Source organism: Triticum urartu, chromosome 7A (assembly GCF_056163025.1).
Source record: "Triticum urartu cultivar PI428250 chromosome 7A, HENAU_Tu73, whole genome shotgun sequence".
NCBI classification, from domain to species: domain Eukaryota; kingdom Viridiplantae; phylum Streptophyta; class Magnoliopsida; order Poales; family Poaceae; genus Triticum; species Triticum urartu.
The window spans coordinates 714,191,079-714,254,953 of NC_141879.1; the positions used below are offsets into that span (position 1 = coordinate 714,191,079).

General features: G+C 49.0%; 3 protein-coding genes and 81 pseudogenes across 4 annotated transcripts; 81 read left to right on the top strand and 3 right to left on the bottom strand.

Annotated features, from left to right (window-relative positions):
- Window positions 1-2,889: 2,889 nt before the first annotated feature.
- On the bottom strand, window positions 2,890-4,185 carry LOC125522260 (uncharacterized). The gene has a single exon (XM_048687336.2). It carries the CDS (start codon window positions 4,098-4,100, stop codon window positions 3,255-3,257), a length of 846 nt encoding a protein of 281 aa, XP_048543293.1. The 5' UTR covers window positions 4,101-4,185; the 3' UTR covers window positions 2,890-3,254.
- A 1,122-nt stretch (window positions 4,186-5,307) lies between these two features.
- On the bottom strand, window positions 5,308-6,732 carry LOC125522259 (uncharacterized). Of its 2 annotated transcripts, XM_087533033.1 has the most exons (2): window positions 6,392-6,732; window positions 5,308-6,352 (listed from the first exon to the last, which is right to left on the bottom strand). In XM_087533033.1, exons 1-2 carry the CDS (start codon window positions 6,641-6,643, stop codon window positions 5,660-5,662), a joined length of 945 nt encoding a protein of 314 aa, XP_087389159.1. In that variant the 5' UTR covers window positions 6,644-6,732; the 3' UTR covers window positions 5,308-5,659. The 2 variants fall into 2 exon arrangements, with proteins under 2 accessions (XP_087389159.1, XP_048543292.1); XM_048687335.2 differs by having other exon boundaries at window positions 5,308-6,732.
- An 8,801-nt stretch (window positions 6,733-15,533) lies between these two features.
- LOC147961980 (signal recognition particle RNA) lies at window positions 15,534-15,774 on the top strand (annotated as a pseudogene).
- Window positions 15,775-15,878: 104 nt separating this feature from the next.
- LOC147961981 (signal recognition particle RNA) lies at window positions 15,879-16,028 on the top strand (annotated as a pseudogene).
- A 163-nt stretch (window positions 16,029-16,191) lies between these two features.
- Window positions 16,192-16,339, top strand: LOC147961982 (signal recognition particle RNA; annotated as a pseudogene).
- A 138-nt stretch (window positions 16,340-16,477) lies between these two features.
- Window positions 16,478-16,627, top strand: LOC147961983 (signal recognition particle RNA; annotated as a pseudogene).
- Window positions 16,628-16,789: 162 nt separating this feature from the next.
- On the top strand, window positions 16,790-16,939 carry LOC147961984 (signal recognition particle RNA; annotated as a pseudogene).
- A 162-nt stretch (window positions 16,940-17,101) lies between these two features.
- LOC147961985 (signal recognition particle RNA) lies at window positions 17,102-17,251 on the top strand (annotated as a pseudogene).
- Window positions 17,252-17,413: 162 nt separating this feature from the next.
- LOC147961986 (signal recognition particle RNA) lies at window positions 17,414-17,563 on the top strand (annotated as a pseudogene).
- Window positions 17,564-17,725: 162 nt separating this feature from the next.
- On the top strand, window positions 17,726-17,875 carry LOC147961987 (signal recognition particle RNA; annotated as a pseudogene).
- Window positions 17,876-18,038: 163 nt separating this feature from the next.
- LOC147961988 (signal recognition particle RNA) lies at window positions 18,039-18,186 on the top strand (annotated as a pseudogene).
- A 139-nt stretch (window positions 18,187-18,325) lies between these two features.
- LOC147961989 (signal recognition particle RNA) lies at window positions 18,326-18,475 on the top strand (annotated as a pseudogene).
- A 163-nt stretch (window positions 18,476-18,638) lies between these two features.
- On the top strand, window positions 18,639-18,786 carry LOC147961990 (signal recognition particle RNA; annotated as a pseudogene).
- Window positions 18,787-18,924: 138 nt separating this feature from the next.
- On the top strand, window positions 18,925-19,074 carry LOC147961991 (signal recognition particle RNA; annotated as a pseudogene).
- A 162-nt stretch (window positions 19,075-19,236) lies between these two features.
- Window positions 19,237-19,386, top strand: LOC147961992 (signal recognition particle RNA; annotated as a pseudogene).
- A 162-nt stretch (window positions 19,387-19,548) lies between these two features.
- On the top strand, window positions 19,549-19,698 carry LOC147961993 (signal recognition particle RNA; annotated as a pseudogene).
- A 162-nt stretch (window positions 19,699-19,860) lies between these two features.
- Window positions 19,861-20,010, top strand: LOC147961994 (signal recognition particle RNA; annotated as a pseudogene).
- Window positions 20,011-20,172: 162 nt separating this feature from the next.
- LOC147961995 (signal recognition particle RNA) lies at window positions 20,173-20,322 on the top strand (annotated as a pseudogene).
- A 162-nt stretch (window positions 20,323-20,484) lies between these two features.
- Window positions 20,485-20,634, top strand: LOC147961996 (signal recognition particle RNA; annotated as a pseudogene).
- Window positions 20,635-20,796: 162 nt separating this feature from the next.
- On the top strand, window positions 20,797-20,946 carry LOC147961997 (signal recognition particle RNA; annotated as a pseudogene).
- Window positions 20,947-21,108: 162 nt separating this feature from the next.
- On the top strand, window positions 21,109-21,258 carry LOC147961998 (signal recognition particle RNA; annotated as a pseudogene).
- Window positions 21,259-21,420: 162 nt separating this feature from the next.
- LOC147961999 (signal recognition particle RNA) lies at window positions 21,421-21,570 on the top strand (annotated as a pseudogene).
- A 162-nt stretch (window positions 21,571-21,732) lies between these two features.
- On the top strand, window positions 21,733-21,882 carry LOC147962000 (signal recognition particle RNA; annotated as a pseudogene).
- A 162-nt stretch (window positions 21,883-22,044) lies between these two features.
- On the top strand, window positions 22,045-22,194 carry LOC147962001 (signal recognition particle RNA; annotated as a pseudogene).
- Window positions 22,195-22,357: 163 nt separating this feature from the next.
- LOC147962002 (signal recognition particle RNA) lies at window positions 22,358-22,505 on the top strand (annotated as a pseudogene).
- A 138-nt stretch (window positions 22,506-22,643) lies between these two features.
- On the top strand, window positions 22,644-22,793 carry LOC147962003 (signal recognition particle RNA; annotated as a pseudogene).
- A 162-nt stretch (window positions 22,794-22,955) lies between these two features.
- LOC147962004 (signal recognition particle RNA) lies at window positions 22,956-23,105 on the top strand (annotated as a pseudogene).
- A 162-nt stretch (window positions 23,106-23,267) lies between these two features.
- On the top strand, window positions 23,268-23,417 carry LOC147962005 (signal recognition particle RNA; annotated as a pseudogene).
- A 162-nt stretch (window positions 23,418-23,579) lies between these two features.
- LOC147962006 (signal recognition particle RNA) lies at window positions 23,580-23,729 on the top strand (annotated as a pseudogene).
- Window positions 23,730-23,891: 162 nt separating this feature from the next.
- Window positions 23,892-24,041, top strand: LOC147962007 (signal recognition particle RNA; annotated as a pseudogene).
- A 162-nt stretch (window positions 24,042-24,203) lies between these two features.
- On the top strand, window positions 24,204-24,353 carry LOC147962008 (signal recognition particle RNA; annotated as a pseudogene).
- Window positions 24,354-24,516: 163 nt separating this feature from the next.
- On the top strand, window positions 24,517-24,664 carry LOC147962009 (signal recognition particle RNA; annotated as a pseudogene).
- Window positions 24,665-24,802: 138 nt separating this feature from the next.
- On the top strand, window positions 24,803-24,952 carry LOC147962010 (signal recognition particle RNA; annotated as a pseudogene).
- A 162-nt stretch (window positions 24,953-25,114) lies between these two features.
- On the top strand, window positions 25,115-25,264 carry LOC147962011 (signal recognition particle RNA; annotated as a pseudogene).
- Window positions 25,265-25,426: 162 nt separating this feature from the next.
- LOC147962012 (signal recognition particle RNA) lies at window positions 25,427-25,576 on the top strand (annotated as a pseudogene).
- Window positions 25,577-25,738: 162 nt separating this feature from the next.
- Window positions 25,739-25,888, top strand: LOC147962013 (signal recognition particle RNA; annotated as a pseudogene).
- A 162-nt stretch (window positions 25,889-26,050) lies between these two features.
- Window positions 26,051-26,200, top strand: LOC147962014 (signal recognition particle RNA; annotated as a pseudogene).
- Window positions 26,201-26,362: 162 nt separating this feature from the next.
- LOC147962015 (signal recognition particle RNA) lies at window positions 26,363-26,512 on the top strand (annotated as a pseudogene).
- A 162-nt stretch (window positions 26,513-26,674) lies between these two features.
- Window positions 26,675-26,824, top strand: LOC147962016 (signal recognition particle RNA; annotated as a pseudogene).
- Window positions 26,825-26,986: 162 nt separating this feature from the next.
- LOC147962017 (signal recognition particle RNA) lies at window positions 26,987-27,136 on the top strand (annotated as a pseudogene).
- Window positions 27,137-27,298: 162 nt separating this feature from the next.
- On the top strand, window positions 27,299-27,448 carry LOC147962018 (signal recognition particle RNA; annotated as a pseudogene).
- Window positions 27,449-27,610: 162 nt separating this feature from the next.
- Window positions 27,611-27,760, top strand: LOC147962019 (signal recognition particle RNA; annotated as a pseudogene).
- A 159-nt stretch (window positions 27,761-27,919) lies between these two features.
- On the top strand, window positions 27,920-28,069 carry LOC147962020 (signal recognition particle RNA; annotated as a pseudogene).
- A 162-nt stretch (window positions 28,070-28,231) lies between these two features.
- On the top strand, window positions 28,232-28,381 carry LOC147962021 (signal recognition particle RNA; annotated as a pseudogene).
- Window positions 28,382-28,544: 163 nt separating this feature from the next.
- On the top strand, window positions 28,545-28,692 carry LOC147962022 (signal recognition particle RNA; annotated as a pseudogene).
- A 139-nt stretch (window positions 28,693-28,831) lies between these two features.
- LOC147962023 (signal recognition particle RNA) lies at window positions 28,832-28,981 on the top strand (annotated as a pseudogene).
- Window positions 28,982-29,144: 163 nt separating this feature from the next.
- LOC147962024 (signal recognition particle RNA) lies at window positions 29,145-29,292 on the top strand (annotated as a pseudogene).
- A 139-nt stretch (window positions 29,293-29,431) lies between these two features.
- On the top strand, window positions 29,432-29,581 carry LOC147962025 (signal recognition particle RNA; annotated as a pseudogene).
- A 163-nt stretch (window positions 29,582-29,744) lies between these two features.
- LOC147962026 (signal recognition particle RNA) lies at window positions 29,745-29,892 on the top strand (annotated as a pseudogene).
- A 138-nt stretch (window positions 29,893-30,030) lies between these two features.
- LOC147962027 (signal recognition particle RNA) lies at window positions 30,031-30,180 on the top strand (annotated as a pseudogene).
- Window positions 30,181-30,342: 162 nt separating this feature from the next.
- On the top strand, window positions 30,343-30,492 carry LOC147962028 (signal recognition particle RNA; annotated as a pseudogene).
- Window positions 30,493-30,654: 162 nt separating this feature from the next.
- Window positions 30,655-30,804, top strand: LOC147962029 (signal recognition particle RNA; annotated as a pseudogene).
- Window positions 30,805-30,967: 163 nt separating this feature from the next.
- Window positions 30,968-31,115, top strand: LOC147962030 (signal recognition particle RNA; annotated as a pseudogene).
- A 138-nt stretch (window positions 31,116-31,253) lies between these two features.
- Window positions 31,254-31,403, top strand: LOC147962031 (signal recognition particle RNA; annotated as a pseudogene).
- Window positions 31,404-31,566: 163 nt separating this feature from the next.
- LOC147962032 (signal recognition particle RNA) lies at window positions 31,567-31,714 on the top strand (annotated as a pseudogene).
- Window positions 31,715-31,852: 138 nt separating this feature from the next.
- Window positions 31,853-32,002, top strand: LOC147962033 (signal recognition particle RNA; annotated as a pseudogene).
- Window positions 32,003-32,165: 163 nt separating this feature from the next.
- Window positions 32,166-32,313, top strand: LOC147962034 (signal recognition particle RNA; annotated as a pseudogene).
- A 138-nt stretch (window positions 32,314-32,451) lies between these two features.
- Window positions 32,452-32,601, top strand: LOC147962035 (signal recognition particle RNA; annotated as a pseudogene).
- Window positions 32,602-32,764: 163 nt separating this feature from the next.
- Window positions 32,765-32,912, top strand: LOC147962036 (signal recognition particle RNA; annotated as a pseudogene).
- Window positions 32,913-33,050: 138 nt separating this feature from the next.
- LOC147962037 (signal recognition particle RNA) lies at window positions 33,051-33,200 on the top strand (annotated as a pseudogene).
- Window positions 33,201-33,362: 162 nt separating this feature from the next.
- Window positions 33,363-33,512, top strand: LOC147962038 (signal recognition particle RNA; annotated as a pseudogene).
- Window positions 33,513-33,674: 162 nt separating this feature from the next.
- LOC147962039 (signal recognition particle RNA) lies at window positions 33,675-33,824 on the top strand (annotated as a pseudogene).
- Window positions 33,825-33,985: 161 nt separating this feature from the next.
- LOC147962040 (signal recognition particle RNA) lies at window positions 33,986-34,137 on the top strand (annotated as a pseudogene).
- A 161-nt stretch (window positions 34,138-34,298) lies between these two features.
- Window positions 34,299-34,448, top strand: LOC147962041 (signal recognition particle RNA; annotated as a pseudogene).
- Window positions 34,449-34,610: 162 nt separating this feature from the next.
- Window positions 34,611-34,760, top strand: LOC147962042 (signal recognition particle RNA; annotated as a pseudogene).
- A 162-nt stretch (window positions 34,761-34,922) lies between these two features.
- On the top strand, window positions 34,923-35,072 carry LOC147962043 (signal recognition particle RNA; annotated as a pseudogene).
- A 162-nt stretch (window positions 35,073-35,234) lies between these two features.
- LOC147962044 (signal recognition particle RNA) lies at window positions 35,235-35,384 on the top strand (annotated as a pseudogene).
- A 162-nt stretch (window positions 35,385-35,546) lies between these two features.
- On the top strand, window positions 35,547-35,696 carry LOC147962045 (signal recognition particle RNA; annotated as a pseudogene).
- A 162-nt stretch (window positions 35,697-35,858) lies between these two features.
- On the top strand, window positions 35,859-36,008 carry LOC147962046 (signal recognition particle RNA; annotated as a pseudogene).
- A 162-nt stretch (window positions 36,009-36,170) lies between these two features.
- On the top strand, window positions 36,171-36,320 carry LOC147962047 (signal recognition particle RNA; annotated as a pseudogene).
- A 162-nt stretch (window positions 36,321-36,482) lies between these two features.
- LOC147962048 (signal recognition particle RNA) lies at window positions 36,483-36,630 on the top strand (annotated as a pseudogene).
- Window positions 36,631-36,767: 137 nt separating this feature from the next.
- LOC147962049 (signal recognition particle RNA) lies at window positions 36,768-36,917 on the top strand (annotated as a pseudogene).
- Window positions 36,918-37,079: 162 nt separating this feature from the next.
- Window positions 37,080-37,229, top strand: LOC147962050 (signal recognition particle RNA; annotated as a pseudogene).
- Window positions 37,230-37,391: 162 nt separating this feature from the next.
- On the top strand, window positions 37,392-37,541 carry LOC147962051 (signal recognition particle RNA; annotated as a pseudogene).
- A 162-nt stretch (window positions 37,542-37,703) lies between these two features.
- LOC147962052 (signal recognition particle RNA) lies at window positions 37,704-37,853 on the top strand (annotated as a pseudogene).
- Window positions 37,854-38,015: 162 nt separating this feature from the next.
- LOC147962053 (signal recognition particle RNA) lies at window positions 38,016-38,165 on the top strand (annotated as a pseudogene).
- A 162-nt stretch (window positions 38,166-38,327) lies between these two features.
- Window positions 38,328-38,477, top strand: LOC147962054 (signal recognition particle RNA; annotated as a pseudogene).
- A 162-nt stretch (window positions 38,478-38,639) lies between these two features.
- LOC147962055 (signal recognition particle RNA) lies at window positions 38,640-38,789 on the top strand (annotated as a pseudogene).
- A 162-nt stretch (window positions 38,790-38,951) lies between these two features.
- On the top strand, window positions 38,952-39,101 carry LOC147962056 (signal recognition particle RNA; annotated as a pseudogene).
- A 162-nt stretch (window positions 39,102-39,263) lies between these two features.
- LOC147962057 (signal recognition particle RNA) lies at window positions 39,264-39,413 on the top strand (annotated as a pseudogene).
- Window positions 39,414-39,575: 162 nt separating this feature from the next.
- Window positions 39,576-39,725, top strand: LOC147962058 (signal recognition particle RNA; annotated as a pseudogene).
- A 162-nt stretch (window positions 39,726-39,887) lies between these two features.
- LOC147962059 (signal recognition particle RNA) lies at window positions 39,888-40,037 on the top strand (annotated as a pseudogene).
- Window positions 40,038-40,199: 162 nt separating this feature from the next.
- Window positions 40,200-40,349, top strand: LOC147962060 (signal recognition particle RNA; annotated as a pseudogene).
- Window positions 40,350-40,965: 616 nt separating this feature from the next.
- Window positions 40,966-44,632, bottom strand: LOC125518869 (ESCRT-related protein CHMP1). Its single transcript, XM_048683746.2, has 2 exons — window positions 43,848-44,632; window positions 40,966-41,186 (listed from the first exon to the last, which is right to left on the bottom strand). Exon 1 carries the CDS (start codon window positions 44,484-44,486, stop codon window positions 43,872-43,874), a length of 615 nt encoding a protein of 204 aa, XP_048539703.1. The 5' UTR covers window positions 44,487-44,632; the 3' UTR covers window positions 40,966-41,186; window positions 43,848-43,871.
- Window positions 44,633-63,875: the final 19,243 nt, after the last annotated feature.

Genomic DNA, 63,875 nt, shown 5'->3' on the forward strand with positions numbered 1-63,875 from the left:
CGCCATCGCCAACCTAGGTCACTGCGGGGGAGAGGGGAGAGGAGGGGGAGACTGAGAGAGAGTGCGGCCCGACCAGCTCCTTTCATTCCGACCGGGCCGCACGGGCTAACGGCCGTCAACGGCCGCGCCGTGAGTGCGCGTGGCCAGGTGGCCTGACATGTGGGTCCAGACGGTCAGAAAAACGGTTCAATCGCTAGTCACCGGCGTTTTGGGTTTTTTGAAACAGCGAACCGCGCGATTGATAGGTTTTTGAGAAAAATTAAAAAGTGGTAGTTTTTTGAAACCCTAACCTGTAAACTAGTAGTTTTATGCTATTTACTTGTATTTATGCTTGATAATGTCTAATCAAAGACCACCTTCGCCAGTTAGCATCTTCCAAGCCCACTTGGCAATCAGGCACCGGTTCCTATGCTTGGTAACACAGAACTCTAATTGGTGCTGTTCCGCTTTCAATCCATGCCACGGCTATTTTTTTTTTGAAATAGCAATGGTGTGGGCATATTTGGTATACCACCACTAATAGGTTACTGGTGGTGTGGCTGCTTTTTCAAATGCCACCGGTGTGTGGGGCCAAGTGTCCTGACCCGGCATAAGTTAGTGGTGGCCTGTGACACGTATGTCGGTACAATTGAAACCAAGGTATACCCAAAAGCATCACCATAATGAGTTAATCTGAAGCGACCTGTTGGCACAGAGAAAGAGACACGACGTAAGATAGAAGATCAAGGATGAACATCCGCGTCCCGGGTAAAAGCAGGAGTAGGGACTGACATGCATGATGGCCAAGGACCCCCAGCACCGGTGGAAGCAAACCCTTATAGTAAGACTAGTCACAATGGGGAGTAAATTAAAGTAGTAACATGCATATGTTACTAGTCTATGTTACTACCTTCACAGTGGTTAGTAACATATGTGTTGTGTCATGCATCACTTCATTTATTACGTCGTAGACTCTTCTTTTTTTGTTATGTGTGATGTTCCAGTAACTAGCTATGTTACCACATGTCTCTCTTTTGTCATTAATTACATGCCACATCATCTATTTTGCCTAGATAAATGTGATGTTATCACCTACTCCTTCTGTTTTTATTTAGTCCGCATATTAACTTTGGTCAAAGTCAAACTTTATAAACTTTGACCAAGTTTATAAACAAAAATATTAACATATACAATAACAAATCAATACTATTATATTTATTTTTAAATGTACTTTCACATCATATAGATTTGTTACGGTAAAAGTTTATATTTTTTTCTATAAACCTGGTCAAACTTTACGAAGTTTGATTTCAGTCAATTCTAATATGCAGAGTAAATAAAAACGGAGAAAGTATGCTACTCCCAGCGTGGGTAGTCTAAAAAATGATCCAACACTTAATGCGAGCACTGGCTACGAACTACACCCCCATCACGGGGTGGGCGCCCACTTCTACATGTACCCGTTCACACAATCACCCAAACCTGTCCCTTAAACCTACCCATACACATTCTTAAAAAATAAAACCTATCCGTACACAGTTTGGATTTGTCAAATGTTTATGTTGTTCAAATGACATGTATAGTGGTTAAAAAGAGTCATCTCATCAACCTGTTCATTTCTCATCCTGTCAACCCAAACATAAAATTGGCTATCCCTAACTACTTCTCATCCTCTCAACCAAACGTAAAAAATGGCTATCCCTAGCGAGTTGATAGGGGATACCCACAATGGCCCAAACATATCCGTCAAATCAAACACGCCCTAAATATCAGACGAATCGTGCTACTCCCCATTTTCTGTTTCCCCACACTCAGCATCGGCTCTCGAAAGTCGAAACACTGACCTCGGCGCTTCGCCTGCTAGCTAGCTAGCTGCCGAGCCTTGAGCAAATTAAAGCCCGGCTCATCGTTTCACTTAGGCTGATCATAGTGGGAGTAACTTAACAAGTAACATAACACATCCCAAGAAAATTTTGCTCACATGGCATGTATTTAATGTGAAGAGAGATGGTTGGAGTAACATAATACTCCCTCCGTCTCAAAATTCATGTCTTAGATTTGTCTAAATACAGATGTATCAAGTCACATTTTAGTATTAGATACATCCGTATCTAAACGAATTTAAGACAAGAATTTTAGGACGGAGGGAGTGTGTTACTGTAACATAACATATACCAAGAAAAAATGAGTCTACATGTTAATAAATGATGACTTGTATGATACCATATACATGTTACTCCCCACTATGAAGATAGTAACATACTAATCTAAGTTACTCCGCACTATGACTAGCCTTATTACATGGACATGCCACTGAGTTTCCCTATAGAAACTTGTCAGTGACCATTGAGAGCCACCTTCTTGCTGAAAGAACCCCCACAAAGTCTTGCTTGCTTGCATCTTGCATGCACGTTAAACTCGAATTAAACGTAGTGCTCTCAAGCTAGCTAGCTAGCTGCCGCATCCATGCAGAAGACGACATGCACCAAGTCCAGTCTCCATCCACTCTCTAGCTAGCCAGTCACATGCCACACCGGACAAAACGCACGCACAGTAAGATAACGCAGCGGCCGCTAGCTGGCCTGCTGGTGCATGCACATCAGCACATGCATGCTCGTACGTACTACTGGTTTCACGGGTGGCATGGCGCCAAAGGGACACAGGCTCTCCCCGCACTTTTGCGCCTATCGTTGCGCTCCGCCGCAGAGCATGTCGCAGCCGTCCGTCCGTGTCCGTACGTGACCAGATCTCACACGAGATCCTCTTGCTACCGCTGCAAATTACGTAGTATACCACCGACGTTGAGAAGAAATAGTGATAATCCGTGCATGCACTGTCACAGTCATGCATGCATGCATCAACAAACTCCTAGTCACCATCGATGTCCAATCCACTAACGACTAGTCACTCTGGATTGAACAGCTCTGTGAATTATTCATGCCATGGAATGTTACTACTGGTGTTTGCAAGCTTAACCAATTGGCCATCAGCTGTGACCAGGACTGGCTGTGACCACACAATTAAGTAATCAGTACACGCACCGATTATCACCTCTTGCACCGATCAAACCAGAGCACGCAGACCTAACCAAACAGATAAAGGAAACCACAAGAAATGAAGAAAAGCAAACACGCACTCATCGATCCCTTCATAGCTGATCGATCAATCTCTTCTTCTTGCTCGCTACGTACTACGACCACGTTCGACATCCTCTCATGTCGATCCATCCATGATCCACCATCTCCACGTGCACTGACTCACCGAGCTTAGCTCGACTAGATGGAGCAGGTGTAGCCGGTGGGAGGCGTCTTGCCGCAGGTGAGGAGGAGCTGGAGGGCGAGGGGCAGGACGAGGTTGATGTTGAGCAGCTTGAGCCGGATGGTGGTGCACAGGCAGACCGCCGCCTCCAGCTCCACAAGCCCCTCCAGCAGCGGGCAGCACTTGTTCACCACCGGGTCGCCGAGCCCCACGTGCACCAGCCCGCCCAGCAGGTCCACGCACGCGCCGATCTTCAGCGAGTCCACCGGGCACGTTTGCGCCGCGGGCGTCGCCGGTGGTGGCGGAGGGCATGGCGTGTTCACTGGCGGCGTCGGGTACGTGACCGGGGGAGCGGTGACTGGAGGTGAAGGGTATGTGACCGGAGGGGCGGTCACCGGTGGCGCAGGGTAGGTGACCGGAGGGGTGGTCACCGGTGGCGCTGGGTATGTGACCGGAGGCGCGCTCACCGGCGGCGTGGGGTGGGTCACCGGCGGGCCGACGACGACAGGTGGCTTGGTGACCGGCGGGCGCGTGATGGGGCCCTTGGGCGGACCGTAGACCGGCGGCCGGGGCACGTGGCCCTTCGGCGGGCCGACGACCGGCGGGCGAGGGACGTGGCCCTTCGGCGGGCCGACGACCGGCGGGCGCGGGAGGTGGCCCTTGGGCGCCGGCGACGGGTAGGTGGGGCCCTTGGGTCCCGGCTTGGGGTCCTTGGTGGGGGGCTTGGTCTTGGGCGGGTGGGAGGGCTTGGGGGCCTTGGGCTTGTCGCAGTCGCAGTCGATGGCGGGCGCCGCGACGGCGGCGGTGAGGAGCAGGAGGAGGGTGAGCAGGAGCGGACGGAGCTTCTTCGTGCTCGCCGCCATGGCTGCCAGCTGGTGGTAGTGGTGGACGAGCGTGGTGGTGGACAGGAGGAGTGATGCGTGCTTCTAGGGTTTGTGAGTACTGTAGTTTTATAGAGCGAGCTGGGTGCATGGGATTGGAGGCCCGTGATCTCGTTGGTGGCTAGGGTTTTCAAATTGTGCGTCTGTGACTGAGTGACTTACTGTGGACTGCGATGTGTTGTTCGAAGCTTCACCAATCACCACCCACGGGGCCAAATTATATTACATCCAAACGAAACACACGCGAATTGAGACTTTTCATTTCCTTGCCGTGTAGTGCGGTGCCTGAAAAATTATGTTAGTCAAATTTTTAGACCGTTAGATCACAGTCCAACAGTCACGATCCTGGGTGCACTATTTGTCTTCAACGTCTAGCTGTCTTCCTCCTGCAGCCTGATCCCCCACAGGCCAGCTCACTGCCTGCTTCCTCCACCTCCACTCGGCGGCGCTTTCGCGATCGCCTTGCCGCCCCACCCTCCCTTGCCCTCATCGAACACCTGATTTCTCTGACGACCCCACACCCAATTGCCGCAACCCGCACCAATCAACATGTTTCTTGGCCTTCACCTAGGACATCGAAGCTCACCGTCTCGAACACATCAAGGGCAAGGTGCAGCCCGAAAGTTGTCGGATGTACCACTGTGGCGTCCGAGCCGGCGACGATGTCCGCGGCGGTGAGCACGGATGGGGGGACTGCAGCGTCGGTGCTGGCAGCGGAGCTACGAGACGTCTGGGGTAGAGGAGGAAGAAGAGAGGAGAGAGCAAATGAAATCGGTAGGTCAGGAAATGGATTTGGCGCAATTTGTGATGTTGTCGTGGTGTTGGGTTCGACGTGGAGGTCGCGCCTGGGCCTCCTCATATATACCCTACATTTAGGCTGTAAGGGTGCCGGTCAGCCCGGTGTTTAACACATGTTTGAAGCGTGCGTAATGGTCGCAAAAAGAATTTTTACGCCCGGGCGATTGAGGAGCCCGGCCGTAGATGATCTCACATACGATCCTTTTGGTACCACAGCAAATTACCACCACACAAGATTCTCTTGGTACCACTGCAAATTACCACCGACATTGAAAATAGATACAATCCGTGCATGCACTGTCGCAGTCATGCCTGCATGCACCAACATACTCCTAGTCAAGATCGATGTCTAATCCAATCACGACTGGCCACTCTGGAACAGCTCTGTGAATTATTCATGACATGGAATCTTACTACTACTGTTTACTTGTTTTCTTCTTATTATTTGCTAGCTTAACCAGTTGGTCATCAGTTGTGACCAATTAATTAATCAGCACACATCGATTATCACCTCTGGCATCAAACCACAACACGCAGGCCTAGCCAAACACAAAATAAAAATCACAAGAAAAACAAACACTCATCGATGCATTCTTAGCTGATCGATCGATCTCTTCTTGCTCGCTACTAGCTACTAGCTAGACGACGACCATGCATCGACATCCTCTCATGTCGATCCATCCATCCATCCGTCTCCACGTGCACTGGCACTGTGGCACACTGACTCGCCGAGGTTAGGTCGACTAGATGGAGCAGGTGAAGCCGGGTGGCGGGGTCTTGCCGCAGGTGAGGAGGAGCTGGAGGGCGAGGGGCAGGGCGAGGTTGATATTGAGGAGCTTGAGCCGGATGGTGGTGCACAGGCACACCGCCGCCTCCAGCTCCACCAGCCCCTCCAGCAGCGGGCAGCACTGGTTCACCACCGGGTCGCCCAGGCCGATATGCACCAGCCCGCCCAGCAGGTCCACGCACGCCCCGAGCTTCAGCGTGTCCACCGGGCACGTCTGCGTCGCCGGCGGCGCTGGCGCTGGCGGCTGCGAACCGCAGCCGCACCCCGGCGACGACGGGGGAGTGTTCCCCGGCGACGACGGGGGAGTGTTCCCCGGCGTCGACGGGGGAGCGGTGACCGGCGGAGACGAGGGAGTGGGAGTGGTGGCCGGCGGCGACGGGGGAGTGGTGACCGGAGGGGCGATCACCGGTGGCGCGGGGTATGTGACCGGCGGCCCGACGACGACGGGCGGAGTGGTGACCGGCGGGCGCGGGGTGGGCCCCTTGGGCGGAGGGTTGGTGATGGGCGGGTAGGTGACCGGTGGGCCGACGACGACGGGAGGAGCGGTGACCGGCGGACGCGTGATGGGCCCCTTGGGAGGGCTGTAGACCGGCGGGCGAGGGACGTGGCCCTTGGGTGGGCCGACGACCGGCGTCGGCGTGTGAGGGGCGTTGCCCTTGGGCGGGCCGACGACCGGCGTGCGAGGGAGGTGGCCCTTGGGCGGGCCGACGACCGGCGGGCGAGGTACGTGGCCATGGGGCGGGCCGTAGACCGGAGGGCAAGGTACGCGGCTCTTCGGCGGGTGGGCGGGGGCCTTGGCCTTGGGCGGGTGGGAAGGCTTTGGGGCCTTGGGGGGCTTGTGGCACTCATCGCAGGCGAGGGTGGGTGCCGCAATGGCGGTGGTGATGAGGAGGAAGAAGGTCAGCAGGAGTGACCGGAGCTTCGTCCTGCTCGCCGCCATGGCTGCTACCTAGCAGCTAGCTTCTGGTGTGGAGCACGAACGAGGTGGAGCACTGATGTGTGCTTCTAGAGTTTGTGAGTAGTGTGGCTTTATAGAGCGAGGAGCGTGCACTGGAGGCCCGTGATCTCTACGGTGGCTAGAGTTTTCATACTGTGCGTGTAGGTGACTGGGGAGTGACTTACTGTGTACTGTCATGTGTTGTTCGAAGCTCCATCCCGCGCGGGAGCAAATTATGTTAGTTATACATATACTCCCTCCGTAAACTAATATTAAAACGTTTAGATCATAACAAAACACGCGTGAAAATGAGACTTTCTATTTCCAGGTCGTGTGGTTGTTTTAAATTAAGGAGTGCCTAATCAATTAGTCAAGATGCCTGAAAAAAAAATCACGTCAGTCAAATTTTTGCATGCACAGTTTGGGCATTTCAACTTTTCAAGCCAGTCTCTTATATTTGAACTCCTTATATGCCATTTAATCTTAACTACTTGTACTTTGAGGAGCTAAACGATGGCCAGACGTAGCAGAACCCTTATATTTAACCCTCTAATTTCTTTTCTTTTTACCAATTCTTCTAGCCTATGTCACATACTCCCTCGGTAAAGAAATATAAAAGCGTTTAGATCACTACTTTAATGATCTAAATGCTCTTATATTTCTTTATGGAGGGAGTACATTTCAAATAATTTCATGATATTTCATGAATCATTTGAATGACTTAATTTGAATATACACAAACAAATCAACCGTAAACATGCATATGGTTCATCTAATCGAGCAATTCAAACTAAAGCATGCATGTAGTTCATCCAAAGGGCACCACGTCGATCAAGTTTGATCCAAAATCACCACACCATAGTATGGTCCTATGGCGTGGATCGAGCCCTACCAAAGACATGTTTCATGCTCGCCAAGTGAAGCACTTTTGTGGTCATCACCTCCAAAGAAATCATCAACACCCCACCACCATCATCCCCACGGCCACCACAGCCTCCATGGACACCACCACCATCACCCCCACGACCACAACCATATCACCCCCACAAGAGGCCTCCGATTGGACTGTGGTCTCTAAACGAGTGAGCTCCATTTCTTCGGCCTTCATCCCAATACGTGTTTGCCACGGCATCCGTCATGCTTGGGTCCATGAACATGGTAGCCCTCTCTTCAGCCTTCTTCTCTTTTGCAAATCTTTCCTCCTCGAGTGCAATCATATGCTCCTCCTTCTCTTCACCTTCCTCTCTTTGGCCGCCAACTTTGACCTCCACTTCTCGTCCTCCAAGCACTTGACCTCGTTCCACCTTGCCACCTTGTCTTCTTTGTGTTCGGCCTCCAATGCTTTTCTTGGTCTCAATCATAGCACAGAGCTCTCCTTCATGTAGGTATCGGCGCTTCCACACGGTTCTTCCTCTCTTTTACAAGCTTTTGCACATCCGGCCTCCTGTAAGGATTTTCATCCTCCTCGTCATCGCTCGCTGCACCCACACCCACTCCTTAGACACCGTCTGATCTTGTTCTTCCACAGTTCACATGGCTCCATGCCGCCAAATAAGGTGCTTCATCTAAATCTTCAAGACTTCTAAAACCCTAACCCTAACTCTTAACCAAAGTTTTAAATCGTGGGATGATTTTGTGACAACTTCTCTCGGCATCTATAGTGGGTGCTATTGAGGATAATCATTGATGTAGCAAGCACTTTTCCAGTCAGAGGAGATTATTTTCATAGGTTATTGCTCAATTTCGGGCGTTTAGCTACATTTCTGTAGGATTTCGCAATGGTGGCCCCCTAGCAGCTATAGCCCCGCTATAGCGGCAATTTCGTGGGACATTTAGTTTCATGCTCTTAGCTCGTCTCTCTTCCGGCTGGAAGGGGTGTGCGCCCTTTACATGAAGTCCCTACCTCGGCTCAAAATGTTCTTCCCATCACTGAGTCCAATCTGGCTTGCTAGACAAGAAGAAGATGAAAGATCAAGGAAGAGGACATATCTTGAATGAAAAGAAAAACTTTGGTTGTCGATCACTAAATATAAAACAATAGATGTAAGTTAGTACGTCAATGCAACCAACAGGAAACAGTATCAGACGGTAACTAGATAGGCAATGATACAAATAATGCCTTTGGAGCACGGCAGATTGAGCCCCTTTTTAAGTTAAAAAAGAAGAGTTAATTCCATTTTTTACCCCCTCTTTTGTCCTTTTTGACAAGGATTACCCCATATAAGCAAAAGTCATCCATCTTACCCCATTTAACTAAATTTGTGCCAGAGTTTACCCTTTTTTTTGCACATTCTGTCAATCTTTTATTTTTTGCAGCCCGTTTCTTCCCCGCTCGATTGCACACCCGGTTCTTTCTTCGGTTCTACATCACGCAGGCCCCTTCCATGTCGTTCCTCCATCTCGCTCCATGTCTCCCTCCTCCATCGCTACTCCTCCTTGTCCTGTTATACCGCATCCGCTGCCACTAGAACATCAACCGCTTTGCATCTCTCCCGAGCCCCCTCTACGAATTGGGCGTTCTTTGCAGATGTTATGTCAACCAAAACAAATGTCTGCTTGTATTGCATCTCATTTCAAACATTTGATAGCGTACATCAATTTGCAAGTGCCTTTGCAAGTAGTAGCACCTAGCGCTACGCACAATATGGAGTAGGGGCTAATGCGAAGCACAAAACAAAAACATGGCACACGAAGCAGACCAACCAGCAGCAGCACGCAGGCAACAGACCAAGCAACAGCTAGCTTGCACCTACAGCAACTGGCAGACCAAGCAACAGCTACCATAAGTTGCGAGTGTGGCGAGGCGGCAGCGCTAGAATAGGAGAAGGACGCCGAGTATGTCACACACGCGCGCGCACGCGGCTCAGCTCAAACTCGATCACGAGCAGGTCACGCGCGCAAAATGGCTAAACTAGCATGGGCAGGAGTCGATGGAATTGATCAATTTGATGGGTCCTAATTCCTAAACGAGGAGTAGATCAAGATAGGTCCGAGTGTATTTATCTCCACCGCTTGGAGCCGAACCGGATGTGCGGTCGAGGAAGTGAATAAAACTGGCTACAGACAAAGAAAAATGCCTATAAATCATGTGGGAATCAATCGACAGAATGAGGAAAAATCTAAAGAGGGGTAAAATCTGGCATATATTTTGGTTAAATGGGGTAAGATGGATGAATTTCGCTTAAATGGGGTAATCCCTATCAAAAAGGACGAAACGAGGGGTAAAAAATGGAATTAACTCAAAAAAGAATTACGGCCTGAAAAATTCCAAAATTTTGTGTACCTGTAGTATAGTAGTGTACTATAATTGCGCAAATTTATATCAATATACGTGCTTGCATGTGAAAGACACAAAAAGGACAAATACATGAAAAAATTTTGGATTTTTTGTTGATTTTTGGGCCAGAAGTTTGTCTTCTTTGGTTAGCGTGCAATACAACATACTATTGAATGAAATTTAACATACACTTAGACCACGTGCATGTGTATTCATGTAAAATAATCAAATCTTTTCGAAATTTTTAAGCACCATTTTTTAGGGGTTTAAAAAACGTTTTCTAATGCAACCGTGCTCCAAAAGTCCGCTTTAGGCAATGATACAGCTACTATATATGAGTAGTATGTTGAAAGGAGTTGCAAGTGCCGGTGATTTCGGCCTGGGTACAGGATCGCCGTCTCGTGACTAATGTACGGCGATGGTGCTCTCTTCCTAGGTTGTTGTTCTCCGTTGAATAGAAGACAATGGAGTACAGTACGTATTTTGTACTCCTACGTACATACGTACGTTTCGCGTCGAGATGGATCTGCACATGCATGCTATATCCTTCCATCCGATTGGACATGACAAATCAATCCGCATTTTCATGGAAGCCTCATTTTTCATGCACGCGTGAGAGCGTCATCTAGCTAGCCCCCAAGGAGCCCCAAATGAATGTACAGTACTGTGCTGAGTATCTCTGACCGACTGAGCTTAAGAAAACGGAAATGCTTTCTGGCGTCTGTTCCCCAGGAGGAAATCCCCAGAGAACATCCCTCGTAGCCACAGGATTAAGATCTGACTATGGCAGTTTTTAAATAAAAATAAACGAAATGCCATTGAGCCCCTTTCTTAGAAGTTAAAAAATGAAACTTTATGTCCTGAAAAATTCTAAAAAAAAGTGCTTGCAGTAGTAGTGTACTATAATTGTGCAAATTTATATCAATATATGTGCTTGCATGCGAGAGACACAAAAAGACAAATACTTGCAAAAAAATAGGATTATTTTTTTGTTGATTTTGGGGCTGGAATTTTGTTCTTTTTGTGTAACATACAACTACAACGTATTATTGGATAAATTTTAACATGTACTTAAACCACATGCATGTGTATTCATCTAAAAAAAACAAATCTTTTCGAAATTTTTAATCACCATTTTTTAGGGGTTTAAAAAACATTTTCCAATGCAACCGGGCTCAAAAAGTCCGCTTTAGGCCCTCCATTTCAAAATATAGTGCGCCGGCGTTTTTCGACTGTGGACGGAGAAAAAATTATATAATTGAAAACTTCTTTCGAATACGAATTCACTGATATAATTTTTGCTCCCGCCGCAATCGGTTTTGGTAGTTAAATTTACGGTCAAAGTTAAAGCATGTGGATAGAGGAAGCACTATATTGTGGAATGGAGTGAGTACTATATATGAGTAGTATGTTGAAAGGAGTTGCCAACTGCCGGTGGTTTCGTCCTGAGTACATGATCGCCGTCTCGTGACTATATGCACAGTACGTATGGCTCTTCCTAGGTTGTTGTTCTCCGTTGAATAGAAGACGATGGAGTACAGTACGTATTTTGTACTCCGACGTACGTACGTTTCGCGTCGAGAACTCGAGATGGATCTGCACATGCATATCCGATTGGACATGAGAAATCAATCCGCATTTTTATGGAGGCCTCATGTTTCATGCACGCACGAGAGCGTCATCTTGCTAGAAGCCCCCAAAGAGCCCCAGATGAATGTACAGTACAGTGCTGAGTATCTCTGGCCGACTGAGCTTAAGGAAAACGGAAATGCTATCTGTCGTCCGAGGAAATCTCCAGCGAACATCCCTCATAGCAACAGGATCAAGATCTGACGGTGTGGCAGTTTTTGAGTGAAACAAACACTAAAATAAATGAAATGCCATGCTTTTGAGCAAAATGCCATCCCAGAATACCTAAAATGCCAGCCGCGAGTGCCATCTAGCTGGCTATTGCAGTCCAAAGAAAATTGTCGCGTCCTTTGAATCACCGCAGCATGCAATGCTGCATCAGCGCGTACGTACGTACGTACGTCCGGACCGTGTGGCTGGTGGAGCTTTGCTACCTAGGTACACTCCGTACTCCTACATCTAGTACATGCCTGCATGCATGGCCAGCCGGCCCACAGTCCTCTGCACTCTGCACTGTGCTACGCGTGCCGCTGGGGCCACGCACGAGACCGACTAGCCACCACTCGCGGTGCTACATGGCCGATATTTTGCGGCCGACTTCCCTATCCCTACGACAGAAATCGCAGCCAGCCATGTATCCCATTCGGTCAGTGGCTACAGCCGTCGACCGATTTTCGTACGCTAACTATCGTCTTCACTGTAATTCCGATATCCTCCTCTTTGGTTGTATCGGTTGTCCCTTCCCTCCTGCGACTACACACGCGTATATACATACTCTCTCGGTCTCTCCAATTCATATCAGTTGTCAATGATTTAGCCCACAGTTGTACTAAATCAGCGACAATTTATATGGATTTCGTAATTTGCCCAAGAGCGATAAAATCAGAGGACGAGGGCTACACGTGCATGCTGGGTTTGCACCAGGTGTGGTGTGTGTGGTGGATCAAGTCGGGCGGAGGGAGGTAGCTAGCCGTCCGTGATCCTGGTGGGGCAAGTGTGAAGTTGGATCCATGCGGCTCCGTGACCCGGCCGGCAGCCACGTCCTATCCTGTTCCAAGATACTCCTCCAGTCCTCCTCGCTAGCCCTCCGTCCGACGCTACTCGTCGTCTTGTCCAAAATTGTTCTCCTCCCTCGCAAAGCGCAAATCTATGGGAGCCAGCGCGCGGTTTCACGTGGGCTCACTGCTCACAGCTCCGATTGGACGGGTGGTACGTGGCTTTGTTTAGGCGACAGCACGTACGGACGGTTCAGGATGCATGCAATGCAGTCGACCTGCTGCCGTCTCATGTCCGTACTGTTCACATTGCTTGAATTCTATTCTTTTTCTTGCATTAGAAACGAGTAGTATATTGTTTAGAGCTTTACTTAGCTTGGAGGTCGACGTACTGTGTGCAAATTAAGTCCATGCGTACGTTACGAATCTCTCTTACATTGGTCGTGTGCGCCCATGCAATATATACACACATTCTTGGCGGTGGAGCCCATGTGCGATCTTGGCATGTATACTCCACGAGATACATCATACATCTTCTGACACAGCAAAGAACAAAGGTGTACTCCCTCCATTCCACAATGTAATGATTTCTTTATCTCCGTGCTTCAACTTTGATCGTAAATTTAACTATCAAGACCGATTGCGGCGGGAGCAAAAGTTATATCAGTGAACGCGTATTCGAAAGAAGTTTTTAATTATGTAATTTTTTTCTCCTGACGCAGTCGATCTCGTTCGTTAAATATATGGTCAAAGTTTGACTTCGGAAAGCGTGGGCGTACTATATTTTAGAATGGAGAAAGTATCTTTTCAACTCCACCTCATCAAAAACCATTGTGTGAGGTGTTCTTGCCACGGCACCCATGTGCCCGTCCTTTGCCCCGATCTCCCGGTAATTCTCCGGTACAATCGAAGGAGGCAATAAGCTTTCTTTTTGTTTGTTTGAAATTGCTGGCAAATAATAAGCTTTCGTCTCAGCGCGTCGGCAGGCATGCTATCATATCACCTTGCGCCACTTGCTCAACTGGCGCTGGGTGCCAAAGAGATGTTCCAAAGCTAGTCAAATAGTGGGGGTGACCCACTGCCATCCACTTCTGTTTTGCCTTGTGTTCTTTCATAAGCAGAGGAGGGCACGAGATTACAGGAGCAGGCTCAATATTTATTTCATATAAATTCACTTTGGAAAGGGTTTGAACTTTTAGCAGAGTTTAAAGGAAACACCTCGTTGCAAGGAACGATACCAACTTTCCACATTTGTTCTCTATCTTTTAGGCAAATTTAAGAGTGCTATTCAAGTGAGGTTAATCAGGCGTGCCATGTCCAACATAAAGCACTTGGGCAGGCGCTTAAGAAAATACTCACTCCGTCTCATAATATAAGACTTTTTAAAGCTATTTTAGCTTACAAAAAACATCTTATGTTGTGGGATGGAGAGAGTGTAAATTATTATTTTTAGCTTAACAGTTTTGCTACCACCTCCATTCCCAACATAAACAGCTATGAGCTACCCAGCAGGCACCTCACCTTGATTCTTTCTGTACTCATACCTGGAACTCTCGCCCTAGAGTCAGGAGACTTAGTCGGCATCGATGCAAAGTAAAATCCTAGGATTGCTGGCTCGCTAGGGTAACGCCGTAACGGCCAGGAAATTCATCTTGGTGCCTCGTGCTAGCGCCCTCGTTGGAGGTGCTCTTCAGACTCATCATTGGCGTCGCTCCCTTATAGTGAATTCTCCTAAGGTGCTAGCGGGCCTAATGCATTCCTGGCACTAGGAAGCCATGAGTGCAGGCATAAGTAACACACATGCTTTTCTCCGGGGCGAAGGCCCATTATCTCTCCTTGCCGTCAGACCAGATAGCATTAATGTACGGGCATCATAACCATGATGAAACAACAATTTTGACTTGAAGAGGTGATGTACCCATGTTTGGGCTAGATGGTTTTCACTTTCAATGAGATTTTTATGAAATTCATTAATTCCAGTCATCTCACCAAACAGTGACATATTTACCTTTTGGCCAAAATATTACGGGAATTTCATTAATACATATGAATTCAAATATTTTCCATAATTTTCAAATATTTAATTGAATTCAAGTGAATATTTTGTCCGTTTGGCTGAAATGCAAACAAAAATCACTGAAATTTCAGTGATTTTAGTTGGTGCTAAGAATTATCTGGAACTGAAATTGGAAACCATGGGCTTGGTCGGACCTTAAAAAATCGGCATATGAGCGGAAATCTCTCTTGAAAGTGTTGTCTTGTAGGGTTGTGCTTTGTGTTTGATTACCTCTAGTTTTCTACTGGTGGATATGTTTGACACTAGGTTAGCGATAGTTCGTGAAGAATATAGCCATTGCTTGAGGCTAGTGTAAAGATGATGACCTCTAACTTCTGTTGAGAGGATGTGTTCGGTCTTGATGTCCGACGTCATCTTTGATATAAAATTTGCTTCATTTTCAAAGAAAGGAAAATCTTGCATGATGCCTCAATTTTGCCCCGGTTTATTCAATGATCTCATCATTTAACCATGCATGACACAGAGAGATTGAACTGCCATGTGTTTAGAATTCTACAAATAAAAAATGCCATGCTTTAAAAAAAAAGAATACAGGCCATGTACTGAAGCACTCTGGAGGTCATATTGGTCCATCTTTGTCTGAAGGACCGTACTGTCCATTTTCGCCAAGCAAGTTTTTTTTTAACTTATTTTCGCCAAGCAAGTTGACTACGTTAATTAGCACCCGTTCGATAATCCACAAAGCTCTATTTTCCTGTGAACAACGAAAAATCCACAAATGGCTGCCCCAAACGACAAAAGGCCCAAAGCCTCAAAGGCCCATGATAAAGCTCTCTTCAGGAAGCAGCACAGCGCTCCACGCCTCCACCCATTCCCCAGTATGAAGCGCAGAGCAACGACCACCTAGTTTCGTCCCACCTCGGCTAGCGAGGAGGAATTCGACCGGCTTAAATAGCTCGCTCCACCCGCAGAATCGCCGAGCTCACTAGCGAGAGCTTGTCACCCAAGTGGGGGCTTTAAGGTGGTGTTGGACGCTGTTGTGGGGCTGTGGGCCTGGTCCAGTTGTGCTGTTGCCGGCCCGCCCGTTCCAACTTGAGAAGTGGCCAGCCTCACAGAGCAGCGCCTACTGCCCGTTTCCAACGTTGGAAGGATAACGGGCCGGTGCACATCTGGCCCGCTTGGGCCTCACAGCCTACTCCAGCGAATCACCATTATTTTTTCCTTCATTTTTTTGACTACAAAATTTTAGTTTGTGCAAAAACACATTGGTCTTTCATTTTTCATGTGCTCAATTTTCCTGTAATATCTCCCAAGCGAACATGGCCCGCCCGTTCCAAGTTGAGTAGTGGTCCGGCGGGGCTTATGCGAAAGCTGGGCTTCACGGCCCATGATGTGGCAGGCACAGCGTGAGGCTGGCCTCACAGAGCAGCGACTACTGCCCGCTTCCAACGGTGGAAGGATAACGGGCCGGTGCGCATCTGGCCCGCTTGGGCCTCACAGCCTACTCCAGCGAACCACCATTATTTTTCCCTTCATTTTTTTGACTACAAAATTTTAGTTTGTGTCCCAAAAACACATTGGTCTTTCATTTTTCATGTGCTCAATTTTCCTGTAATATCTCCCAAGCGAACATGGCCCGCCCGTTCCAAGTTGAGTAGTGGTCCGGCGGGGCTTATGCGAAAGCTGGGCTTCACGGGCCATGATGTGGCAGGCACAGCGTGAGGCTGGCCTCACAGAGCAGCGACTACTGCCCGCTTCCAACGGTGGAAGGATAACGGGCCTCACAGCCTACTCCAGCGAACCACCATTATTTTTCCCTTCATTTTTTTGACTACAAAATTTTAGTTTGTGTCCCAAAAACACATTGGTCTTTCATTTTTCATGTGCTCAATTTTCCTGTAATATCTCCCAAGCGAACATGGCCCGCCCGTTCCAAGTTGAGTAGTGGTCCGGCGGGGCTTATGCGAAAGCTGGGCTTCACGGGCCATGATGTGGCAGGCACAGCGTGAGGCTGGCCTCACAGAGCAGCGACTACTGCCCGCTTCCAACGGTGGAAGGATAACGGGCCGGTGCACATCTGGCCCGCTTGGGTCTCACAGCCTACTCCAGCGAACCACCATTATTTTTCCCTTTATTTTTTTGACTACAAAATTTTAGTTTGTGTCCCAAAAACACATTGGTCTTTCATTTTTCATGTGCTCAATTTTCCTGTAATATCTCCCAAGCGAACATGGCCCGCCCGTTCCAAGTTGAGTAGTGGTCCGGCGGGGCTTATGCGAAAGCTGGGCTTCACGGGCCATGATGTGGCAGGCACAGCGTGAGGCTGGCCTCACAGAGCAGCGACTACTGCCCGCTTCCAACGGTGGAAGGATAACGGGCCGGTGCACATCTGGCCCGCTTGGGCCTCACAGCCTACTCCAGCGAACCACCATTATTTTTCCCTTCATTTTTTTGACTACAAAATTTTAGTTTGTGTCCCAAAAACACATTGGTCTTTCATTTTTCATGTGCTCAATTTTCCTGTAATATCTCCCAAGCGAACATGGCCCGCCCGTTCCAAGTTGAGTAGTGGTCCGGCGGGGCTTATGCGAAAGCTGGGCTTCACGGGCCATGATGTGGCAGGCACAGCGTGGGGCTGGCCTCACAGAGCAGCGACTACTGCCCGCTTCCAACGGTGGAAGGATAACGGGCCGGTGCACATCTGGCCCGCTTGGGCCTCACAGCCTACTCCAGCGAACCACCATTATTTTTCCCTTCATTTTTTTGACTACAAAATTTTAGTTTGTGTCCCAAAAACACATTGGTCTTTCATTTTTCATGTGCTCAATTTTCCTGTAATATCTCCCAAGCGAACATGGCCCGCCCGTTCCAAGTTGAGTAGTGGTCCGGCGGGGCTTATGCGAAAGCTGGGCTTCACGGGCCATGATGTGGCAGGCACAGCGTGAGGCTGGCCTCACAGAGCAGCGACTACTGCCCGTTTCCAACGGTGGAAGGATAACGGGCCGGTGCACATCTGGCCCGCTTGGGCCTCACAGCCTACTCCAGCGAACCACCATTATTTTTCCCTTCATTTGTTTGACTACAAAATTTTAGTTTGTGTCCCAAAAACACATTGGTCTTTCATTTTTCATGTGCTCAATTTTCCTGTAATATCTCCCAAGCGAACATGGCCCGCCCGTTCCAAGTTGAGTAGTGGTCCGGCGGGGCTTATGCGAAAGCTGGGCTTCACGGGCCATGATGTGGCAGGCACAGCGTGAGGCTGGCCTCACAGAGCAGCGACTACTGCCCGTTTCCAACGGTGGAAGGATAACGGGCCGGTGCACATCTGGCCCGCTTGGGCCTCACAGCCTACTCCAGCGAACCACCATTATTTTTCCCTTCATTTTTTTGACTACAAAATTTTAGTTTGTGTCCCAAAAACACATTGGTCTTTCATTTTTCATGTGCTCAATTTTCCTGTAATATCTCCCAAGCGAACATGGCCCGCCCGTTCCAAGTTGAGTAGTGGTCCGGCGGGGCTTATGACAAAGCTGGGCTTCACGGGCCATGATGTGGCAGGCACAGCGTGAGGCTGGCCTCACAGAGCAGCGACTACTGCCGGCTTCCAACGGTGGAAGGATAACGGGCCTCACAGCCTACTCCAGCGAACCACCATTATTTTTCCCTTCATTTTTTTTGACTACAAAATTTTAGTTTGTGTCCCAAAAACACATTGGTCTTTCATTTTTCATGTGCTCAATTTTCCTGTAATATCTCCCAAGCGAACATGGCCCGCCCGTTCCAAGTTGAGTAGTGGTCCGGCGGGGCTTATGCGAAAGCTGGGCTTCACGGGCCATGATGTGGCAGGCACAGCGTGAGGCTGGCCTCACAGAGCAGCGACTACTGCCCGCTTCCAACGGTGGAAGGATAACGGGCCGGTGCACATCTGGCCCGCTTGGGCCTCACAGCCTACTCCATCGAACCACCATTATTTTTCCCTTCATTTTTTTGACTACAAAATTTTAGTTTGTGTCCCAAAAACACATTGGTCTTTCATTTTTCATGTGCTCAATTTTCCTGTAATATCTCCCAAGCGAACATGGCCCGCCCGTTCCAAGTTGAGTAGTGGTCCGGCGGGGCTTATGCGAAAGCTGGGCTTCACGGGCCATGATGTGGCAGGCACAGCGTGAGGCTGGCCTCACAGAGCAGCGACTACTGCCCGCTTCCAACGGTGGAAGGATAACGGGCCTCACAGCCTACTCCAGCGAACCACCATTATTTTTCCCTTCATTTTTTTGACTACAAAATTTTAGTTTGTGTCCCAAAAACACATTGGTCTTTCATTTTTCATGTGCTCAATTTTCCTGTAATATCTCCCAAGCGAACATGGCCCGCCCGTTCCAAGTTGAGTAGTGGTCCGGCGGGGCTTATGCGAAAGCTGGGCTTCACGGGCCATGATGTGGCAGGCACAGCGTGAGGCTGGCCTCACAGAGCAGCGACTACTGCCCGCTTCCAACGGTGGAAGGATAACGGGCCGGTGCACATCTGGCCCGCTTGGGTCTCACAGCCTACTCCAGCGAACCACCATTATTTTTCCCTTTATTTTTTTGACTACAAAATTTTAGTTTGTGTCCCAAAAACACATTGGTCTTTCATTTTTCATGTGCTCAATTTTCCTGTAATATCTCCCAAGCGAACATGGCCCGCCCGTTCCAAGTTGAGTAGTGGTCCGGCGGGGCTTATGCGAAAGCTGGGCTTCACGGGCCATGATGTGGCAGGCACAGCGTGAGGCTGGCCTCACAGAGCAGCGACTACTGCCCGCTTCCAACGGTGGAAGGATAACGGGCCGGTGCACATCTGGCCCGCTTGGGCCTCACAGCCTACTCCAGCGAACCACCATTATTTTTCCCTTCATTTTTTTGACTACAAAATTTTAGTTTGTGTCCCAAAAACACATTGGTCTTTCATTTTTCATGTGCTCAATTTTCCTGTAATATCTCCCAAGCGAACATGGCCCGCCCGTTCCAAGTTGAGTAGTGGTCCGGCGGGGCTTATGCGAAAGCTGGGCTTCACGGGCCATGATGTGGCAGGCACAGCGTGAGGCTGGCCTCACAGAGCAGCGACTACTGCCCGCTTCCAACGGTGGAAGGATAACGGGCCGGTGCACATCTGGCCCGCTTGGGCCTCACAGCCTACTCCAGCGAACCACCATTATTTTTCCCTTCATTTTTTTGACTACAAAATTTTAGTTTGTGTCCCAAAAACACATTGGTCTTTCATTTTTCATGTGCTCAATTTTCCTGTAATATCTCCCAAGCGAACATGGCCCGCCCGTTCCAAGTTGAGTAGTGGTCCGGCGGGGCTTATGCGAAAGCTGGGCTTCACGGGCCATGATGTGGCAGGCACAGCGTGAGGCTGGCCTCACAGAGCAGCGACTACTGCCCGCTTCCAACGGTGGAAGGATAACGGGCCGGTGCACATCTGGCCCGCTTGGGCCTCACAGCCTACTCCAGCGAACCACCATTATTTTTCCCTTCATTTTTTTGACTACAAAATTTTAGTTTGTGTCCCAAAAACACATTGGTCTTTCATTTTTCATGTGCTCAATTTTCCTGTAATATCTCCCAAGCGAACATGGCCCGCCCGTTCCAAGTTGAGTAGTGGTCCGGCGGGGCTTATGCGAAAGCTGGGCTTCACGGGCCATGATGTGGCAGGCACAGCGTGAGGCTGGCCTCACAGAGCAGCGACTACTGCCCGCTTCCAACGGTGGAAGGATAACGGGCCGGTGCACATCTGGCCCGCTTGGGCCTCACAGCCTACTCCAGCGAACCACCATTATTTTTCCCTTCATTTTTTTAACTACAAAATTTTAGTTTGTGTCCCAAAAACACATTGGTCTTTCATTTTTCATGTGCTCAATTTTCCTGTAATATCTCCCAAGCGAACATGGCCCGCCCGTTCCAAGTTGAGTAGTGGTCCGGCGGGGCTTATGCGAAAGCTGGGCTTCACGGGCCATGATGTGGCAGGCACAGCATGAGGCTGGCCTCACAGAGCAGCGACTACTGCCCGCTTCCAACGGTGGAAGGATAACGGGCCGGTGCACATCTGGCCCGCTTGGGCCTCACAGCCTACTCCAGCGAACCACCATTATTTTTCCCTTCATTTTTTTGACTACAAAATTTTAGTTTGTGTCCCAAAAACACATTGGTCTTTCATTTTTCATGTGCTCAATTTTCCTGTAATATCTCCCAAGCGAACATGGCCCGCCCGTTCCAAGTTGAGTAGTGGTCCGGCGGGGCTTATGCGAAAGCTGGGCTTCACGGGCCATGATGTGGCAGGCACAGCGTGAGGCTGGCCTCACAGAGCAGCGACTACTGCCCGCTTCCAACGGTGGAAGGATAACGGGCCGGTGCACATCTGGCCCGCTTGGGCCTCACAGCCTACTCCAGCGAACCACCATTATTTTTCCCTTCATTTTTTTGACTACAAAATTTTAGTTTGTGTCCCAAAAACACATTGGTCTTTCATTTTTCATGTGCTCAATTTTCCTGTAATATCTCCCAAGCGAACATGGCCCGCCCGTTCCAAGTTGAGTAGTGGTCCGGCGGGGCTTATGCGAAAGCTGGGCTTCACGGGCCATGATGTGGCAGGCACAGCGTGAGGCTGGCCTCACAGAGCAGCGACTACTGCCCGCTTCCAACGGTGGAAGGATAACGGGCCGGTGCACATCTGGCCCGCTTGGGCCTCACAGCCTACTCCAGCGAACCACCATTATTTTTCCCTTCATTTTTTTGACTACAAAATTTTAGTTTGTGTCCCAAAAACACATTGGTCTTTCATTTTTCATGTGCTCAATTTTCCTGTAATATCTCCCAAGCGAACATGGCCCGCCCGTTCCAAGTTGAGTAGTGGTCCGGCGGGGCTTATGCGAAAGCTGGGCTTCACGGGCCATGATGTGGCAGGCACAGCGTGAGGCTGGCCTCACAGAGCAGCGACTACTGCCCGTTTCCAACGGTGGAAGGATAACGGGCCGGTGCACATCTGGCCCGCTTGGGCCTCACAGCCTACTCCAGCGAACCACCATTATTTTTCCCTTCATTTTTTTGACTACAAAATTTTAGTTTGTGTCCCAAAAACACATTGGTCTTTCATTTTTCATGTGCTCAATTTTCCTGTAATATCTCCCAAGCGAACATGGCCCGCCCGTTCCAAGTTGAGTAGTGGTCCGGCGGGGCTTATGCGAAAGCTGGGCTTCACGGGCCATGATGTGGCAGGCACAGCGTGAGGCTGGCCTCACAGAGCAGCGACTACTGCCCGTTTCCAACGGTGGAAGGATAACGGGCCGGTGCACATCTGGCCCGCTTGGGCCTCACAGCCTACTCCAGCGAACCACCATTATTTTTCCCTTCATTTTTTTGACTACAAAATTTTAGTTTGTGTCCCAAAAACACATTGGTCTTTCATTTTTCATGTGCTCAATTTTCCTGTAATATCTCCCAAGCGAACATGGCCCGCCCGTTCCAAGTTGAGTAGTGGTCCGGCGGGGCTTATGCGAAAGCTGGGCTTCACGGCCCATGATGTGGCAGGCACAGCGTGAGGCTGGCCTCACAGAGCAGCGACTACTGCCCGCTTCCAACGGTGGAAGGATAACGGGCCGGTGCACATCTGGCCCGCTTGGGCCTCACAGCCTACTCCAGCGAACCACCATTATTTTTCCCTTCATTTTTTTGACTACAAAATTTTAGTTTGTGTCCCAAAAACACATTGGTCTTTCATTTTTCATGTGCTCAATTTTCCTGTAATATCTCCCAAGCGAACATGGCCCGCCCGTTCCAAGTTGAGTAGTGGTCCGGCGGGGCTTATGCGAAAGCTGGGCTTCACGGGCCATGATGTGGCAGGCACAGCGTGAGGCTGGCCTCACAGAGCAGCGACTACTGCCCGCTTCCAACGGTGGAAGGATAACGAGCCTCACAGCCTACTCCAGCGAACCACCATTATTTTTCCCTTCATTTTTTTGACTACAAAATTTTAGTTTGTGTCCCAAAAACACATTGGTCTTTCATTTTTCATGTGCTCAATTTTCCTGTAATATCTCCCAAGCGAACATGGCCCGCCCGTTCCAAGTTGAGTAGTGGTCCGGCGGGGCTTATGCGAAAGCTGGGCTTCACGGGCCATGATGTGGCAGGCACAGCGTGAGGCTGGCCTCACAGAGCAGCGACTACTGCCCGCTTCCAACGGTGGAAGGATAACGGGCCGGTGCACATCTGGCCCGCTTGGGTCTCACAGCCTACTCCAGCGAACCACCATTATTTTTCCCTTTATTTTTTTGACTACAAAATTTTAGTTTGTGTCCCAAAAACACATTGGTCTTTCATTTTTCATGTGCTCAATTTTCCTGTAATATCTCCCAAGCGAACATGGCCCGCCCGTTCCAAGTTGAGTAGTGGTCCGGCGGGGCTTATGCGAAAGCTGGGCTTCACGGGCCATGATGTGGCAGGCACAGCGTGAGGCTGGCCTCACAGAGCAGCGACTACTGCCCGCTTCCAACGGTGGAAGGATAACGGGCCGGTGCACATCTGGCCCGCTTGGGCCTCACAGCCTACTCCAGCGAACCACCATTATTTTTCCCTTCATTTTTTTGACTACAAAATTTTAGTTTGTGTCCCAAAAACACATTGGTCTTTCATTTTTCATGTGCTCAATTTTCCTGTAATATCTCCCAAGCGAACATGGCCCGCCCGTTCCAAGTTGAGTAGTGGTCCGGCGGGGCTTATGCGAAAGCTGGGCTTCACGGGCCATGATGTGGCAGGCACAGCGTGGGGCTGGCCTCACAGAGCAGCGACTACTGCCCGCTTCCAACGGTGGAAGGATAACGGGCCGGTGCACATCTGGCCCGCTTGGGCCTCACAGCCTACTCCAGCGAACCACCATTATTTTTCCCTTCATTTTTTTGACTACAAAATTTTAGTTTGTGTCCCAAAAACACATTGGTCTTTCATTTTTCATGTGCTCAATTTTCCTGTAATATCTCCCAAGCGAACATGGCCCGCCCGTTCCAAGTTGAGTAGTGGTCCGGCGGGGCTTATGCGAAAGCTGGGCTTCACGGGCCATGATGTGGCAGGCACAGCGTGAGGCTGGCCTCACAGAGCAGCGACTACTGCCCGTTTCCAACGGTGGAAGGATAACGGGCCGGTGCACATCTGGCCCGCTTGGGCCTCACAGCCTACTCCAGCGAACCACCATTATTTTTCCCTTCATTTTTTTGACTACAAAATTTTAGTTTGTGTCCCAAAAACACATTGGTCTTTCATTTTTCATGTGCTCAATTTTCCTGTAATATCTCCCAAGCGAACATGGCCCGCCCGTTCCAAGTTGAGTAGTGGTCCGGCGGGGCTTATGCGAAAGCTGGGCTTCACGGGCCATGATGTGGCAGGCACAGCGTGAGGCTGGCCTCACAGAGCAGCGACTACTGCCCGTTTCCAACGGTGGAAGGATAACGGGCCGGTGCACATCTGGCCCGCTTGGGCCTCACAGCCTACTCCAGCGAACCACCATTATTTTTCCCTTCATTTTTTTGACTACAAAATTTTAGTTTGTGTCCCAAAAACACATTGGTCTTTCATTTTTCATGTGCTCAATTTTCCTGTAATATCTCCCAAGCGAACATGGCCCGCCCGTTCCAAGTTGAGTAGTGGTCCGGCGGGGCTTATGCGAAAGCTGGGCTTCACGGCCCATGATGTGGCAGGCACAGCGTGAGGCTGGCCTCACAGAGCAGCGACTACTGCCCGCTTCCAACGGTGGAAGGATAACGGGCCGGTGCACATCTGGCCCGCTTGGGCCTCACAGCCTACTCCAGCGAACCACCATTATTTTTCCCTTCATTTTTTTGACTACAAAATTTTAGTTTGTGTCCCAAAAACACATTGGTCTTTCATTTTTCATGTGCTCAATTTTCCTGTAATATCTCCCAAGCGAACATGGCCCGCCCGTTCCAAGTTGAGTAGTGGTCCGGCGGGGCTTATGCGAAAGCTGGGCTTCACGGGCCATGATGTGGCAGGCACAGCGTGAGGCTGGCCTCACAGAGCAGCGACTACTGCCCGCTTCCAACGGTGGAAGGATAACGAGCCTCACAGCCTACTCCAGCGAACCACCATTATTTTTCCCTTCATTTTTTTGACTACAAAATTTTAGTTTGTGTCCCAAAAACACATTGGTCTTTCATTTTTCATGTGCTCAATTTTCCTGTAATATCTCCCAAGCGAACATGGCCCGCCCGTTCCAAGTTGAGTAGTGGTCCGGCGGGGCTTATGCGAAAGCTGGGCTTCACGGGCCATGATGTGGCAGGCACAGCGTGAGGCTGGCCTCACAGAGCAGCGACTACTGCCCGCTTCCAACGGTGGAAGGATAACGGGCCGGTGCACATCTGGCCCGCTTGGGCCTCACAGCCTACTCCAGCGAACCACCATTATTTTTCCCTTCATTTTTTTGACTACAAAATTTTAGTTTGTGTCCCAAAAACACATTGGTCTTTCATTTTTCATGTGCTCAATTTTCCTGTAATATCTCCCAAGCGAACATGGCCCGCCCGTTCCAAGTTGAGTAGTGGTCCGGCGGGGCTTATGCGAAAGCTGGGCTTCACGGGCCATGATGTGGCAGGCACAGCGTGAGGCTGGCCTCACAGAGCAGCGACTACTGCCCGCTTCCAACGGTGGAAGGATAACGGGCCGGTGCACATCTGGCCCGCTTGGGCCTCACAGCCTACTCCAGCGAACCACCATTATTTTTCCCTTCATTTTTTTGACTACAAAATTTTAGTTTGTGTCCCAAAAACACATTGGTCTTTCATTTTTCATGTGCTCAATTTTCCTGTAATATCTCCCAAGCGAACATGGCCCGCCCGTTCCAAGTTGAGTAGTGGTCCGGCGGGGCTTATGCGAAAGCTGGGCTTCACGGGCCATGATGTGGCAGGCACAGCGTGAGGCTGGCCTCACAGAGCAGCGACTACTGCCCGCTTCCAACGGTGGAAGGATAACGGGCCGGTGCACATCTGGCCCGCTTGGGCCTCACAGCCTACTCCAGCGAACCACCATTATTTTTCCCTTCATTTTTTTAACTACAAAATTTTAGTTTGTGTCCCAAAAACACATTGGTCTTTCATTTTTCATGTGCTCAATTTTCCTGTAATATCTCCCAAGCGAACATGGCCCGCCCGTTCCAAGTTGAGTAGTGGTCCGGCGGGGCTTATGCGAAAGCTGGGCTTCACGGGCCATGATGTGGCAGGCACAGCATGAGGCTGGCCTCACAGAGCAGCGACTACTGCCCGCTTCCAACGGTGGAAGGATAACGGGCCGGTGCACATCTGGCCCGCTTGGGCCTCACAGCCTACTCCAGCGAACCACCATTATTTTTCCCTTCATTTTTTTGACTACAAAATTTTAGTTTGTGTCCCAAAAACACATTGGTCTTTCATTTTTCATGTGCTCAATTTTCCTGTAATATCTCCCAAGCGAACATGGCCCGCCCGTTCCAAGTTGAGTAGTGGTCCGGCGGGGCTTATGCGAAAGCTGGGCTTCACGGGCCATGATGTGGCAGGCACAGCGTGAGGCTGGCCTCACAGAGCAGCGACTACTGCCCGCTTCCAACGGTGGAAGGATAACGGGCCGGTGCACATCTGGCCCGCTTGGGCCTCACAGCCTACTCCAGCGAACCACCATTATTTTTCCCTTCATTTTTTTGACTACAAAATTTTAGTTTGTGTCCCAAAAACACATTGGTCTTTCATTTTTCATGTGCTCAATTTTCCTGTAATATCTCCCAAGCGAACATGGCCCGCCCGTTCCAAGTTGAGTAGTGGTCCGGCGGGGCTTATGCGAAAGCTGGGCTTCACGGGCCATGATGTGGCAGGCACAGCGTGAGGCTGGCCTCACAGAGCAGCGACTACTGCCCGCTTCCAACGGTGGAAGGATAACGGGCCGGTGCACATCTGGCCCGCTTGGGCCTCACAGCCTACTCCAGCGAACCACCATTATTTTTCCCTTCATTTTTTTGACTACAAAATTTTAGTTTGTGTCCCAAAAACACATTGGTCTTTCATTTTTCATGTGCTCAATTTTCCTGTAATATCTCCCAAGCGAACATGGCCCGCCCGTTCCAAGTTGAGTAGTGGTCCGGCGGGGCTTATGCGAAAGCTGGGCTTCATGGGCCATGATGTGGCAGGCACAGCGTGGGGCTGGCCTCACAGAGCAGCGACTACTGCCCGCTTCCAACGGTGGAAGGATAACGGGCCGGTGCACATCTGGCCCGCTTGGGCCTCACAGCCTACTCCAGCGAACCACCATTATTTTTCCCTTCATTTTTTTGACTACAAAATTTTAGTTTGTGTCCCAAAAACACATTGGTCTTTCATTTTTCATGTGCTCAATTTTCCTGTAATATCTCCCAAGCGAACATGGCCCGCCCGTTCCAAGTTGAGTAGTGGTCCGGCGGGGCTTATGCGAAAGCTGGGCTTCACGGGCCATGATGTGGCAGGCACAGCGTGAGGCTGGCCTCACAGAGCAGCGACTACTGCCCGCTTCCAACGGTGGAAGGATAACGGGCCGGTGCACATCTGGCCCGCTTGGGCCTCACAGCCTACTCCAGCGAACCACCATTATTTTTCCCTTCATTTTTTTGACTACAAAATTTTAGTTTGTGTCCCAAAAACACATTGGTCTTTCATTTTTCATGTGCTCAATTTTCCTGTAATATCTCCCAAGCGAACATGGCCCGCCCGTTCCAAGTTGAGTAGTGGTCCGGCGGGGCTTATGCGAAAGCTGGGCTTCACGGGCCATGATGTGGCAGGCACAGCGTGAGGCTGGCCTCACAGAGCAGCGACTACTGCCCGCTTCCAACGGTGGAAGGATAACGGGCCGGTGCACATCTGGCCCGCTTGGGCCTCACAGCCTACTCCAGCGAACCACCATTATTTTTCCCTTCATTTTTTTGACTACAAAATTTTAGTTTGTGTCCCAAAAACACATTGGTCTTTCATTTTTCATGTGCTCAATTTTCCTGTAATATCTCCCAAGCGAACATGGCCCGCCCGTTCCAAGTTGAGTAGTGGTCCGGCGGGGCTTATGCGAAAGCTGGGCTTCACGGGCCATGATGTGGCAGGCACAGCGTGAGGCTGGCCTCACAGAGCAGCGACTACTGCCCGCTTCCAACGGTGGAAGGATAACGGGCCGGTGCACATCTGGCCCGCTTGGGCCTCACAACCTACTCCAGCGAACCACCATTATTTTTCCCTTCATTTTTTTGACTACAAAATTTTAGTTTGTGCAAAAACACATTGGTCTTTCATTTTTCATGTGCTCAATTTTCCTGTAATATCTCCCAAGCGAACATGGCCCGCCCGTTCCAAGTTGAGTAGTGGTCCGGCGGGGCTTATGCGAAAGCTGGGCTTCACGGGCCATGATGTGGCAGGCACAGCGTGAGGCTGGCCTCACAGAGCAGCGACTACTGCCCGTTTCCAACGGTGGAAGGATAACGGGCCGGTGCACATCTGGCCCGCTTGGGCCTCACAGCCTACTCCAGCGAACCACCATTATTTTTCCCTTCATTTGTTTGACTACAAAATTTTAGTTTGTGTCCCAAAAACACATTGGTCTTTCATTTTTCATGTGCTCAATTTTCCTGTAATATCTCCCAAGCGAACATGGCCCGCCCGTTCCAAGTTGAGTAGTGGTCCGGCGGGGCTTATGCGAAAGCTGGGCTTCACGGGCCATGATGTGGCAGGCACAGCGTGAGGCTGGCCTCACAGAGCAGCGACTACTGCCCGTTTCCAACGGTGGAAGGATAACGGGCCGGTGCACATCTGGCCCGCTTGGGCCTCACAGCCTACTCCAGCGAACCACCATTATTTTTCCCTTCATTTTTTTGACTACAAAATTTTAGTTTGTGTCCCAAAAACACATTGGTCTTTCATTTTTCATGTGCTCAATTTTCCTGTAATATCTCCCAAGCGAACATGGCCCGCCCGTTCCAAGTTGAGTAGTGGTCCGGCGGGGCTTATGACAAAGCTGGGCTTCACGGGCCATGATGTGGCAGGCACAGCGTGAGGCTGGCCTCACAGAGCAGCGACTACTGCCGGCTTCCAACGGTGGAAGGATAACGGGCCTCACAGCCTACTCCAGCGAACCACCATTATTTTTCCCTTCATTTTTTTTGACTACAAAATTTTAGTTTGTGTCCCAAAAACACATTGGTCTTTCATTTTTCATGTGCTCAATTTTCCTGTAATATCTCCCAAGCGAACATGGCCCGCCCGTTCCAAGTTGAGTAGTGGTCCGGCGGGGCTTATGCGAAAGCTGGGCTTCACGGGCCATGATGTGGCAGGCACAGCGTGAGGCTGGCCTCACAGAGCAGCGACTACTGCCCGTTTCCAACGGTGGAAGGATAACGGGCCGGTGCACATCTGGCCCGCTTGGGCCTCACAGCCTACTCCAGCGAACCACCATTATTTTTCCCTTCATTTTTTTGACTACAAAATTTTAGTTTGTGTCCCAAAAACACATTGGTCTTTCATTTTTCATGTGCTCAATTTTCCTGTAATATCTCCCAAGCGAACATGGCCCGCCCGTTCCAAGTTGAGTAGTGGTCCGGCGGGGCTTATGCGAAAGCTGGGCTTCACGGGCCATGATGTGGCAGGCACAACGTGAGGCTGGCCTCACAGAGCAGCGACTACTGCCGGCTTCCAACGGTGGAAGGATAACGGGCCTCACAGCCTACTCCAGCGAACCACCATTATTTTTCCCTTCATTTTTTTTGACTACAAAATTTTAGTTTGTGTCCCAAAAACACATTGGTCTTTCATTTTTCATGTGCTCAATTTTCCTGTAATATCTCCCAAGCGAACATGGCCCGCCCGTTCCAAGTTGAGTAGTGGTCCGGCGGGGCTTATGCGAAAGCTGGGCTTCACGGGCCATGATGTGGCAGGCACAGCGTGAGGCTGGCCTCACAGAGCAGCGACTACTGCCCGCTTCCAACGGTGGAAGGATAACGGGCCGGTGCACATCTGGCCCGCTTGGGCCTCACAGCCTACTCCATCGAACCACCATTATTTTTCCCTTCATTTTTTTGACTACAAAATTTTAGTTTGTGTCCCAAAAACACATTGGTCTTTCATTTTTCATGTGCTCAATTTTCCTGTAATATCTCCCAAGCGAACATGGCCCGCCCGTTCCAAGTTGAGTAGTGGTCCGGCGGGGCTTATGCGAAAGCTGGGCTTCACGGGCCATGATGTGGCAGGCACAGCGTGAGGCTGGCCTCACAGAGCAGCGACTACTGCCCGCTTCCAACGGTGGAAGGATAACGGGCCTCACAGCCTACTCCAGCGAACCACCATTATTTTTCCCTTCATTTTTTTGACTACAAAATTTTAGTTTGTGTCCCAAAAACACATTGGTCTTTCATTTTTCATGTGCTCAATTTTCCTGTAATATCTCCCAAGCGAACATGGCCCGCCCGTTCCAAGTTGAGTAGTGGTCCGGCGGGGCTTATGCGAAAGCTGGGCTTCACGGGCCATGATGTGGCAGGCACAGCGTGAGGCTGGCCTCACAGAGCAGCGACTACTGCCCGCTTCCAACGGTGGAAGGATAACGGGCCGGTGCACATCTGGCCCGCTTGGGTCTCACAGCCTACTCCAGCGAACCACCATTATTTTTCCCTTTATTTTTTTGACTACAAAATTTTAGTTTGTGTCCCAAAAACACATTGGTCTTTCATTTTTCATGTGCTCAATTTTCCTGTAATATCTCCCAAGCGAACATGGCCCGCCCGTTCCAAGTTGAGTAGTGGTCCGGCGGGGCTTATGCGAAAGCTGGGCTTCACGGGCCATGATGTGGCAGGCACAGCGTGAGGCTGGCCTCACAGAGCAGCGACTACTGCCCGCTTCCAACGGTGGAAGGATAACGGGCCGGTGCACATCTGGCCCGCTTGGGCCTCACAGCCTACTCCAGCGAACCACCATTATTTTTCCCTTCATTTTTTTGACTACAAAATTTTAGTTTGTGTCCCAAAAACACATTGGTCTTTCATTTTTCATGTGCTCAATTTTCCTGTAATATCTCCCAAGCGAACATGGCCCGCCCGTTCCAAGTTGAGTAGTGGTCCGGCGGGGCTTATGCGAAAGCTGGGCTTCACGGGCCATGATGTGGCAGGCACAGCGTGAGGCTGGCCTCACAGAGCAGCGACTACTGCCCGCTTCCAACGGTGGAAGGATAACGGGCCGGTGCACATCTGGCCCGCTTGGGCCTCACAGCCTACTCCAGCGAACCACCATTATTTTTCCCTTCATTTTTTTGACTACAAAATTTTAGTTTGTGTCCCAAAAACACATTGGTCTTTCATTTTTCATGTGCTCAATTTTCCTGTAATATCTCCCAAGCGAACATGGCCCGCCCGTTCCAAGTTGAGTAGTGGTCCGGCGGGGCTTATGCGAAAGCTGGGCTTCACGGGCCATGATGTGGCAGGCACAGCGTGAGGCTGGCCTCACAGAGCAGCGACTACTGCCCGCTTCCAACGGTGGAAGGATAACGGGCCTCACAGCCTACTCCAGCGAACCACCATTATTTTTCCCTTCATTTTTTTGACTACAAAATTTTAGTTTGTGTCCCAAAAACACATTGGTCTTTCATTTTTCATGTGCTCAATTTTCCTGTAATATCTCCCAAGCGAACATGGCCCGCCCGTTCCAAGTTGAGTAGTGGTCCGGCGGGGCTTATGCGAAAGCTGGGCTTCACGGGCCATGATGTGGCAGGCACAGCGTGAGGCTGGCCTCACAGAGCAGCGACTACTGCCCGCTTCCAACGGTGGAAGGATAACGGGCCGGTGCACATCTGGCCCGCTTGGGCCTCACAGCCTACTCCAGCGAACCACCATTATTTTTCCCTTCATTTTTTTGACTACAAAATTTTAGTTTGTGTCCCAAAAACACATTGGTCTTTCATTTTTCATGTGCTCAATTTTCCTGTAATATCTCCCAAGCGAACATGGCCCGCCCGTTCCAAGTTGAGTAGTGGTCCGGCGGGGCTTATGCGAAAGCTGGGCTTCACGGGCCATGATGTGGCAGGCACAGCATGAGGCTGGCCTCACAGAGCAGCGACTACTGCCCGCTTCCAACGGTGGAAGGATAACGGGCCTCACAGCCTACTCCAGCGAACCACCATTATTTTTCCCTTCATTTTTTTGACTACAAAATTTTAGTTTGTGTCCCAAAAACACATTGGTCTTTCATTTTTCATGTGCTCAATTTTCCTGTAATATCTCCCAAGCGAACATGGCCCGCCCGTTCCAAGTTGAGTAGTGGTCCGGCGGGGCTTATGCGAAAGCTGGGCTTCACGGGCCATGATGTGGCAGGCACAGCGTGAGGCTGGCCTCACAGAGCAGCGACTACTGCCCGCTTCCAACGGTGGAAGGATAACGGGCCGGTGCACATCTGGCCCGCTTGGGCCTCACAGCCTACTCCAGCGAACCACCATTATTTTTCCCTTCATTTTTTTAACTACAAAATTTTAGTTTGTGTCCCAAAAACACATTGGTCTTTCATTTTTCATGTGCTCAATTTTCCTGTAATATCTCCCAAGCGAACATGGCCCGCCCGTTCCAAGTTGAGTAGTGGTCCGGCGGGGCTTATGCGAAAGCTGGGCTTCACGGGCCATGATGTGGCAGGCACAGCGTGAGGCTGGCCTCACAGAGCAGCGACTACTGCCCGCTTCCAACGGTGGAAGGATAACGAGCCTCACAGCCTACTCCAGCGAACCACCATTATTTTTCCCTTCATTTTTTTGACTACAAAATTTTAGTTTGTGTCCCAAAAACACATTGGTCTTTCATTTTTCATGTGCTCAATTTTCCTGTAATATCTCCCAAGCGAACATGGCCCGCCCGTTCCAAGTTGAGTAGTGGTCCGGCGGGGCTTATGCGAAAGCTGGGCTTCACGGGCCATGATGTGGCAGGCACAGCGTGAGGCTGGCCTCACAGAGCAGCGACTACTGCCCGCTTCCAACGGTGGAAGGATAACGGGCCGGTGCACATCTGGCCCGCTTGGGCCTCACAGCCTACTCCAGCGAACCACCATTATTTTTCCCTTCATTTTTTTGACTACAAAATTTTAGTTTGTGTCCCAAAAACACATTGGTCTTTCATTTTTCATGTGCTCAATTTTCCTGTAATATCTCCCAAGCGAACATGGCCCGCCCGTTCCAAGTTGAGTAGTGGTCCGGCGGGGCTTATGCGAAAGCTGGGCTTCACGGGCCATGATGTGGCAGGCACAGCATGAGGCTGGCCTCACAGAGCAGCGACTACTGCCCGCTTCCAACGGTGGAAGGATAACGGGCCTCACAGCCTACTCCAGCGAACCACCATTATTTTTCCCTTCATTTTTTTGACTACAAAATTTTAGTTTGTGTCCCAAAAACACATTGGTCTTTCATTTTTCATGTGCTCAATTTTCCTGTAATATCTCCCAAGCGAACATGGCCCGCCCGTTCCAAGTTGAGTAGTGGTCCGGCGGGGCTTATGCGAAAGCTGGGCTTCACGGGCCATGATGTGGCAGGCACAGCGTGAGGCTGGCCTCACAGAGCAGCGACTACTGCCCGCTTCCAACGGTGGAAGGATAACGGGCCGGTGCACATCTGGCCCGCTTGGGCCTCACAGCCTACTCCAGCGAACCACCATTATTTTTCCCTTCATTTTTTTAACTACAAAATTTTAGTTTGTGTCCCAAAAACACATTGGTCTTTCATTTTTCATGTGCTCAATTTTCCTGTAATATCTCCCAAGCGAACATGGCCCGCCCGTTCCAAGTTGAGTAGTGGTCCGGCGGGGCTTATGCGAAAGCTGGGCTTCACGGGCCATGATGTGGCAGGCACAGCGTGAGGCTGGCCTCACAGAGCAGCGACTACTGCCCGCTTCCAACGGTGGAAGGATAACGGGCCGGTGCACATCTGGCCCGCTTGGGCCTCACAGCCTACTCCAGCGAACCACCATTATTTTTCCCTTCATTTTTTTGACTACAAAATTTTAGTTTGTGTCCCAAAAACACATTGGTCTTTCATTTTTCATGTGCTCAATTTTCCTGTAATATCTCCCAAGCGAACATGGCCCGCCCGTTCCAAGTTGAGTAGTGGTCCGGCGGGGCTTATGCGAAAGCTGGGCTTCACGGGCCATGATGTGGCAGGCACAGCGTGAGGCTGGCCTCACAGAGCAGCGACTACTGCCCGCTTCCAACGGTGGAAGGATAACGGGCCGGTGCACATCTGGCCCGCTTGGGCCTCACAGCCTACTCCAGCGAACCACCATTATTTTTCCCTTCATTTTTTTGACTACAAAATTTTAGTTTGTGTCCCAAAAACACATTGGTCTTTCATTTTTCATGTGCTCAATTTTCCTGTAATATCTCCCAAGCGAACATGGCCCGCCCGTTCCAAGTTGAGTAGTGGTCCGGCGGGGCTTATGCGAAAGCTGGGCTTCACGGGCCATGATGTGGCAGGCACAGCGTGAGGCTGGCCTCACAGAGCAGCGACTACTGCCCGCTTCCAACGGTGGAAGGATAACGGGCCGTTGCACATCTGGCCCGCTTGGGCCTCACAGCCTACTCCAGCGAACCACCATTATTTTTCCCTTCATTTTTTTGACTACAAAATTTTAGTTTGTGTCCCAAAAACACATTGGTCTTTCATTTTTCATGTGCTCAATTTTCCTGTAATATCTCCCAAGCGAACATGGCCCGCCCGTTCCAAGTTGAGTAGTGGTCCGGCGGGGCTTATGCGAAAGCTGGGCTTCACGGGCCATGATGTGGCAGGCACAGCGTGAGGCTGGCCTCACAGAGCAGCGACTACTGCCCGCTTCCAACGGTGGAAGGATAACGGGCCGGTGCACATCTGGCCCGCTTGGGCCTCACAGCCTACTCCAGCGAACCACCATTATTTTTCCCTTCATTTTTTTGACTACAAAATTTTAGTTTGTGTCCCAAAAACACATTGGTCTTTCATTTTTCATGTGCTCAATTTTCCTATAATATCTCCCAAGCGAACATGGCCCGCCCGTTCCAAGTTGAGTAGTGGTCCGGCGGGGCTTATGCGAAAGCTGGGCTTCACGGGCCATGATGTGGCAGGCACAGCGTGAGGCTGGCCTCACAGAGCAGCGACTACTGCCCGCTTCCAACGGTGGAGGGATAACGGGCCGGTGCACATCTGGCCCGCTTGGGCCTCACAGCCTACTCCAGCGAACCACCATTATTTTTCCCTTCATTTTTTTGACTACAAAATTTTAGTTTGTGTCCCAAAAACACATTGGTCTTTCATTTTTCATGTGCTCAATTTTCCTGTAATATCTCCCAAGCGAACATGGCCCGCCCGTTCCAAGTTGAGTAGTGGTCCGGCGGGGCTTATGCGAAAGCTGGGCTTCACGGGCCATGATGTGGCAGGCACAGCGTGAGGCTGGCCTCACAGAGCAGCGACTACTGCCCGCTTCCAACGGTGGAAGGATAACGGGCCGGTGCACATCTGGCCCGCTTGGGCCTCACAGCCTACTCCAGCGAACCACCATTATTTTTCCCTTCATTTTTTTGACTACAAAATTTTAGTTTGTGTCCCAAAAACACATTGGTCTTTCATTTTTCATGTGCTCAATTTTCCTGTAATATCTCCCAAGCGAACATGGCCCGCCCGTTCCAAGTTGAGTAGTGGTCCGGCGGGGCTTATGCGAAAGCTGGGCTTCACGGGCCATGATGTGGCAGGCACAGCGTGAGGCTGGCCTCACAGAGCAGCGACTACTGCCCGCTTCCAACGGTGGAAGGATAACGGGCCGGTGCACATCTGGCCCGCTTGGGCCTCACAGCCTACTCCAGCGAACCACCATTATTTTTCCCTTCATTTCTTTGACTACAAAATTTTAGTTTGTGTCCCAAAAACACATTGGTCTTTCATTTTTCATGTGCTCAATTTTCCTGTAATATCTCCCAAGCGAACATGGCCCGCCCGTTCCAAGTTGAGTAGTGGTCCGGCGGGGCTTATGCGAAAGCTGGGCTTCACGGGCCATGATGTGGCAGGCACAGCGTGAGGCTGGCCTCACAGAGCAGCGACTACTGCCCGCTTCCAACGGTGGAAGGATAACGGGCCGGTGCACATCTGGCCCGCTTGGGCCTCACAGCCTACTCCAGCGAACCACCATTATTTTTCCCTTCATTTTTTTGACTACAAAATTTTAGTTTGTGTCCCAAAAACACATTGGTCTTTCATTTTTCATGTGCTCAATTTTCCTGTAATATCTCCCAAGCGAACATGGCCCGCCCGTTCCAAGTTGAGTAGTGGTCCGGCGGGGCTTATGCGAAAGCTGGGCTTCACGGGCCATGATGTGGCAGGCACAGCGTGAGGCTGGCCTCACAGAGCAGCGACTACTGCCCGCTTCCAACGGTGGAAGGATAACGGGCCGGTGCACATCTGGCCCGCTTGGGCCTCACAGCCTACTCCAGCGAACCACCATTATTTTTCCCTTCATTTTTTTGACTACAAAATTTTACTTTGTGTCCCAAAAACACATTGGTCTTTCATTTTTCATGTGCTCAATTTTCCTGTAATATCTCCCAAGCGAACATGGCCCGCCCGTTCCAAGTTGAGTAGTGGTCCGGCGGGGCTTATGCGAAAGCTGGGCTTCACGGGCCATGATGTGGCAGGCACAGCGTGAGGCTGGCCTCACAGAGCAGCGACTACTGCCCGCTTCCAACGGTGGAAGGATAACGGGCCGGTGCACATCTGGCCCGCTTGGGCCTCACAGCCTACTCCAGCGAACCACCATTATTTTTCCCTTCATTTTTTTGACTACAAAATTTTAGTTTGTGTCCCAAAAACACATTGGTCTTTCATTTTTCATGTGCTCAATTTTCCTGTAATATCTCCAAGCGAACATGGCCCGCCCGTTCCAAGTTGAGTAGTGGTCCGGCGGGGCTTATGCGAAAGCTGGGCTTCACGGGCCATGATGTGGCAGGCACAGCGTGAGGCTGGCCTCACAGAGCAGCGACTACTGCCCGCTTCCAACGGTGGAAGGATAACGGGCCTCACAGCCTACTCCAGCGAACCACCATTATTTTTCCCTTCATTTTTTGACTACAAAATTTTAGTTTGTGTCCCAAAAACACATTGGTCTTTCATTTTTCATGTGCTCAATTTTCCTGTAATATCTCCCAAGCGAACATGGCCCGCCCGTTCCAAGTTGAGTAGTGGTCCGGCGGGGCTTATGCGAAAGCTGGGCTTCACGGGCCATGATGTGGCAGGCACAGCGTGAGGCTGGCCTCACAGAGCAGCGACTACTGCCCGCTTCCAACGGTGGAAGGATAACGGGCCGGTGCACATCTGGCCCGCTTGGGCCTCACAGCCTACTCCAGCGAACCACCATTATTTTTCCCTTCATTTTTTTGACTACAAAATTTTAGTTTGTGTCCCAAAAACACATTGGTCTTTCATTTTTCATGTGCTCAATTTTCCTGTAATATCTCCCAAGCGAACATGGCCCGCCCGTTCCAAGTTGAGTAGTGGTCCGGCGGGGCTTATGCGAAAGCTGGGCTTCACGGGCCATGATGTGGCAGGCACAGCGTGAGGCTGGCCTCACAGAGCAGCGACTACTGCCCGCTTCCAACGGTGGAAGGATAACGGGCCGGTGCACATCTGGCCCGCTTGGGCCTCACAGCCTACTCCAGCGAACCACCATTATTTTTCCCTTCATTTTTTTGACTACAAAATTTTAGTTTGTGTCCCAAAAACACATTGGTCTTTCATTTTTCATGTGCTCAATTTTCCTGTAATATCTCCCAAGCGAACATGGCCCGCCCGTTCCAAGTTGAGTAGTGGTCCGGCGGGGCTTATGCGAAAGCTGGGCTTCACGGGCCATGATGTGGCAGGCACAGCGTGAGGCTGGCCTCACAGAGCAGCGACTACTGCCCGCTTCCAACGGTGGAAGGATAACGGGCCGGTGCACATCTGGCCCGCTTGGGCCTCACAGCCTACTCCAGCGAACCACCATTATTTTTCCCTTCATTTTTTTGACTACAAAATTTTAGTTTGTGTCCCAAAAACACATTGGTCTTTCATTTTTCATGTGCTCAATTTTCCTGTAATATCTCCCAAGCGAACATGGCCCGCCCGTTCCAAGTTGAGTAGTGGTCCGGCGGGGCTTATGCGAAAGCTGGGCTTCACGGGCCATGATGTGGCAGGCACAGCGTGAGGCTGGCCTCACAGAGCAGCGACTACTGCCCGCTTCCAACGGTGGAAGGATAACGGGCCGGTGCGCATCTGGCCCGCTTGGGCCTCACAGCCTACTCCAGCGAACCACCATTATTTTTCCCTTCATTTTTTTGACTACAAAATTTTAGTCTGTGTCCCAAAAACACATTGGTCTTTCATTTTTCATGTGCTCAATTTTCCTGTAATATCTCCCAAGCGAACATGGCCCGCCCGTTCCAAGTTGAGTAGTGGTCCGGCGGGGCTTATGCGAAAGCTGGGCTTCACGGGCCATGATGTGGCAGGCACAGCGTGAGGCTGGCCTCACAGAGCAGCGACTACTGCCCGCTTCCAACGGTGGAAGGATAACGGGCCGGTGCACATCTGGCCCGCTTGGGCCTCACAGCCTACTCCAGCGAACCACCATTATTTTTCCCTTCATTTTTTTGACTACAAAATTTTAGTTTGTGTCCCAAAAACACATTGGTCTTTCATTTTTCATGTGCTCAATTTTCCTGTAATATCTCCCAAGCGAACATGGCCCGCCCGTTCCAAGTTGAGTAGTGGTCCGGCGGGGCTTATGCGAAAGCTGGGCTTCACGGGCCATGATGTGGCAGGCACAGCGTGAGGCTGGCCTCACAGAGCAGCGACTACTGCCCGCTTCCAACGGTGGAAGGATAACGGGCCGGTGCACATCTGGCCCGCTTGGGCCTCACAGCCTACTCCAGCGAACCACCATTATTTTTCCCTTCATTTTTTTAACTACAAAATTTTAGTTTGTGTCCCAAAAACACATTGGTCTTTCATTTTTCATGTGCTCAATTTTCCTGTAATATCTCCCAAGCGAACATGGCCCGCCCGTTCCAAGTTGAGTAGTGGTCCGGCGGGGCTTATGCGAAAGCTGGGCTTCACGGGCCATGATGTGGCAGGCACAGCGTGAGGCTGGCCTCACAGAGCAGCGACTACTGCCCGCTTCCAACGGTGGAAGGATAACGGGCCGGTGCACATCTGGCCCGCTTGGGCCTCACAGCCTACTCCAGCGAACCACCATTATTTTTCCCTTCATTTTTTTGACTACAAAATTTTAGTTTGTGTCCCAAAAACACATTGGTCTTTCATTTTTCATGTGCTCAATTTTCCTGTAATATCTCCCAAGCGAACATGGCCCGCCCGTTCCAAGTTGAGTAGTGGTCCGGCGGGGCTTATGCGAAAGCTGGGCTTCACGGGCCATGATGTGGCAGGCACAGCGTGAGGCTGGCCTCACAGAGCAGCGACTACTGCCCGCTTCCAACGGTGGAAGGATAACGGGCCGGTGCACATCTGGCCCGCTTGGGCCTCACAGCCTACTCCAGCGAACCACCATTATTTTTCCCTTCATTTTTTTGACTACAAAATTTTAGTTTGTGTCCCAAAAACACATTGGTCTTTCATTTTTCATGTGCTCAATTTTCCTGTAATATCTCCCAAGCGAACATGGCCCGCCCGTTCCAAGTTGAGTAGTGGTCCGGCGGGGCTTATGCGAAAGCTGGGCTTCACGGGCCATGATGTGGCAGGCACAGCGTGAGGCTGGCCTCACAGAGCAGCGACTACTGCCCGCTTCCAACGGTGGAAGGATAACGGGCCGGTGCACATCTGGCCCGCTTGGGCCTCACAGCCTACTCCAGCGAACCACCATTATTTTTCCCTTCATTTTTTTGACTACAAAATTTTAGTTTGTGTCCCAAAAACACATTGGTCTTTCATTTTTCATGTGCTCAATTTTCCTGTAATATCTCCCAAGCGAACATGGCCCGCCCGTTCCAAGTTGAGTAGTGGTCCGGCGGGGCTTATGCGAAAGCTGGGCTTCACGGGCCATGATGTGGCAGGCACAGCGTGAGGCTGGCCTCACAGAGCAGCGACTACTGCCCGCTTCCAACGGTGGAAGGATAACGGGCCGGTGCACATCTGGCCCGCTTGGGCCTCACAGCCTACTCCAGCGAACCACCATTATTTTTCCCTTCATTTTTTTGACTACAAAATTTTAGTTTGTGTCCCAAAAACACATTGGTCTTTCATTTTTCATGTGCTCAATTTTCCTGTAATATCTCCCAAGCGAACATGGCCCGCCCGTTCCAAGTTGAGTAGTGGTCCGGCGGGGCTTATGCGAAAGCTGGGCTTCACGGGCCATGATGTGGCAGGCACAGCGTGAGGCTGGCCTCACAGAGCAGCGACTACTGCCCGCTTCCAACGGTGGAAGGATAACGGGCCGGTGCACATCTGGCCCGCTTGGGCCTCACAGCCTACTCCAGCGAACCACCATTATTTTTCCCTTCATTTTTTTGACTACAAAATTTTAGTTTGTGTCCCAAAAACACATTGGTCTTTCATTTTTCATGTGCTCAATTTTCCTGTAATATCTCCCAAGCGAACATGGCCCGCCCGTTCCAAGTTGAGTAGTGGTCCGGCGGGGCTTATGCGAAAGCTGGGCTTCACGGGCCATGATGTGGCAGGCACAGCGTGAGGCTGGCCTCACAGAGCAGCGACTACTGCCCGCTTCCAACGGTGGAAGGATAACGGGCCGGTGCACATCTGGCCCGCTTGGGCCTCACAGCCTACTCCAGCGAACCACCATTATTTTTCCCTTCATTTTTTTGACTACAAAATTTTAGTTTGTGTCCCAAAAACACATTGGTCTTTCATTTTTCATGTGCTCAATTTTCCTGTAATATCTCCCAAGCGAACATGGGGGTCAACTTATTTCCTTTTGAACCTAGAGAGGGAACCAGGAGGGCTCTCAGTCCCACTGATGATCTAAAAGGCAGCGATACGGCAATGCAATCACATATACACATGACCATCATCGCACAAGTATGCCCACGGCCCGAGCATAGAAAAGATCCAACCCAAGCACATTCACGTTCTTACAGCAGCACAAGTTGTAATTAAGCACACCTTATTGACTCGTAAAGCCACATTGGGATGGCAAATAGATCCCAGATATCCAACAAGCACGCCTCAACTTGTGGAAGCACAAGTTATCAACAACCCTAACATGACACCGAATGATAGTTTGAGCAAACATGGCATACCACAAGGAACTGAGACAGCACGCCAGCAACAGCGTTGCACAAATATACCCCATGCTAGATAAAAGCAGATGCGGAAGAAAAAAAAACTTCAAACGCAGCAACACAAGATGTTCTCAAGCTCATATATTATTACTGACTCATAATATCAATATCACACTCCGTTTCGGAATAACACGTCATATCACACAGCAGCGTTTAAATCAGTTCCACATAGAGATCCCAGACAAAGAGAGCGCCCACTTGGGCGTTAACAATATTTACGGGGCTGTCAGATATGAGCAGCCCTTGACAACTGACGGCGAAGCGAGTGAACATTGCATGAGCCGTACCTGCAAAACAGAGAGAATAGAGTAAGATGTTAGTTCGTCACAGAATGAAACTGTTCAAGAATTAAAGGGCGTGTGTGTGTCAGCAGTGTCATGCTGTACTACATAATACTGTGTGTTGACAAGTACCACTTTGCCATGGTAAATTGGTAGTGCATATGGCAGCCAGCAGTGAAGGAGTTTAATAATTAGTTTCCATGTCTGTTATTTCATTAAGATTAAGTGCTAACCTTTGGGTTTGTTTATTATCACTACTAGTATACCAGAAACTATCCTATGCCACACCCTTTAATCTGAATCCAATCTCAATCAGTGAATTTTCTATATGTGATACCGTCATACTTCATTTTCTACCTTCACAAACAAAAGGACAAAACACCCAGCCCCTGTCATCTGGATGAGTTCCAAGACCACCGGCTTACTGATCTCCAAGATTCCAGTTAATTGCAAGTGTTGAACAAGATCCATCACTTGGATGAATCATGAATGCCAGTGAAATTATGTTGTAAACACAGAGCAATAGAAGTCTTATCTATGTGCGACTAAGATTCATGGTTCTATCTATCCAAAAAAATAATGGTTCTAAATTGCTGATATAGGATCAAGGCAAACTGGTTATGGCATATGAAGTATAAGGGGTACATCGAAGTTTAATAGCACATAATGTGCCTTTCTAGCATGAAGCTAATTCTGATGTTGCTTTTCATGCCATTTACAGTTTTATAACCACAGCAAAAAGGAGAACAATGAAAGATTGGCATCACACAGAGTGAATGGATCAAAAGGTAACTTTTGCACAATGGGTAAATCATCCAAATGGCAAGTGAAAATTATCCTCCAACCATTCCCAAAATATAAGGTGTATTAGTTTTTTCAAAAGTCATACTTGTGCATGTTTGGCCAAGTTGTTAAAATAATGTATCGGTGCCTAAAATACTAAATTGCCGCCCCCCCCCCCCCCAAAATAAAACTGATGCACCTTATATTCTACATTGACGGGACTATATGCCCTTGTGATATAATCAAAATGACTTGGCGAAAGGATGTGGAGCTATAAATTGCAGATATATAGGCCAGTACATCTCGATACCATCATTATTTTGTACCATGGAAGTACTTCCTGGATTAGGCACCTAAGCATAGCTTTCAGACTGAACTTCAACTTATTGAACACAACGAACATGCATAATATAGTACAAACTCCAACACATGCAAAATATCCCTATATGGTACTCCCTCCGTCCGAAAAAGATTGTCCCTCTAATGGAGTAGATACATCCATTCGAGGGACAAGCTTTTTCAGACGGAGGGAGTATATCACACCCTCAATTGCATACCGTAAATAATATGTCAAATAGAAGGGTGTGTTCATACACATAAACCTAAAAGGCTTGATAGAAGCTTGACAACATATGCACAATAGTCAGTGTTGCTATCTTTTGTTGTTATTATTGTTACAGCCTTACAGGTATCATGTACTAATCTGAAATCTATCTTTTTAAGTGTAAAACTGAACCAGAAGCACCACATTATTTCTCAAACTTATCAGCTAAAGAATTCCAAATCGGAAGGCTTGAAAGAATCACCACATTATTTCTCAAACTTATCAGCTAAAGAATTCCAAATCGAAAGGCTTGAAAGAAGCACCACATTACTTCTTAAACTAATCAGCTAAAGAATTCCAAATCGGAAGGCTTGATAGAAGCACAACATTATTTCTTAAACTCATCAGCTAAAGGATTTCAAATCAAAAAGCTTGAAAGAACTTTGACAACATTATACACAATATTCAGTGTTTGCTATCTTTTGTTGTTATTATGTACTAATGTGAAATCTTCAATTTTAAGTGTAAAACTGAACCAGAAGCACCACATTATTTATCAAACTTATCAGGTAAAGAATTCCAAATCAAGAGGCTTGAAAGAAGCACCACATTACTTCTTAAACTTATCAGCTAAAGAATTCCAAATCGGAAGGCTTGAAAGAAGCACAACATTATTTCTTAAACTTATCAGCTAAAGGATTCCAAAACGAAAGGCTTGAAAGAAGATTACATACGCACCACGACAACCTAACAATCACAAATTCTCATCATAGCTGATGAGACGACATTAGAGGACCAAGTCTCAAGTATAAAAGGTAAACAATATGGTGCAGCAGCAGGCAAGTAGTATACAATATGATATACAATGCTCTTGACCTTGAAAGAAGCTCGGTGTTATACACGATATGCAAAGCTAGCTAACCTTCGCTCTTACAGTTGTTAGCGGTAACATGTTAGGACAAATATTAGTTGTACAAATGTAAATCTAGAATAATGCAGGTGCAAAACTAAGCCAGAAGCTAAAAAAAGCTTACATAAGCACCAGGACAACCTAACAACCACAAATCCTCATCATACTTGATGAGACGACATTATTACAGGACACAATTTTTCTTATGTACTCCCTCCGTCCCAAAATTCTTGTCTTAAATTTGTCTAGATACGGATGTATCTAATACTAAAACGTGACTTGATTCATCCGTATTTAGTCAAATCTAAGACAAGAATTTTGGGACAGAGGGAGTAAAAACTATAAACAATATTGTGCAGCAGCAGGCAATTAGTAGTATATCACTCGTTCATTCGTATACGAGGGGCCAGGCTTAGATCTAAATAATCACCTGAAGTGAAGTGAAAGCCGTCGTTCAGCCGCGGGCCTTGAGCTCAGCGAGGCGGCGGGTGAGGTCGTCCTCGTCGACCTTCTCCTTCTCCTTGGCGGCCGGGATGGCGTGGGCGGCGGCCTGGGGGAGGCCGACGGAGACCTCGAGGCCGTAGTCGTCGGCGACCTGCTGCATGAGGGAGTTGACCTCGGTCTCGGGCGTGGAGAGGGAGGTGGAGCCGGCCATGGCGCCCTCCATGAACTCGGCCTGGACCTCCATGTTGACGAACTGGCGCTCGAAGCTGTCCATGGTCTCGGACATCTTCTGGAGGTTGCCCGTGGCGAGGGAGGAGTCGAGCGACTTGACGATGTTGCCCATGGACTTGCCGATGGCCTGCATCTTGGCCTGCGTGTCGAGGCGGGCGACGACGGCGTCGAGGCGGGAGGCGAGGCGGAGGTAGTTCATGTGCTCGGTGCGCTTGCGGATGGCGTTCTCGGCGTAGATCCGGGCGCCGTCCACGTTGCCCTTCTCGATGGCCTTCTTCACCTTGAGCTTCTGCTCCTTCTCCTCCTTCTCGCACTTGCGCGCCTGCCGCTGCAGCGACTTGGACGTGAACTTGAGGTCGAAGATCTGCGCCATCAGCTTCTCCGGGTTGCCCATGGCTGCCTAGCTAGGGTTTCGGGGCGGGGCGAGGGATTCGGTTTGCGGCGGAGGTCTGGTGGGGGTCGGGGCTGGGAGATCGGGAATTGGGGATTGCGGAGAGGATTGGGGATTTTTTAGGGGAGAGACGGCCAGGCCACACGCGGTTTGGTTGTGACACGGCGAAGCAACGAGCCGCTGCGTGTGGGGTCGGCCGACGGCGCGTGCCGTGCGTTCCATGGACTAGGGGTCTGACTTTTTTCCCCTTGCTATATACTCCCTCTTTTTTTTGAACTTCATATACACTCTCTCTGAGAGTATCCGTTTTTTCAACGGTTTTGCTAATTCTCGGTCGCCTACGCATTGCGAAGTTTTTAATGGCCGTCGAGATTTTCGTTCTTGCGATCACTTTTGTGATTTCGAGTGCATCGATCCTCGGAGGGGAAGAGAATGTATCATGGGATCCGTGCAGCACTGATGTGCGCGGAGATGATGACGATGGTGATCTGATTTTCGCATCGGTGGTTAGAGTGAAGCCGATGCTCGCGCATGATGTAAGTGATGGCTTCGTGATTTGTACTTGATCTGATGTTATTGCTAGACTAGATGCTTGCGGACTCGCGATTCCGCAGGTGTTGTTTCAGATACGACAGGGTTCTCCGACTTGACTAGACCTAATGGGATTCCACCATTGACCGGGGTCGTCGGTTCGAGGTGGTAGCGATTTAAGTTTAGAAGTAAGTATTTTCGGCCGCACGGGGGTGTGCTTCGCATGTGGGCTTCGAGGGTGCATCCCTGTTGGGTGGCTTGTGGATCAGGAAACGAGGGCAATGTCAGCGACCCGTGTTGGTCTGGACAGTGGACCATCACCTTGGGCCTGGCCTGCCCTGACGGTAGCAAGCAGAGGCCCTACAAATAGCAGGAAGAGGGAAACAAAACGGAGCTTGGACCAGAATGGACTGGCGGCTTCGGTCGAGGCTCTCTCGATAGGATAGGTCATGTTCACCGTCTCCTTCCTCTGATACCCTTCTTCCTGGTAATCGTCTGTCATTTGTGGCTATAATCAATGGACCAGTCATCAATTGAGAGTACTTTGCATACCACCCCACCCCGTGCGCCTCCAGTGTATGAACCGACCCACTTAAGTTTTTGGCCAGAACCTTTGCTGAATCAGTTTTCTCCTGGTTTTTTCTTTTACATTTTCCCTTTTTCTTTTCTGTTTTTCCTTTCTTTTGTTTTGATTTTCACTACTTCTTTTCTTTTTTTCATGCTCAAATATTCTTTCTATTTTCCATTTTATTTTATTTTTTATTTCTACTTGATTTTCTAAAAAGTTGTGAATATCTTAGAAATTCGTAAACATTTTTTGGAATGCTGAACATTTTATGAATTCGTGAACATTTCTGGGAAATCATAAACATTTTTTAAATGCTTTTTTTTCATATTCACAAAGATCTTATTCAAATCCACAAAGACCTTTTGAAATTATGCACATTTTTTGAAATTGTGTATAGTTTTTGGAAACTCATGAAAAACTTTTCAGTTGGCATAGTTTTTCTAATGGACTAACATTTTTTTGAAATGCGTGACATTTTTTAAATGTTAGGGAACATTTTCTGAAATGCATAAGTATTTCTTCGAATCCATGAACATTTTTTGACTTATAAAAATCGAATTTATGAACTTTTAAATTTTGGGAAAAATTGAAATTCGATTTGTTTTTGATTTTTTGTGAACATTTTTTAAATTTTCATAATTCTTTTTGAATTTGCAAACATGTTTTCATATTCATGAATATGTTTTAATCATCCGATTTTTTTTAAGTCATGAACATTTTATAATTTCCTAATTAATTTTCCAAAATCATGATCATTTTTTGAATATGTGAATATTTTTTCAAAATCACGGACATTTTTTGAATCAAAGAACATTCTATATTTTCTCTAGCATTTTTCAAAGTTAGGAACATTTTATAATTTCACGAACAAGTTTTTTAAAAATTCGCATTTTTTATTTTTTAAATCCTGTATTAAGGAAGGAAAAACTGAATTAGAAAAGAGTAAAGGAAAGAAAAAAAGTAATGATAAAAATATGCTTTTGTATTGTAAAAAGTAGAAACTGACACACAATAACTCAAGGAAAGATAACCGCATCTCAAAGCAAAGCAAAGATGAAAGAACGGTGCAGGATATGCCGCTACCTAGCAGTTCCGCTAAATTTTCTGCTTTGCGGCCTCCTCCTCCTCCTCCGCTGGCTCCGTCGGTGGGGGTGTGCGCAGAGGCTTCGATATACCGATTGGAGCCGTAGTTTCCTCCTCTTGGAGCATTAGATATGTCTTTGTCCTTCCCTCAAAAAAAAAGAGATAGGTCTCCGTCCGATGGTCGTGTGACGATAGTGTCATTATCAGTGTGAAATAAAATATCCCTGCCTTATCCTTGCTTCGGTGATGCTTCCTCGGATCACCGGGAGGCATGTGAAAGCTGGTGTGTCCTCAGATCTTGTTCTTTCGGTTTGGCATTTTTTTTGTAGGTTTGTCTTGCCTGCACTGTCCCGCAATGCTGAGTATATGGTTGTACATCTTGATCCACGATGCATGAAGTTATGAATCAGACATATACGGAAAAATTATATGTTCTATTTAAAGAAGTTTTTGAAGAAGCTTATGATAAGATTAATTGGCTTTCCCTCATTTTTTTCCTTGAAAAAGGTTTCCTCACGACCATATATTAATTGGATCATGCAGATTGTGACACATGGTAAAGTAGTGGTGATGGTCAATGACCAAAATGGCCCGTTTTCACAACAACAACAAAAGGTCTGATGCACCAGGATTGTATGTCTCTTATTTTTGTTAAAATTATTGTACATCTTCTTAGTTTACTTATTTCTCAAGCACACTGGCATGGTTAGCTGCAGGGGCTAATTCCAAATTTTCTAAATTATATTCTTGGTTTATTTGATTTTTTCTTCTCTTTTCTCATTGCATATTAAATCATCTCCATAGCAGAAGGAAAATGCAGCTTATCATAACAACTACTCCATCCATCCATATTTATAGGGCCGTTGAGATTTACTTTGATCACTACATAGATCAATAATTATGATGTGTGTTACAAAAGTATACTAATTTGAAAGGAGTTTCTAATGGCATAGTTTTTATAGCATGCACCTTATACATTATCGGTCTTGTCGATAGTCAATGCAGTTCTTGAAATACGTATTATTAGGCCCTCTGTTTTCCGGATTGAGCGTGTAGGATCATGCCCGACCAAACATGCTTTTAGATTTGCATAGCATGAATTTATAACCCCACCAATGTGAGTTTAATTAGGTTTTGGTGCAACTTATAGAGATTTGTGCACGAAGCTAGCTAAGAGCCACAGATATATGATCGGAGGTTACACCATAGTGGCATTCCACGGAAGGATGTGCCATGGAGAAGTCGTGAACTTTTGCATTGCTCGGTGTGTCCTCATCCGACAGTTTCAGGATCATATTTTTAAGCATCGGCGCGCATCTTAATACTCTCTCCATTCCTAAATATTTGTTTTTCTAGACATTTCAAATGACTACTACATACGGATGTATGTAGACATATTTTAGAGTGTAGATTCATTCATTTTGCTTCGTATGTAGTCATTTGTTAAAATGTCTAGAAAGACAAGTATTTAGAAACGGAGGGAGTAGATGTTTCAGGAAGTCAAACTCGTGGTCGTCTCCTTGAAAACCATCGATTTCCACTTCTTCAAGCTCGGTCAAGGTGATAGTTTGGCTTGTCCAGTCATTAGCCTCGCACGCCCTCACCCGAGTGCTTGAGAATCACATTGATGAGCATTGGTGCACATCTCAATAGATGTTCCAGGAAGTCAAACTCACGCTTGTCTCCTTGGAAACCATCGATTTCCACTTCTTCAAGCTTCGTCAAGGAAACAATTTGGCTTGTCCAATCGGCTGGCTCGCAGCCACAATATTCTTGACATTTCTCTTTGTCCTAAGAATAAAAATTAATATAATTAATCTCTACTATTAAAAGAGAATCGAACGTCGTGATGGTTCAACCAGTTTCCTCCCATTCATCTCACCCCTGGCTTCCGCACCATTGAAAATTTCACGCACAAAGAAACCAACAAAAAAAGCGAGTACAAATCGGAAACCACCATCCACGCACGCAGCCAACCTCCACCCACGAGTCCACGACTCCCCCCACATCCTACGACCCGCCGCCGTCTTGACTACCCGTCGTCACCCGCGGCTGTCTTCCTGGACGAAGTATGGTTGGCCGCCATCGCCGTCTTCCTGGTTGACGGCGAGCTCCCTTGTCCTCGCCGTCCGCGCCCATCCCTGCCTTCCTATTCTCCATGGGAGCTCGACTTCTTCCCTTCTCTCTTGTCGGTCGGCGTCCTGGTGCAGCGGTGCCCCAGCGGCGCACGAGCTCAATGCCTCACTCACGCTGCCACCCCAGTGACAGCGCCGCCCCGGTGCGGCACAGCCTCTTTGGGCACCATATTTCTGGCGCTACCAGCAGCCCAAGGCTTCCACGGCGAGCTGTAGGCGGAGAAGTGCACGCCCCCACTCCACTCAATTGAACACCGCATCGCATCGCCGATTGAGGGGTCGACCTAGAAGAAGTGGCAATTTCCTGGAGAGAAAAATTCACTATAGGTCACAAAACTTGAGCCGGATGACACTTTGGTACCACTACTTCAAAATACCCGAACTACGGTCCATATACTTGCGCACAGGGTTCACTTTGGTCCGTATGTACGATTTCGTCTACGTATTTGCTGACTTGGCCAAGTCAGCGGCCGCCAGCTAGGCTTTGACTGCCACCTGGTCGTACCTGGGTTAATACTACTACATCCAGGGGGGGTTTGCAAAATCGCCTGAGCCCCTGTCGATACTGGCCTCTGTAGCGGCTCCCCCGGCCCAGGTCTCGGCGCCGTAGCCGTCGTACTTTCCGTCGATCCAGTCCCCCTCGTACCTGCCTCTCATGTAGTAGTAGTAGTAGACGCCACTGCCAGTGCACCGCCCACGGTTGAACTGGCCCTCGTAGACATCACCGTTGCTGTACACCTGGACAAAATGGCCGGTGGTGGGCGCAGACGCGAAGGCGGAGAGAGAGGAGCCGATGGACCAGAGGATCGGGGATCAGCGAGGCCGGCGGAGCGGGAGGTGGAAGGGGAGCGGGAACGGGAGGCGGGGGAGGGAGAGGCAGAGGAGCAGGAGCAGCGCGCAGGAGAAGGCCGTGGCGGAGAGGAAGTCGGCGAGGAGGGAGCGCGAGAGGATGGCGGGCGACGGGGAGAGGAAGTAGAGGGTCGAGAGCTTCCCCAGCAGCTATGCGGGCGTCTACGCAGCGCAATAGCTTTCGATTAGGACGAGGGGAATAGCGGGCGGGCGAAGCAAGCGGCGAGGAACGCGCCGCGATTCTCACCTGTCACGGCGGGGGCGCCCGGTCGATGCCGGCGGCCGCCGTCCTCGGCGGGGCCATACCAACGGGGGAAGATCGGCAGGCACGCGACGTCGGCCAGGCGCACGCCGCGACGCTGGATGGTGGCTTGAACGCCGGGTAGCTGAACGGGGCCGCGCAGAGCGCGGTCTGCTCGTCCATGGTCATCGTCGAGTACAGCGTCGGCGAGCGCGCGGTTGTCCCGGAAGAAGAGGCAGCGGAGGTGCTGGTTGCCATGGCGTGGCAGAGCCGCACCCACGCAGCGGGGTTCGAGCTGACTCCACCGTCCACCTCTGCTTCGCCATGAAAGTCGTCGGACTTTTGTTTATGCACTTCTCTCGCATTTTTTTCCCAAGCTGAAAAAAGGATCAACGAGGACTTTTGTGTAGGCAAATCAACGAGGAATTTGTGTTTTATTAGGGGAAAACAACGAAGAAAGTCGTCGGCCTGTGGTCACCGGCAGCGATCAAGTCGGCGCTGATGACGACGACCGACGTGCGCACTAGGATGACACGCTGATCGTCGACGAGACCACCGGGAGGCCGAACTGCTTCGCCATGACGGACCCCAGTTCCGTCGCCGCGAGGAAGAGGGCCACAGCATCCTCGCCAGTCCCGAAGAGCACGACGCGGCCGTCGTCGCAGAGGAGTGAGCCGGCGAGCTGCAGGAAGAGGCCGAGCGCATCGGCGACCGCTGCCCAGACGACGTGCGGCCTCGTCACCACCAACTTCACCGTGTTGTGCTGGTCGTCGACCTCGTCGGCGGCGGACAACGCGACGGTGATGTTGCTGTTGCCTACGATTCTCCCTAGCTGGTGCGTCCCTGACGAGTCATCGTGCGAATGCAACGTCTTCCCACGGTCCGTGGAGCTCTGAACGAGCGCGCACGGGCGACGGCGTGATCTGCAATAGGGTGTGCGGCATCTAGCGCCTATTGTAGTAGCAGTTGCCGTAGAACCCGGCGCCGGCGCGCGGGAGCGAGGCGTGCAAGAGCGGCCGAGCGTTCATGGCGAAGCAATGTTTGCTGTAGATGCCACTGCCGCTTCAACATCAGTACAAACCACTAGTAGTATTATTCAACTGTAGGCGTGCAAGTTACAACCACGGCAATCTTGCTCGGGTCTAGGTGCTCTGCTATCTGCTGCGTGCGGCGGCGAGCTCTTGGACGTGGCCCTGGTACGCGTGCGCGAGCTCGAGGGTCTCGCACTTGCCTCGCGGAGCTGCACGCACAGCCGCTCCTCGGCCTCCTCCGCTGCCTCGGCGCGCAGCTGCGCAGCCTCCAGCTCCGTCCGCAGAAGCGCCACCTCCTGCTCCAGCTCGATATTTCAGGAGCAGCGCCTCCGGGCTGACCTCCCGGGGGCGTCGGCGTCGAAGGAGAAGGCGAGCAGGTGGCCGCCGCCGTCGTCGCGCTCCAGCCGCAGGGTATGCCCCTTGACGTTGACGCCGGCGCTCACCACAACGGCCCTCTGCCGCTCCACGTGCGTGGGGAACGGCACCGGCGGCGGCGCCGCCGGCGCCTGGGTGCCATGGCGGGTACTGGTGATAGTACGGCGGGGGCATCCCATGCAGATGAGGCCGCGGCGGTGGCAGGTTGGGGCGGCCGCTGCTTCCGGCGTTGCCCATCGTTAGCGACGACAAGCAGAGAGGTTGCGGGAGGAGAGGAGACAGCGAGCGGGTGCGGGTGGAGAGGGAGACAGCGAGCTGGTGCGGTCCGAGCAGGTGGGCTGGTTTAATGGTATTAGCGTTTTTTCAAAAAGCCCCCCGGATGGACTAGTATTGACCCTAGGCTCGACCAGGTGGCGGTCAAAGCCGAGCTGGCGGCCGCTGACTCAGCCAAGTCAGCGAATACGTAGACGAAATCGTATAAATGGACCAAAGTGAACCCCTTACGCAAGTACGTGGACTGTAATTCGGGTATTCTAAAATAGTGGTACTAAACTGTCAACCGGATCAAGTTTAGTGACCTACACTGAATTTTTCTCTTTCCTGGACGACGCCGCTGCCAACGACGAGGACGCTACTGCTTTCAGTACACCAGGCTCCAGGGTCCTCCCATCACCGATGGCTGCCCTCGGTGCTGTACTGGGCCTCCCTGACCTCTGCTTCTTCGTAGGACACGGGAGATGAGCAGGGTGTTCTCAAGCGGCAGCTCCAGGTCTTCGGCGGCGCCATGATCAACAAGGTGGTTTTCATACTCAGCTGTCTGTATGATTCTGTATTCATGCCATCTGCACCAATATTTCCTTCCTATAGCACTGAGCACCATATGTTCCTTATGTATGAGGAGTTGCAACGGGCATCGGAAGTGTATAGGAATACATGATCGTCAATGACATATATTCTTCAATAGCACATGTTTCTGTAGAGAGGATCTGTACAGCCTTCTTCAATCTGGATCAAAGTATTGAGGTAACTTTATTGTCATTCAGGTTCACCGGGCTAGCTAGGTTGAACAGCTCACAGAACGATGTGGTGATTTTAGTCCTAAAGCCAGGAACTGAAGATGGATTGGTCGCCAGTCTGAATTTTATCTATCTTGCTTCATATGTTTTTGGCTCCATGACCTGTACGGTTCCACCAAGGTAACTGACCATTCTGCTAGCTGCTGCGATCTGACCGTCAGTTCAGTTGTTGCCACTAACCACTAGCCACCATGTTGATTGCGTGCAGATAGATGTCAAGGTGAGGGTCATTTCCGGCGTGGTGACCACCGAGTCGTGGCGAACACATGCAACGTTGGTCATACACAACAGGTAATGTCACAACAGCTCAATTTCTTCAGAATTGGCATATGTAGTCATATACTCTATACTCATGTGCTGCTATTTCTAGAGGTAGCCCCCTAATCAAATAAGTAAATATTTGGTGTCTAATTCATCATAAAATATTTGTGCTTGGCGGAATAAATTTCACACATGACTTGATTTTGTTAGTCGAATGGTTTATATGAGCAGGAGATAATCTTCTTAAACTGGACACTTAGAATAGTTCGTTACTTGTTTGCTTAGTTGTGTTATCTATCCCATCTCTTGTGCATGGAACATAACCTCAAAATCTGCACATAATATTCCAAGGTCTCCATCACGATATGTCATGTAAATCTCAAAAAGTGAGTTGATTAATTTCCATGTGATGTGTAAGTTATTAGTGGCCATTTTTTTAACCATCCAGTTTGAGTTCACTTCTGGCAGGTAGACTTGTAGAATATGACACTTTCAAGATTTTTTCGATTATGCGATGTAGCAACGTCAGATGTGGTAGAAAATGCATTCATGGTTCGTGCGAAAAAGGGCAAAAGCTTTGCCTCTGCTTATACTAACCATTAGTTTAGGATAGTATACACAGATCTATGTTGCATTAGGTTTTTAAACTCTTTACGGCAGCTGGTTTGTGCATAATTTACAGAGATTGTTTTCCTGATTGACTTACATGCTGTTTGTTCTAGAAAAATAGAAAATATATGCATGTGAATGGTGGGTATGCCTGAATGTTTTCCCGCTAAAGAAAAAGGATACAACTGAAACTTATGGAACCTTTATCCAACTCCTAGGTTTTTGCCAGCGGCTGAGGTAGGAAATATACAAATCACAAGCAACCATATTGTACGTCTTGATTAGGCCATCAAGAGAGCAAATTTCCGCAAATTCCAGTTCTCAAAAAAGTTGCTCACTTTCAGAAGTATTAGCTATTGGATAATATGTGTCTCTGCGGAAGTCTTTATTTATTTTGGTCTGTGCATATGTGACAGGTCTAAACTCGAGGGGGGTGATTGATATTGTCATGCGTGTGAAGGTGTGCTTAACAAATGCTCTTCTGCTTGGGAACATAGAACTGCAAGATTTGCTTCCAATGGTTATGCCTTAGATCATGAAAACGAAAGTGACACCCAGGTAATGGAAGTCTTTTTTTCTTCTAAATTTGATAAATTACCAGTTATGTATGTGCTATTGCTGTGTGCCTTGAACATTGTGTTGTACAAAAGATTGGGATGATTTTCAGAAGATGCAATGATATATATGTGTCTAGGATTAGAAATAGATAGTGGATTGGTAGACACGATTATCCTTGATCTTTTAATCATCATTCTAAGTTAAGGAAACAAATGCATGTATCCTCTCTTTTTGCTCTATGTCCATGTTTTATTGAAGATTGATAGAAATAAACAATATTCTTGATCATGATGTATGAAAAAAGCTCCTCACGTCTCATGTGAATGTGATTGACTTGTCTATTAAGACGAATAGCAAGATAATAAGGTCATGCTTGCACGCTACCGAAAACACTCCCTGGCGTCTATGTGTGGCTACAACAAAAACAATATTTGTGTTCTCTATTTTTTTTTTGGTGAAGTAGAGTAGGGCCAGGCAACGACGAGAGAGAGAGAGGGAGAGGGAGAGGGAGGTCAAGATTTCCAATGTGGGGTGGAGCCAAGTAGAAAGCAAAACCATGTATAGACGGAAAAAAAGCATGCCTTATTATGTGTGGTATATTTGAGTTGAAGTTGAACTGGGTATCATTTCTTTTGCATAAGAGTGTGAAGCAAACTAGGAAACGAGGGCCTATTCGGATTGGTTTCTATCCTTCACATTTCAAGAGACAAAAATATATTACTTAAGACTTGATGAAAAGAAACATCACAATAGCTAAACATCAGTCGCCTGAATGGTCAGTCGATTTTTGCTAGAAGGAAGGAGGCACCGGAGGGAAGGAAGAAACAGCGTAGCGGGGGGCTAGCCGGAGAAGCTTCACCATAATCTATCTTAGGGTGGGGGTGGGGGCGGTGGTGCAAGTTTGCCGGAGAAAAAACCGGTGAGGCCCGGGGCTAAGGGATGGTTGGGGAAGGCGGCAAGACCGGCGGTGTGGGAGGTTGAGGGGAGGGCGGTGTGGCGAGGCGGCCACGAGAGCGCCGCAAGCCGTGGGCGGCGGCAGCAGGCGGCCTGGCTGGTGGTAGTAGGCGGCGGGAGGAAGAAGAAGACGGACACTGCAGCGATGTGATCTGTAAAACGTTTGGAGGAAGAAGACATAATCTAGGCCGTTCGTTTTTTATCTAACGCTTGTAACTGATCGAGGCCAAATTGACTAGCCCAAATAAAAATTCCTGTCGATTGACTCTTAGCCATTCACAAATGACATCTTTTCCTATAGTATTTGAGATACATGACATCTTATTTCCTATAATTTTACTATATTTCTAAAATAATCATATCCTATATGAGTCAAAGGGGCTTTATTTTTCCGTGGCAGCGCACGGGCAGCAAATTAGTCTCAATAGATGTTCCAGGAAGTCAAACTCACGCTTGTCTCCTTGGAAACCATCGATTTCCACTTCTTCAAGCTTCGTCAAGGAAACAATTTGGCTTGTCCAATCGGCTGGCTCGCAGTCACAATATTCTTGACATTTCTCTTTGTCTTAAGAATAAAAATTAATATAAAAGGAAGAATCACTATATACACAATATGAAAATAACTGATATGTTGAACAAGGACTACCGTGGATTGGGGTACGGCAACCCTGAGCCTACGTATGGCAGTACAAATTTTATGCATCCGGAGGAAGTAAAAAGCTACTGCTCCATCTGAAGGAAATATGCCCTAGAGGCAATAATAAAGTTATTATTTATTTTCTTATTTCATGATAAATGTTTATTATTCATGGTAAAATTGTATTAACCGGAAACTCAGTACATGTGTGAATACATAGACAAAACAGAGTGTCACTAGTATGCCTCTACTTGACTAGCTCGTTGAATCAAAGATGGTTAAGTTTCCTAGCCATAGACATGAGTTGTCATTTGATTAACGGGATCACATTATTAGAGAATGATGTGATTGACTTGACCCATTATGTTAGCTTAGCATTTGATCGTTTAGTATATTGCTATTGCTTTCTTCATGACTTATACATGTTCATATGACTATGAGATTATGCAACCCCCGAATACCGGAGGAACACTTTGTGTGCTACCAAACGTCACAATATAACTGGGTGATTATAAAGGTGCTCTACAGGTGTCTCCGATGGTACTTGTTGAGTTGGCATAGATCGAGATTAGGATTTATCACTTTGACTGTCGGAGAGGTATCTCTGGGCCATCTCGGTAATGCACATCAGCCTTGCAAGCAATGTGACTAACGAGTTAGTTGCGGGATGATGCATTACAGAATGAGTAAAGAGACTTGCCGGTAACGAGATTGAACTAGGTATTGAGATACCGACGATCGAATCTCGGGCAAGTAACATACCGATGACAAAGGGAACAACGTATGTTGTTATGCGGTTTGACCGATAAAGATCTTCCTAGAATATGTGGGAGTCAATATGAGCATCCAGGTTCCGCTATTGGTTATTGACCGGAGACGTGTCTCGGTCATGTCTACATAGTTCTCGAACCCGTAGGGTCCGCACGCTTAACATTAGGTGACGATCGATATTATGAGTTTATGTGTTTTGATGTACCGAAGGTTGTTCGGAGTCCCGGATATGATCACGGACAAGACGAGGAGTCTCGAAATGGTCGAGACATAAAGATCAGTATATCGGACGATTATATTTGGACATCGGAATGGTTCCGGGTGAGATCGGGCATTTACTGGGTACCGGAAGGTTACCGGAACCCCCCGGGAGGTATATGGGCCTTATTGGGCCATAGTAGGAGAGAGGAAAAGGGAGCAAAGGAGGGGGCGCCCCCCCGAAGCCCAATCCGAATTGGGAGGCCCCCCCTTTCCTTCCTCCTTCCTCCCCCTTCCTTCTTTCCTAATCCAACTAGGGAAGGGGGGAATCCTACTCCCGGTGAGAGTAGGACTCCCCTTGGGGCGCGCCTAGGAGGCCGGCGCCCTCCCCCTCCTCCACTACTTTATATACGGGGGAGGGGGCACCCCATAGACACACAAGTTAATCATTGATCTCTTAGCCGTGTGCGGTGCCCCCCTCCACCATAATCCACCTCGGTCATATCGTCGTAGTGCTTAGGTGAAGCCTTGCGCCGGTAGCTTCATCATCACCGTCATCACGCCATCGTGCTGACAAAGCTCTCCCTCGACACTCTTCTGGATCGTGAGTTCGTGGGACGTCACCGAGCTGAACTTGTGCAAATCATGGAGCTGCCGTACCTTCGGTGCTAGGATCAGTCGATCGTGAAGACGTACGACTACATCAACCACATTGTCATAACGCTTCCGCTTACGGTCTACGAGGGTACGTGGACTACACTCTCCCCTCTCGTTGCTATGCATCACCATGATCTTACATGTGCGTAGGAAATTTTTGAAATTACTATGTTCCCCAACAGTGGTATCCGAGCTAGGTTTATGCGCAGATATTATATGCACGAATAGAACACAAGTGAGTTGTGGGCGATAATAGTCATACTGCTTACCAGCATGTCATACTTTGATTCGGCGATATTGTTGGATGAAGCGGCCAGGACCGACATTACGCGTACGCTTACGCGAGACTGGTTCTACCGACGTGCTTCGCACACATGTGGCTGGCGGGTGTCAGTTTCTCCAACTTTAGTTTAATCGAGTGTGGCTACACCCGGTCCTTGTTGAAGGTTAAAATAGCACATACTTGATAAAAAATCGTTGTGGTTTTGATGCGTAGGTAAGAATGGTTCTTGCTCAGCCCGTAGCAGCCACGTAAAACTTGCAACAACAAAGTAGAGGACATCTAACTTGTTTTTGCAGGGCATTTGTGATGTGATATGGTCAAGACATGATGCTAAATTTTATTGTATGAGATGATCATGTTTTGTAATGGAGTTATCGGCCACTGGCAGGAGCCATATGGTTGTCGCTTTATTGTATGAAATGCAAACGCCATGTAATTGCTTTATTTTATCACTAAGCGGTAGCGATAGTCGTAGAAGCAATAGTTGGCGAGACGACAATGATGCTTTGATGGACATCAAGGTGTCAAGCCGGTGACGATGGTGATCATGACGGAGCTTTGGAGATGGAGATCAAAGGCACAAGATGATGATGATCATATCATATCACTTATATTGATTGCATGTAATGTTTATCCTTCATGCATCTTATTTTGCTTAGTTCGACGGTAGCATTATAAGATGATCTCTCACTAAATTTCAAGGTACAAGTGTTCTCCCTGAGTATGCACCGTTGCGAAAGTTCATCGTGCCGAGACACCACGTGATGATCGGGTGTGATAAGCTCTACGTTCACATACAACGGGTGCAAGCCAGTTTTGCACACGCAGAATACTCGGGTTAAACTTGACGAGCCTAGAATATGCAGATATGGCCTCGGAACACTGAGACCGAAAGGTCGAGCGTGAATCATATAGTAGATATTGATCAACATAGTGATGTTCACCATTGAAAACTACTCCATCTCACGTGATGATCGGACATGGTTTAGTTGATATGGATCACGTGATCACTTAGATGATTAGAGGGATGTCTATCTAAGTGGGAGTCCTTAAGTAATTTGATTAATTGAACTTTAATTTATCATGAACTTAGTCCTGATAGTATTTTCATAACTATGTTTTAGATCAATAGCTCGCGATGTAGCTCCCCGTTTATTTTTGATATGTTCCTAGAGAAAAACTATGTTGAAAGATGATAGTAGCAATGATGCGGACTAGGTCCATGATCTGAGAATTATCCTCATTGCTGCACAGAAGAATTATGTCCTTGATGCACCGCTAGGTGCAGATGCAAACGTTATGAACGTTTGACAAGCTCGATGTGATGACTACTTGATAGTTTAGTGCACCATGCTTTACGGCTTAGAACCGGGACTTCAAAAATGTTTTGAACGCCGCGGAGCATATAAGATGTTCCAAGAGTTGAAATTGGTATTTCATACTCATTCCCGTGTCAAAAGGTATGAGACCTCTGACAGTACTTTGCCTACAAGATGGAGGAGAATAGCTCAACCAGTGAGCATGTGCTCAAATTGTCTGGGTATGACAATTGCTTGAATCAAGTGGGAGTTAATATTCCAGATAAGATAGTAATTGACAAAGTTCTCTAGTCACTATCACCAAGTTACTAGAACTATGTGATGAACTATAATATGCAAGGGATGACGAAAGTAATTCCCGAGCTCTTCGCGATGCTGAATCAGCGAAGGTGGAAATCAAGAAATAGCATCAAGTGTTGATGGTTAACAAGACCACTAGTTTCAAGAAAAGGGCAAATGATAGAAAGGGAACTTCAAGAACAATAACAAGCACGTTGTCACTCCCGTGAAGAAGCCCAAAGCTAGACCCAAGCCTGATACTGACACTACAAAAAAAAGACACATCCGTGACATTTTGGGCCGAATGAATTTTTTTCTGTCATACATATGACACTTCTATGACGATAATTGTGAAAAAACCCGGTATCATCATAGATGTGGTGGGCTCCTATTTCTATGACAAAAAATTATGACAGACAATGGGCTTTTCATCCTGGGCGGGCCGAAGACGCGGCTACATGACATTCTTTGGGCCGTCCATGACGGAAAAAACCGTGGTAGAAGCGAGGGGGAGGAAAATTTTGGGGAGTTCCCGGTTACGGTGGGAGGTCACGGGCCGAGCGATGCGCGTTTCTCTCGTACACGTACACGCGTATGTGCGAGTGTCACAGCCCTAGAATTGTTTGGAGATAGTTGCATCAGTGAGCATCATGCATCCTGTTAATTTCAACAAACTTGAAATGAGGAAAGTGAAAGCCTCAAAAATCAATTTAAAAGAAGGGCAAGAACCCTTTAAATTGCATTCATTGTTTCCAAAATGCCTTCATAAATGTTTGTTAATTTTGGCAAGGCTTTGAGACCAAACCAAAAATAGGGAACATTTTGTGGAATATTTTGGGCACTGAATTTAAATCACTATCCTATTTGAATTTGGAAATATACCCAAATATATATAGGATATATCTCCAAATACCTCTAATATATTTTATGTGCATTTGGAAAAGTCCATTTTGCAACATGAAATTATTAGAGGATAATTGACACTATTTTTGAAACTGTTTTGAATTTTAAAAGCAGTGGCAAAGATAAAATAAAAACAAACAGAAACAGAGAGAGAGTTACCTGGACTTACCTCTGCAGCCCACCTGGCAGCCCAAGTGGCCGGCCCAGCCCACCACCGCCTCCTTCCCTGTCGTCTTCCTCCTCTGCCAGAAGGACGGGCGCATGCCCGACGCGCGCGCACCGCAGTGCGGCCACCTCCACCCTGCCTGGCTGCCCCCTCGTCGCTCTGGACCCTCCCCGCGACGCCACGCAACCTCCCCGACCCCCTCGAGCTCTCTCCCGTGCCTCTCCCCTCCTCTGGTCCTCTCTCCCTCTCGCTCCGAGCACCACTGTCGCCGCCGCCCGCTATCCCCGTGGCCACCGAGCTCCCCTCGCCTCTCCAAGCAGACCACGGGCTCCGCCTCCATCTCCCGCGTCTCTCCGTCAGCTCGCACGACGCCGGACGCCCTGCCTCGCCCTCTACCCCGCCATCTTCGTCGTCTCTGCCCCGAGATCGCCGGCGGCCGCACGACCTCATCATCCCCTCCCCGAGCACGCCGAGGCCACCTCTGCACTCGCCGTGAGCCCCTGCTCCCAACCCCTCTCTCCCCTTCGTCGATTTCCTCCTCTAGCCCCTTTGGCCACCCCGACCGAAGCTCGCCACCATTGCGCTTCGTCGCCGCCGTGGCTAGAGCCCACCTCCGCCGCGCCTGAGAGCGTCATCGTGCTCAGCACGTTTGCAGGAGCCCGTAGCGCCCACCAGCTCCTCCTCACATGCACCGTAGCGCCGTACCCGTCATTGCCGAACTCTGGCCGCCGCCTTGGAGCTCGCCGTCGTTGGCTCCGGCCACCATAGGCCCGGCCTCCATCACCACTAGACGCGCCCCTGCAAGAGCTCTCCAACGAGCCCAAGAACAGCCTCGCCCGTGCCCTGTGGGCATTTTCCGAGCCGCACCACCGTCTCGGGCCTCGCCGGCGTCGAGTTGCCGGCAGGTTTGACCTGTTCGACCCAGGGTTTGACCTCCCTGGGGTCAACACACGTGGGCCCCACCCCTGACTAGATTAGTTTAGGACTAATTACCCCGCTGACACTGACAATGGGCCCAGTGGCTGTTAATTTCATTAGTTAGATTTAATTAACCCTGTTAATTAATTGTGTCACTGACGTGTCGACCCCACTGGTCAGGTTTGACCTGGACCAGGTCAGTTGACCTGCTGATGTCATGGTGACGTAGTGCTGACGCCATAACTCATTTTCTGGATTAATTTTAATTCAGGAAATTCCAGAAAATACCCAAAACTTCAAAAATTCATAGTAATTCAACCGTAACTCCAAATCAAACAAATTATATATGAAAAATTATCAGAAAAATGCAATCTATCCATCTGTACCATTTTCATGCATGACAAACTAAGTTATACCTGCTGTATAACTGAAAACATGTTAATGGCATTTAAATAACCACATGTGGAATTTGAATTTGAACCTTGGGTTCAAACCAACTTCATTTAAATTGTTGCTAGCTGCATTAGCTCAACTCACACCATATTGCCATGAAATTATCATGCATCATAATTGTTGCATTGCATTGATTGTGTTCTTCTTTGTTTGCCGGTAATTGTCCCCTCTCGATAGACGTGGTTTCGACGATGAGTTCGATGACACCGATGAAGAGCTATAATATCTTCAGAAGTGCCAGGCAAGCAAAAACCCCTTGTTCATTCTGATACAATCCCACTCTCTCGCTCCTGCTCTCTTTTACTGCATTATGACAACAATGATTCATCTATTACTTGCTGCGGTAGCTGAACCCCTTTATCCTTTGCATGACCTGTCATTGCCACAGTAAATAGATGAAACCACTAGCATGAGTAGGAGTTGTTTGAGCCCTGATGTGCCTACTCTTTCATGCTTGTTTGTCATGCCTGCTACTGCTTAGAGTTGAGTCAGGTCTGATTCATCGGGGATGAATTGGAATGGTGTTGAACATGTCCTACTGTGTGTGAGCTAAGTGTGTGAACACGATTTGGTAAAGGTAGCGGTGAGAGGCCATGTAGGAGTACATGGTGGGTTGTCTCATTGAAGCCGTCCTCAGGAACTGAGTTCTGTGTTTGTGATCCATGAAACAGTTACTACCACGCATTGGGCCCGAAACCAATGGACCCTCTCGGCTTCTTGATCACCCTTGTCCTCTGTCCAGGAGTTGCAAGTAGTTTCTGGTGTTTGTAGTATGCTGGGGGCCGCACGCAGCGCTGACCGTAGGGGTGGGCTGTGTTGCGGTAGGCACGTGGCCGGGCATGCCGGGCGCCCGTTTGGTGTCTCGGAACCCTGTACACATCGTTCGGGGCCGTATGTGGAAACCTCGGCCGGACTCCCTGCGGATGGAACATGAATAGGCGATAAACCTAGACTAGAGACTTTAGTGTTTAGGTAGGCCGTGGCCGACACCCTCGTTGGGCTTCCGCTTGAAGGTTGCCGAGTACATGTCGTGTAAACGGTGGTAAGTGGTGAGAGCGTGTGTGAAGAAGTACACCCCTGCAGGGTTAACATCATCTATTCGAATAGCCGTGTCCGCGGTAATGGACTTCTGGGTTGCCTATAACAGTTCATAGACAAGTGAAAGTGCATACTCTAAAATGCGCAAGATAAGCGTGAGTGCTATGGATGGTGTTCTCGTAGGGAGACGGGAGCGGATCCATAGTGGTGTATTGTTATGGTGAATATGTGGACTCGTGTGCGCCACCTCAAAAGAGTTGCTTGCAGTCGTAGTTCAGGTTAGCCACTGAGTCAAAGCTGGCTTGCTGCAGTTAAACTCCACTACCCCCTTTGTTGATACCGATGCATATGTAGTTAGTTCTGATGTAAGTCTTACTGGGTACATTTGTACTCACGTTTGCCTATTTTATGTTTTTGCAGAGAGACGTCAGTCTCGCTAGTAGTTCTGTGTGGACCCCGACGTTTAGCTCAATACCTCAGCTACGATCTTGTGCCCTCGGCAGGATCTGGTAGATAGTCAGGCTTCTCAGCCTTTTTCATTTGTAGATGTCTGTACTAAGACATGTTAAGCTTCCGCATGTGCTTTGACTTGTATGCTCTGAATGTTGGGTCATGAGACCCATGTTTGTAATATCTCGCTTCTCGGAGCCTAATGAATAAATACTTTAAGTCGTAGAGTTATGTTGTGATGCCATGTTGTATTTACACATATCGAGCATATTGTGTGTATGATTGAAATGCTTGGTATGTGTGGGATCCGACAATCTAGTTGTTTATCCTTGGCAACCTCTCTTATGGGGAAATGTAGTCTAGTGCTTCCATGAGCCATAGTAGTCCGCTACAGCCCGGTTCACCGGAGTCCTGCTAGCCCAGCACTACTGCTCAGGACACTTGACTGGCCGGCATGTGTTTCACTTCGCTCCTGTGTCTGTCCCTTCGGGGAAATGTCACGCGGTGATATCCGGAGTCCTGCCTTGCCTGCTACAGCCCGGGTTACCGAAGTCCTGTTAGCCCAGTGCTACAGCCCGGATTCACACGCTGTTGACCGACATGCTCGAAGTTGATTCATGTATGCCTGTCCCCATGGGTTAGTGCCGCTTTGGGTTCACGACTAGCCATGTCGGCCCGGGTTCTTTGTCATATGGATGCTAGCGAAACTATCATATACGTGAGCCAAAAGACGCAAACGGTCCCGGGCCAGGTAAGGTGGCACCCGTGGGAATACCGTGCGTGAGGCCGCAAAATGATATGATGTGTTACATGCTAGATCGGTGTGACTTAGAATCAGGGTCCTGACAGCGAGGCGTTGGCTCTAACTGAACCCGAGCGAGGCGTTGGGCTCTAACTGAACCCGAGCGAGGCGTTGGGCTCTAACTTAACCCGAGCGATTGCACTGCAGGCTACGCGTTACTGAACCCGAGCGATCGATCGATGGCTCTTAACTGAACCCAATCGAGCGATTCCTTCGCTACTGCTGCTAACTGAAGCTGATCGATGCT

Bases quoted from the DNA above. Each gene is read 5' to 3' on its own strand.
- LOC125522260 (XM_048687336.2), bottom strand. From the start codon at position 4,100: ATGGCGGCGAGCACGAAGAAGCTCCGTCCGCTCCTGCTCACCCTCCTC.
- LOC125522259 (XM_048687335.2), bottom strand. From the start codon at position 6,643: ATGGCGGCGAGCAGGACGAAGCTCCGGTCACTCCTGCTGACCTTCTTC.
- LOC125518869 (XM_048683746.2), bottom strand. From the start codon at position 44,486: ATGGGCAACCCGGAGAAGCTGATGGCGCAGATCTTCGACCTCAAGTTC.